The sequence below is a fragment of the Cibotium barometz genome, chromosome 34 (genome assembly GCF_041138505.1).
Source record: "Cibotium barometz isolate CiBa-2024 chromosome 34, ASM4113850v1, whole genome shotgun sequence".
In the NCBI taxonomy this organism is placed as follows: domain Eukaryota; kingdom Viridiplantae; phylum Streptophyta; class Polypodiopsida; order Cyatheales; family Cibotiaceae; genus Cibotium; species Cibotium barometz.
Genome location: NC_141079.1, coordinates 23,850,802 through 23,922,890, shown reverse-complemented (window position 1 = coordinate 23,922,890; position 72,089 = coordinate 23,850,802). Strand labels below are relative to the sequence as shown.

At 42.2% G+C, this 72,089-nt stretch overlaps 1 protein-coding gene across 1 annotated transcript; it reads left to right on the top strand.

The window, feature by feature from the left end:
• The first annotated feature begins 19,191 nt into the window (after positions 1-19,191).
• Positions 19,192-35,038, top strand: LOC147618807 (Ribosomal L28 family). The gene is made up of 2 exons (XM_086773874.1): positions 19,192-19,427; positions 34,258-35,038. Exons 1-2 carry the CDS (start codon positions 19,327-19,329, stop codon positions 34,814-34,816), a joined length of 660 nt encoding a protein of 219 aa, XP_086630000.1. The 5' UTR covers positions 19,192-19,326; the 3' UTR covers positions 34,817-35,038.
• The last annotated feature ends 37,051 nt before the right edge of the window (positions 35,039-72,089 follow it).

Genomic DNA, 72,089 nt, shown 5'->3' with positions numbered 1-72,089 from the left:
TAGCATGGATTAGAGAGAGACTAGCAAGAGCAAAACTCTATTGCACAATGGGAGAGTTCTTTACATTATGAGAGATTTTCACTTATATCCATGGCCATAAGTGTTCACACTCACTTAAACTATGGCGCTAACTAGGCACTTTAGGCTCATACGAGGCCTAATGCTATTATAATGACTACTCTCATAATATATCCATGAAATACATCACTTGGGACTTTATCCTAACTTGCTACCACACGCTCTTGAAGTGGTAATTGCCACCATAAATACTCCATCATCAGACCATTATGAGCACAACTTTGTTGATGGTTTCTGATATTGATTGACGTCCAATGGTCCTTGTACCTCCAAAAGGAATTAGAAAGGGTTGTTAGTAAATGAAAAGGTTAGAGATTAGTGGGAATTCTAAGCGGGGTGGGTGTGTTGGGGGTTTTATTGTTAATGATTGCATTTTTATATTTTTGTGAGCTTTTTTGTTTTTATTTATTTTTTGTATATTGTGTACTCACTTTGTATTTGGAAATCATAATCAGAGTTACATGTTATTGGTGTTAGTTAGGAAACTAATAGATGTTAATGATGGGGGGACAAGAGAAGTAAGGATCTGGAGGAACGCAGACAAAATCATCAGAACGAGATTGTGATTCTCAGTTCCTCATGTGATTCATTGAAACGGCATTCATCATCAAAGAATTTGGCCGATGATGTCTCTTTTTGTGGCATGCTTCTTCCTATGTGTCTTTATGCTTTTATGTATATTTAAGAGAAGCTTAACAAAATTGTATTGGCTATTTGAAGATCGTTGGGAGTTTCTTGCGATATTCTACACCATTTTTAAGTAGGTCATTTGTGTGACTCCCTCTTGTTTGTGTCTTTTTCTTTTTCTTTTTTTTTCTTTTTTCTTTTTTGATTACCACCTTATGAGAAATAGGTTCTTGTGGCTACTCTCCTTTTTGAGAGAATAGGTTCTTATGTCTACCGCATAGCTTCTACACTTATGCTTCTCATCCAGAGGGGTGAAAAGAGCATTGTGAGTTTGTCCTTGATGCGCTCACAAGTCTCCATTATTGTAGACGTGGGGATTGATTCTTGAATTTGTGGCTTAATTGTTGTCGAGGCGGTAGGTACAACTTCTGGTTGGTTACCACCATTGGGGTTGATTGAACAAGCAAGCTCTTGTGTATATGTTGTATGCACGAGAGGGGTTGAGTGAAGCGTTCTACCATTTGTTCAATCTTGGCAACTATATGATGGGATTACCATCATAATACCCTTGTTCCTGAAGCACATGCACAGGCACCCATCTTTGATGAACATTATGAATCGGTGGTGGTCGATGCTTTTGGTGCTGAGGTTTCTTTCTTTGTGCAGGCTTAGGGGACTTTTTGATGCACTTAGGAATCCAAGCTTTGGTATTACCTTGGTAGTACCCTTGAGCTTACAGCAATTTCTTTGGTACCCTCACTTGTTGAGATGTTGGAGTTCTTTGAGGAACTTGCATAGGCTTTTGTGGACGGTGTTGTGGAGTACTTTTATGCTTCTTTGGCCTTTGCGTGTTGCGTTGAGATAGAGGCTTTGATGATTAAGGTACCCAAATTGGATTGGCGCCTTTGTAGTAACCCTGGGCTATAAGTAGCTACTTTTCTACCCACATTTTGATACCATTAAGATACCTTGATTTTGGCTATTGTGGTGGAGTTTTCTTTTTTATTACTAAAGTGGAAGGTTTAGGGTCCTCCTTCACATTTGTGGGCGCTGAGAGGGTGCAATTTTGAGACTCATGGGCGTTGTTAATGATGAGGCTTGAGTCTCTTGCAGAATGGTGGCTACTACTAATGTTGAGGCTTTTGAGCATGCAACCCGCTCTTTTGGCGAGGTTGGTTGATGAACAGTTGTAATATCTCATTATTTTTTAGTTTTAAACTCCTCCACACATGTGAAATAGTGCCTCCTTCATGAGGGGAGATCCCCACACTGAGGTGTCAAAAATGCATCATTTCCTCTAAATATGTCTTCTTTTTTAACTAATAAACCTTGTCCTTAGTCAACTCTTCATCTTATGTGAGCATTTACTCATTTTTGGAAAAAAAAAATTTATTCTTCAATTTATCTCCTCCCTACATTTGGATTAATCTTATTGGTCCATAGGAATCTTAATTGGACCATAATCTAAATTTTTTTAAAAATTTGGACCCTTAGGCTAAGGTCCTTTATACCTATTTTTAATTAATTCCAATTGCACAATAGTGTCTAAAATGATTTCCCCTGGACTTTACATAATCTCTCTTAACCCTTTGAATTGCTAGTTTTGGGGTGGCATGAATTTGTGCTATATGCTATTGGCAACTCTGTGTCATTGACCATCACATGAGATGACCCTATCGCTAGCAAAGCATAGTGGTGCTTGGGTAGCAATAGTCCATTTATGCCCCAATATTAAATATGTTTCCAATACATACTCAACCACAAAAAACTTACACATAAGGGGGTTAGTTTCAATATACATTGTATATTCAAAGTACCCCAAACATGGCATGTTCAAGTCTTGTGTGAATGGAATTCTTTCAGGATGAGCCGTGAGTGTTGGTTGACCTAACAATTCTCATAACTCGAGGGTCATGAGATTTCTCTCTCGTTGTGAATAAAGTTATGCTTGGATTGTAGTGATTTTATTGGAAAGATCCAATCCAAGCATAATTCTTGGGATATTCTAAGTAAGATATTTTGGAAGTTCCAGCTCCTCCAAGATCTCTTCCTTTGTAAAATAGCAATTTCACAATGCCTACAGGAGTGTTCAAGGTGACTGTTGGCATGGATTCATCAATTGAATACAACGAGTCACGTACCCAAGTTCCACCAAGGATGACATCATACTCAAGGGAATCTAGGGTAACATAGAATCTAAATTCCACATTTCCATTCGATTGCTTTAGCATAGCTGAAGTAACCTAGAACTTTAATGTTTTCTCCATTGGCACCTCTTGCAAGGCCATTATCTTTAGGGACGATTTTAGGTTGTCCCAATGAGACACCCCATGATGTTGTGTCTAGCTCGAGGGCTAATTAATGCACGTTTGCGCTTAACGTCATTACCCATAGGAAAATTTAACCATACCATGATAGAATCCTGAAGTGGAACCATGGATGTGTAAGTGTCTGTTTCAGCTTCAGATCCCGTTTTGGTTTCATATTCCCATTCAAAGTGCCCAAGACTTGAACAACAGCACACTTGGTCCTCTGACAACTTTAACTGAGGTCTGTTTGGAAACTTGCGAGAATCCTGACAATCATGTTCTATGTAGCACATGTTTAGCCTTTAAAGGTTCAAGGGCTGACGCTATGCTGGCTTCACCACAAGAGAAGAGCACTTCTCCAAATGAGGATTTAAGAGATTGCTTTAATTTTGTAAGGGATTCATCGAATTCCTCACGTACTTTTTCAAACGCATCATTCGTGCAATCTTCCTCTGATGACTCGTCTTAGCTTGATGGGCTCATTTCTGTAGAGAGGATGTCTTCCTCTTGAAAGGGGAAGCGATACTCCTCCGGTTTTTTTAGTTTTGGTTACTTTTTAGGTTTGACATTATGAGGTTCAATCACAACCGGTGATCCTATATGACATTTAACAATGGTAAGCATGCTCTCCTAAGCTTGCTTTTTGCATTTCGCATATATCACGTGATCATGATTTTCAGTTTGGGGTGGTTGGACAGGTTCTAGTTTCTGGATTGGTCTGGTTCCTTAGATCAGTAGGTCTTCATTATGTTTGCCCATGGGACAAGAACGTACTTTCTTTCGGGCTTTTGTATCTTGTGTCGCATATGCTGGTTTTGTGGTTTTAGGGTTAGGCTTGGAGGTGAATGCTTCTGCATCATGTGTAGCTTTTGGCTCTTTTAGGGTTAGGTCCTCCACATCCTCCTTTCCCTTGTCCTTTATTTCACCTTTTAGGGTTAGGTCCTCCACATCCTCCTTTCCCTTGTCCTTTATTTCACCTTTGGTTTCCACAATGTGTTGCCCCTTCTGCATCATGTGTAGCTTTTGGCTCTTTTAGGGTTAGGTCCTCCACATCCTCCTTTCCCTTGTCCTTTATTTCACCTTTGGTTTCCACAATGTGTTGCCCCTTTTTGTTCTTGGGTTTAGAAGTTTTTGCTTCCTCTTTTGGTTTCTGTTTTAAAGCATGTTCTTCTACCCATTTCGAAGTTTGTTCTTTTGTATTCTTTTTTACTATTTCTCGTGCCTTGGCTTGTAAACATGTAACCACATTCAAGGGTACCATGGACAATTGCCCATTTTGCACACTCAAGATGTTAAGAGTTGTATTCTTCAAGACAAGTGGCATTGAAGCAACTCGCTTTAGGCATTGTTGGAATATATGATGGTTGCCACATCGTTTACATATGGGTTGCAAAGTGTTAGTGATTGTGGGCATGGAAGTATTCCAAACTGTGCAATCAGCCACTTTGTGCGGTCCACGATAATAGAAACAACACAAGGCAGTAAGTCCACCACTTTGAGAGGCATCAACAATGTATTATCCTAAGAGCGCTCATCCTCTCTCGGGGGTTTTGGTTCAAGGCTTTGTAGAATTTAGGAAATGATAATTTTGAGATCAATTTTTCTTTAGCCATTGCTTCACTTGGTTTAGATGAGGAACATCTCGTATTGTAATCATCCTCCATCATGTTGTCATCTAAATGTATTGGTTCTTTACAATATTGATAGAATGTTTCTGGATTGGATACAACGATCAAATTATGTAAGCTGTTTTTCTTTAAGCCCATCATGAAACATCTCTTGAATTGAGAATCATTTAGTTTCTCCCATGGCTCACATTATGAGTCCATGAGTTTTATCTGAAGGATAAAGTCTCTAATGGTTTTCTTTTATTTACTGCAAATTGAATAGAGTTCTCTTGCTACAATCCATTGATCACCTTATTGTGAAAAGCCATGGATAACGTTTGTTTTCAGGGTCCTGAAGTTCGTCTTGATCATCGGTATCAATGTGATAAACCACCGACTAGTCTTTCCCACTAAGCATAGGTTTAATGCATGTATTGTAAGATTCCTCCCTCTAGCTTTTGAAGTGTAAAGGTGTAAGAACCTCCCCTTCTGTTCTTGTAATTATTCTCCTTTTTTTTTCGATGGACCCTTTTCACGACGTGAAACAGCAGGGTGCAGTTCATGGCGTGAAATGGACTTCACGAATTTTATTAAATTTGATTTTTTTTGCGTGAACTGCTTAATCCGTGAAACAGTAGGGTACGTTTCACGACGTGAAATGGACTTCACGGACTATTAAATTTGATATTTTTTTTCAGGAGATGATTCATGATGTGAACTGGACCTATTTCACGATGTGAAACAACAGGGTGTGTTTCACAATGTAAAAAATATGTCTCATATTTTATTTTTTTGCCACGGGGATTATTTCATGCCGTGAACCCCTTGTGTTTCATGCCGTGAGACCTTAACCCATGAAATGTCGGATTTTTTTTTTAATTTTATTTTTTGGCCGCGGGAACTGTTTCACGCCATGAACCCCTTGTGTTTCATGCCATGAATCCCTTCTATTTCAGGCCGTGAGACCTTAACCCTTGAAAATGTTAGAATTTTTTTTTGGGCCTAGAGGGAAATTCAAATTTCCTTATTTAGGGGGAATATTTTTTGAATTTCAAATTAGGGAGATATGGGCATTTTTCCAAGACAAGTGGGAATCAAAAAAGTCAACGCTTTTATGAAATCTCCTTACACCCTTCATAAATGGACCCCAAAAATGGACAATTTGACAACTCATTGTGGCAGCTTTTCATTCAATGCTCATTAGCCTTACTGAGTTATGGAAAAAAGTGCTTAGGAATTAATCAAAGATTAATCCTTCCATTAATCTAAAAAATTAATGATTCTAGCTCTATGTTTAACTCTAATAAAGAGAGCTAAAAATCACTAAAAATTGCATTGTTTGATGCATGGATACAAACTAAACCTAACACAATCTATGTATACACTTAACAAACACTAAAAACTAGAGTAAAACAAATAAAACAACTAAAAAAGAAAGTTATTTCTCACCAATTCACACACAACTAAAAACTAGAGTAGAACAACTAAAAAAGAAAGTTATTTCTCACCAATTCACACACAAATCTCCATCAAAACCACATCTTTTTCATGGAAAACCACTAATCAAGACAATGGGCAATGGGTAATGCGTCGATTAGAGAAAAACGATGGAAAAAGCCAAGGGATGATTCCGCAATGCCAAAAATGTTATGGCTCACCCAAAGCCCCGTCACAAAACACATCCCCAACAAGAGATTACCTGGTGAACCGCAACTGTCGTGGGGATCTTTCCAATGGCTGAGCTTGTAACCCTTGAGGTCTCCAAGCTCTACAAGTCCTTGAGAAGAAATTCCATTGTGCCTCTCGGAACGTTGTCACACTGTCGCGTTGCGCTACATGTACCCGTCCCTCCTCTCACCTCACTTCACTCACACACACTCACTAGCATGGATTAAACTTTATTGCACAATGGGAGAGTGCTTTAAATTATGAGAGATTTTCACTTGTATACATGGCCATAAGTGTTCACGCTCACGTAAACTATGGCCGACCAAGCACTTTAGGCTCATAAGAGGCCTAATGCATTACAATGACTACTCTCATAATATATCCATGAAGTACATCACTTGGGACTTTATCCTAACTTGTTACCACATGCTCTTGAAGTGGTAATTGCCATAAATACTCCGTCGGACAATTACGAGCGCCCATCCAAGCTGTAGATTTGGACACCATTGCTTTGTATATTGACTGTATGACCTTTTGGTGTGTCTACCTTAACTCCTTAATGTAAGATAATGGTGGTAGCTCTTGTTTACCCTAGGAATAGGTTAACACCACCCCCATCTTCTCCAATTCCACAAGAGCCCACCATCCTCGAATTCCATGAGCTTGTTGTGCCAAGCATGATCCCAAGGAACCCGTAGTAACAATCGAGGCCCAAAGCCAACCCCCAAGCATCTCTTTGCCTCACCATCAGATACTATTTGTGCCCTAAGGGATTCAATTGACCCCTTTAAGCTAGAAGAGCTCATGGCCCAGGTCCAAACAACCCGCACTTCCATCTAGCCATCCTCTCCAAAAAAAACTCAAGAGAACCCATCCTAGTAAGCTTGAAGAAAGTAGTGACACTATAAAAAAAAAGAAAAAGACCGAAGCATCCCAAGGCAGTGAGAAGTAGTACAAGCCTCTTTGCATGCAACTACAAGAGATGGATGCCACGGCCAAGCATGTAATTGTGCATGAACTAGAAAAGGGCATCCTGCACTGCTTGAAGTTGAAGAATACAAACGTCGAAGAGTACATCAAACAAGGGGAATGTGAGGACTATGAAATGGAGTCCTACTTTTTAGATCTCAATATCCCCTTCGCCTAAATGATGGAGCACAATTTCCACATGCAGGCCTCAACAAACAGGCTCTTGAAGAAGTATGCCATTATCACAAAACAAAGCTAAATGCGTGCCTAATGCAGGAGATGGTCCAACTCACCAAGGATGCAGAGTAGAAGCAAAAAGGCATCCTCGATTCTAATGCCATGTTGAATCAGCAAGTCTAGGAATTACTTCAATAGCTTAAAAGCCAAAACCAGGAAACCAAAGATGCATAGGCTCACACCCTACAACTACAAATCCAAGTACACACCATGGAGGAAGATCATTGAGCTAAAGTATCTGAGGTACAAGCCAAGGCACAACATCAAGAAATGGATCTTCATAACCAACTCTTTAACTCTCTTTATGATTGCCAAGCTTAGAGAATCGACTGGAAGAGAAAGAGAAAGAATTGGAAGCCACATAAGTAGGATTAAGGGCTCACTAGAACGTAATGGAAGGACAACTAGAGCAAAGTAGAAACATACGAGATAAGCTACCCGAACTATGATATTCAAGTCACAGGCCTCAAAGCCACGATGCAAGATTTGCAAACTGAGAAGGTAACCATGTTGACTGGCCACTAACAAGTTATCTCGCATCTGAATGAGCAAATCATGAATGCCCATGCCATCACCGCTGGGCTACAAGTTGAGTATGGACACTCCAGAAGACTGAGAAGGCCGACCTCGTCTCCCAATTCCTCCAACTCCAAGAAGCTCACCAACAAAGGGAGCTCCAAACTACTAAAGCCCTATAGGCTCGGGAGGCTTTCCTGATGTGATGCTTCAACAATAACTACGGCCACTTGGCAAATCCATCATATATGAAGATGATGACCCTTACAATAAGCTTGTGGATAAGGCAGCCCCTCTGGCTAACCTTCTAGTGGTTCCCTGGGCCACTCACCAAACTTTCTCTCTATTTTTTGCTTCAGTAACCCTCTCTCTTTGTTAATACAACATTAACCTGAGTGAGAACTAATTCAAGGGGACCTCGTACTAGTTTCTCAGAACACTATATGCTATGCAGACCCCACTATCATTATGTCTATCTTTATAGGGCCCCTCAAACTTCAAGAGGCACAATCCATGTATAGATATCCCTTACATAGTATAGTCCTTAATTTTAGATCTTGGTGTAGAGTGCTAATTAACTCTACTAACTTTAACGAAGGGGAGTGTTGAAATCTCTCTAGATAATTCTTATGCGCATAAGCATGCATAAATCAGGCATAAACTCATCCACCCAACCATCCCCAAGCCCAAGGGATGCACACATAAATTACAATGAAGTACCTCATACCTTTACCTTGATGTCCCATACCACCAAGAGGTGTGACTCCAATCCAGCAGCATGTAGCTGTAGTGTGAAATGGTATGAGAGTAGATGCAATCCTCTACAGCATGTAGATGTAGTGTGAAATGGTATGAGAGTAGATGCAATCCTCTACACAAGAGAATATAACATCACCTAGCCTCAAGATAGCATCCCTTGAGTGTGCCCCATGCCCCTATTATATAGGAGGGCCCTCAAGTGACTCTTGACTCTCCATTTCCCATGTGTGACCCTTGGGTGCCTGACCCTAACCTCAACCCTTAAGGTTAGTCCTAACCCATGCTCCACTAGAGCTTGTTCCCATTCTCCCATGATCACAAGCCTAATGTGGGTTAGCCTCCTAGTATATGCACATATAATGTGCACATAACAGGGAGGAACCTGTTGATCTAATGCTACCATCTCTTCCTAACTCTTATGTAGCTCCCCTTCCTAAATTACAAGAAAGTCATGGATGTGTAGAGGCTTGGGACACCCACCAACACCTCCTCTTACATAATAGTAAAATATATCATCCATATGGTATTCTTTGCCTTTTTTATATAATCTGTGTGCATTTACATACTTTATTAACAAGCTTCATCTATGATTTTGCACAAGTGCAACAATCCAACTAGAGAAATTAAAGAGGAGTAAAGATTATTTTTTGGTCATCATTTATACATTGATGACATGCTTCTCACATGCCTGTCGCCCTGATGAGGAGAAGATTTTAGCCTTCAAGATTTACATGTGTCATTTGAGATGATAGATTTGGGCTTATTGCATTATTATTTGGGCATATAATTCATGCAGCATGATGATGGTATTGTGATGTTATAGTCAAAGCAGATATGTAGAGGTTGCTTACATGATTTGGTCCTGAAGACTATAAGCCTGTTGCTATATGAGTAGAGACAGGTACTAGGCCTAGTCTCCAAGATGCAAGTGAATCATTTGATGCATCACTCTATTAACAAGTTATTGGCACATAGACTATCCCACATTCCATGAGGAAGAACATCTACATGATTTACATGATTTGACACCATCAAGAAGCTATTTCCACCTTCCAATAATCATGATGGGGATAAGAGGAACAATGTAGAGGACAACACCTACCTAGAGTTTAGTCTTATAACTTCTTATCTATCTACTATACATGAAAATAAAAATACAGAGGACCCCAACACACTACTGCTTGAGAGAGATTTCCTTGACACCTCTTTTGATTTCCCCCCTAACCCCCTTGCCCCCCCTGAGAGGAACCACTAGATGTCCAACTAGAGGTGGAAGCCGATCCCTTACCCCAAGACCAAGATGTGGCAAGCTCTACTCTGGATCCTATCCTAGAAATCCTAGCCTCGGAATATGAGCAAATCATTTTGGTTGGGAATCCACTTCTGAAACCCCTTTTAACCTGCCACGGAGTTCCACGAAAGGCGTGTTTGTGACTTTCATTTTGTCTATAACTTTCTCTACTTCAAGCATAGCACATTTGATTCCCTTAATTAGCAATGCCAATTTATGCTCACCAGAGTCCATGCATGGTAGGTTATCCCCAATCTAGCAATAGTAGCATGATCAGATTTTTCAAACTTATGATCCTTCTCATAGACATTTAGGCGACTACACCCACAACTATAACAAGGAAGGTATGCACTTCAACCTCAACAAAGGTTCCTCCAATAGCAGCATAATGTATTACTATCATCGCCTCTATTGCCTTTCCTCTTATATGCCACATAACATTTGAAGACATTTGGACACCAACTTCTAGTGGTCATTGTAATTCTTACATCATACATTATGTGTCCTCTATACACAAAAGAGTCGCTACAAAGAATACGTGGGACAATAAGCCCTACAGCAATGATTCCAAGGACACAATCTACATCAAGTAGGGGGGATGTGAACTTCATTTTGGGATTAACCTATCATCTCTTCATTACACATGAGAGATAGCATAATAAGTGTCGTGTAATGACACTGTAAAGGTTATAATTATGAAAATAGCTGGCTATACCATTAAACCATGTAATTTTTAAGTCCATCCTTTATTAAGTTTTGGGCACCCAAGTGTGAATAAGGGCCATATGTATAAATAACACTATGAAAGACATAGTCCCCCTTTGTGCCAATTGATTTTAGTCTTATCTCCTTGATTTCTTACTTGTCTATGGTGATTGAGAGAGAGAGAGAGAGAGAGAGAGAGAGAGAGAGAGAGAGAGATTCTTGGTACATTTTCCTTACTTGTCTATGGTGATTGAGAGAGAGAGAGAGAGAGAGAGAGAGAGAGAGAGAGAGAGAGAGAGATTCTTGGTACATTTTCCTTTCATTCTTGTGTCCTTGCGTGTGAGAGTTGAAAGGAGTGAGTGTCCTTGAGAAGCATGGCAACCTCATGGTGAGAGTTCAAGGAGGAGACAAGCGAGTGGTGAGGGTTCAATGAGGAGGCAAGCGAGTGGTGCTAGCTACCACTAGCAAAGCTTGAAGTCTACAAAGATACGAGCTTGGACACCAGCACCCCACGATAAGTTCAAGGAGCATGGTGAGAGTTCAAGGAGGAGGCAAGCGAGTGGTGCTTTGCTACCAGTAGCTTGAAGTCTACAAAGATACGAGCTTGGACACCGGCACCCCACAATAAGTTAAGGTGAGCATTCTCCTTGGCATTAAGAAAGGGGTGGTGTAGCATGTAACAAGTTTATATATAGGTAACCAAGTTATTAGTATATATAGGAGTGGTGGGTCATTCTTATTATGCCATGGTAGGGTTTCCTTTATTGGGAGGAGATCATTTGCTTCCTTTGGATTATCTTCTTCTTTAGACATGCATGAAGAGAGGCAAGAGTTAGCATTTTGGGAAGTTCATACATAGGCAACCAATTTATTAGTATATATATAGGAGTGGTGGGTCATTCTTATTATGCCATGGTAGGGTTTAATTTATTGGGAAATCATTTGCTTTCTTTAGATCATCTTCTACTCTGAACGTGTACATAAAGAGAGAAAACATAGCCATTTATATGGTAGTGATATATGGACATAGGCTAATAATGGGCCACGGCACTTTTTCCCCCCTTAGGAGGTCTTCCCGCCGTGAGAGCGTGTGTACACACTCTTATTAAAGAGTGTGTAAATGACCTTATCATGTTAATTCACTTGTACTTCACTCATTCTCATTAATCTACTTTGAGTGTTGTACTTCTCTCTATCTATGCCTGCTTCCTACATTTGTGTGTGTTGTTACCTTAGTCTCCACTCCAATAATTGGTATCAAAGCAGGTCCTCTTAGCCCTCACCTCCTCATCATCTCCTCCTTGAGCTACTCTACTCGTTGTCTTAGATTGAGCTATCCTCTTAGTTGGAGAAGGTATACCCTCCTATAATGTTTTATTAACTATGTTAACTTATTTTTTAACCTTTTGGCTATTTCAAGTCTCGTTCGTATATTGTAAGGTTTCTACAAACATCCTAGGGGAGTGTCAGTTCAAACTATCACTATTCAATTGTAGGTTTTGTGCACTACACCAACATAAATTTGATGTGTAGGTAAGGCCATCGCCGCTTTTCCATTGTCACACATTGAACATCGCATCTTTGATCTCATCATCAATAGCTTTGTTGGCATCGGGTCATCATTGTCATCTACTTTTGCATCCCTACTAGTAATATTTCTACACTCTACCATTTTGGGTGCATTTTGAGGCTTGTCTACATAGTGTAAGATTTTTGCAAACATCCCAAGGGGGAGTGTTAGTTCGAATTGTCTTATTTTAATTTTAAGCTTTCTACACTCTGCACTAGCATACATTTGGTGTGCAGGCAAAGCCATCTAATCCCTGCTTCTGTGTTGTCATTGATGAACATCTCATCTTCAAGCTCATTATCAAAATAGCTTCATCAACATCATCATCATTATCTTCTTCTACTTTTGCATCCTTGCCAATACCATTTCTACACTCTACACTCTACCATTTTTCATACACTTTATAGGTTTCTTGTAATCTACTAGCAGAGCAGCAAACATCTTGGTTATATTTAGTGGGCATTGGGATACTTATATTTGTGTTAAAGATTTGTTATTTTTGTAGGTTGAAATGGTAGGCATTGATGTATTTGGGATACTTCCATTAAGGAAAAGATTCACCAAAATAACTACCTGTTATGGTCCTATATATGATGCATCGTGTATAGGTTGTCAAAAGGCTTTGGAATGTTGTTATTGGCACTAAGGCAAGCCATGTCTTGCCACCAACACATGATAGTATAAGTACTTTGGATGGTGATACTATTTCAGATATGACTATATGGCATCCGCCTTCGCACACCTCCCATAGTTAGATAAGCCAGATGGGATGGTAGGATGCAGAGGCACATGTATTGATGGCACTTTCCATAAAAAAGAAGCATTATTCTTCATATTTGCTCATGTAAAACTGCCAAGCAGGCTTGGGATGCACTTTACTAGGAGCGTAATGCGACACGAGTGGCCTACTTACGCAAGCACTAAGAGTCCGAGCATATGAATGAGAGAGACTTAATGGATGCGTTCATCATAAGGATCAAAGATCTCACAAGGCAACTTGCATGAACTGATGAGGCCTATCCTAATAGTTCATTGGTGTCTACTATTCTCATAGTTTTACCAAATTTATACAAAGGATTTGTATCCACACTTCAGCTCATAATGAAGGGTGATTCCAATTCCCTTATGTTTGTTGTTGAGTTGGTTGTAGAACTCTTGCAAAGAAAAGCAATCCCAACAAAATTGAATTTGATGGTACAAGGGGGAAAGGAGTGCATTGGGCTATGGAGGCTTGAAGGGGTATATAGCCATGGCTATGGAGTCTTGAAGGGGTATATAGCCATGGCTATGGCATTGGTCAAAGAGATGCGTTTGCTATCAGTCAAAAAGGTAAAGGTAAAGCCTTCTCTTGTGGCGTCTCTCAAGGTAAAATCAACCCAATCTTCTAGCAAGGATACCAAGAAAGGGGGTGATAAGCCTAAGAAGAAAGGAAAATGCAACTATGGTGATAAATCAGGAAATTATATAAATAAACAAATAAAAAGGCTAGAGAAGGAGAAGATAAAAGAGTCAAGCATGGATGTGGCAGATGCATCAGCACCACCATGTCTAAAAAAACAGGAAGAGCAGCCTACAAATCAGGGGTCTTCCAAGACAAGCACTTCTGGAAAGAAGAAACAAGAAGAAAATGAAGACCATAGTCTAGTATAAGCCCTGAAGGGTACCGCTTGGAAGGTAGAACACTAGGAGAAGGAGGCTAAGAAGCTAGTAGAAAGAAACAAAGCATTACAATAGGAAATGCAGGATGCCACACCCTCCCAGGAGTATGAGGAATTTTTGAGAGAAGCTTTTTCAAGACAGAGACAAGGCCAAGGAACATGCGGAAGAATACAAATAGAAGTTTAAGAAGAGCACAAAATTTGGAATAGACAGTATTAGTGAGCTGAACACACTGGAATTGGAAATGCAGCACTACCTGGACTTTGAAGATTAGCTTAGAAAGGAACGGCCCAGAGATTGGGGAGATTACAAAATAGCTCTCTAGAAGCAGATAGAGGAGGCACGGTGACTAGCGAAAAGGGTACAGCAGACCATAAAACGAGGCTACAATGGAAGCTAGAGTTGTGGAAAGCAAAGGAAGAGATGGCCAAACTCCAAGAAGAACTCACGAAGATAAAGGCTGATGTGGAGTTGGCCACAGAAAGCACAAAAATGTTGCCTGCCGGTGTGCCAAGAAAGGAGCATGTGGAGAGCTACAAGTTGAGGTCCAGAAGTTGCAGGACACCAACCAAGCTCTAATCAACGAAAATGAGCGCCTTAAAGACCGACTGGCCAACAACTTAGCAGTTCCATAGGCCAACCTAGATAATCCATTCTTTGAAGCTTCACATGTAATGTTCTCATAGCTGTTGAGGGCTAACAAAGAGCTACCACAATATTTCTAAAATGCAGATAGAATAAAATCCATTCTAACTAGGAAACCCCTTCCTCTGGAGCATCCATGCTCTCAGTTCTTGTTCTTACAAACTCCGGAGGGAAGGAGGATGCTCCCACCAAGAATGCAACCACCAACAAGTGCTAGTGTCTGGAAGTGGGGCAGTAGAGAATTGGAAGCAAAAAGACATAAAGCCCACCTTCAGATGATCCGGTGGAATATGAAGAAGCTGAACTAGTCAAGTGGAGGCCTATCCTAATGGTGGAAAAGGAAATTCTAAGGCATACCCCACTTCGACTGGTGGTCAGAGTGTTTCACTTGAAGACTCCACAGACTAACAACAGAGGTATTGGATGCTAAGAAGAACATGAGTCAAAATTAAAGAGGATGCAGAAGCATGCTACCTAGTCCGATAATGTACACATCCCAGACTGCACTCCCCTTGAAATGTTCAAAAAGTTCAAAGAAAATTTTGTCAAGGGAATAGCTTCCAAAGTTGAAGCTCGAGCACCGAGCATGCCAGGTGTTGCGCCCAGCAACTTAGTGGTGGTAGAAGGCTTAGTGGCATGACAGGAGGTGCAGTAAACCCACTTCACACGTTGTGAGCACCACCTCGGTATCGCACATGTGAAGGTGGCGGCGGGCTGTAACCACCAAAGAGCCATTGCCAAGAACAAGAAGACTTAGCTTAAAAGGATGATTGGTCACTACTGAAAGGATAGAGTGGATGTATGAGTTTGTAGGATATAGATGTTGTATGCTATCATTCCTCTCAACTAGTACTTGACAGTTAGTGAATGTGAAGCTTGATATAGTGATAGTTCATAGGAAGTCATAGCTGTAATAGTTCTGTAATACTTCTGGGAAGTAATCAAAGAGCAATGTTGCCATTTCATTATGTCTTTGTGTTACACTCTATGACGTTTTGAATAAGCATGTTGTGTCTCTGTGGAAATAAACATGCCATGCATGAGTGAGAGAGTGAGTGTGACATGTAGTGGAGAGTTACAAAGTGAAGTTGAATGAGTGTGTGTGAAGTTCTACAGCTGAGTGGTGTTCTGAGTGTCCCCATAACCACTTTAGAGTTGGTGTTTGTATCCAAAAACTCTGGCGGGTGGCTACATGTCTCCCATGACATTGCTTGATTGGTTTGTTACCCTAGACCACTGTCTTGCCATTCCGCTGAAAGGGTGATCAATGAGAAACAGTAGTGTATGGTTTCCACATCCCATATGGTGGTTCTAGAGATCGGGCTTCTTGGCCTTGTTGCATCTTTAGTTGATGAGGTTTTGGTTATGTTGGTTGAAATCAAAGAAGAGGGAAACAGAGAGTGGTTTAAGGGGCTCATGGATCTCAAGAACGATATGGTTAAGTTGAGATAGAATCTCGAGAGCGATGTAGTGGAGGGCATATACAGTTGATTGCCCAGCGAAAGATGAGGCTTGAAAGTTGGCTAGAGGCTATGGGAGGGGTTTTGGGGTGCGGAGTGGGTGGTGGGTTGTGAGGTGGGGGTGGTCTCTTCATCATTTGGTGTTGGGCTTTGGGTCATCCTCCTTTTATCAACCTTTTTGTCGGAGGAGCCTCCTTTATCATCCTTTGGATCTTCATCCATTGTGAACTTGTCCTCATATTATTATTCGATGAGTCATCATATTCAACTTTTTCATCTTCGAGCTTGTGAAAGGCATAGGCCTCCCAGGCTAGGTATGGGTCATGTAGAAGGCATAGGCCTCCTAGGCTTCACCCTTAGTAAGATCTTGCAGTTAGGTGTGGCTCATGTAGAAGGCATAGGCCTCCTAGGATTCATCCTCCCTAAGATCTTGCAATCAGGCCAGATGGATGGTTTCAATGGTGGCATTGCTAGTTGTGGTACATCAAGACCACTCCTCGACTTACAAGGATTTTTATGGCTACCAAGGCAAAGTGGAGCAAATCTTCTTTGATAGGATAGTTGAGGTCGGTGGGTACTATAAGTTCGAGAAAGTGTTCTTCTTTGTAAAGAGCTTAGAGTTTATAAATAAGTGGCACCAAGTGGTGAGGTTGGACATAACCAAGTGGCATTAGATGGAGTAGAGGAGGTGGTATCCATGAAGGAGATGGACTGGTTATAGAAGAAGAGGATGGCAAGGGTAGATTACTTTTTATTCAAGTGGTGAGGTTGGACATAACCAAGTGGCATTGGATGGAGTAGAGGAGGTGGTATCCATGAAGGAGATGGACTGGTTATAGAAGAAGAGGATGGCAAGGGTAGATTACTTTTTATTCAAAGATAGATTTTGATTACATTTCTCGAATACAAATTTGGAACATTACTTTTAATCAAACAAACTATAGCATCAAAGTCCTTAACTCTTGTCAACTCTTGCTGAGAAGATCCCCCATAGAATATTGCATTCTTGGAGGTCCATACTTCCCACATGCATGTAAAACTTGTGAAAGAGAACAAACAACTGCCCTCCTCTCTATAAGTCCCATGCTCTTCCTGCAATCAATAACCATTGAGACTCGGATAGAAAAAATTCAAGCACTTAATCCATCTCAACATCATCCCCTTATTAAAGTAAGGCAACCCCATGTCGAGTCTTCCTCTGTAGCTACACATCTGGGGTGCCATTGGATATATTACTTTGTCACTAATTTGTATCCCTTGTAGGCAAAGCTCTCATCACCTTCCATAAGAAGAAAGTTGCTTGCACATGCATATTAGTTTTTTTTCTTTCGAGAAATATATTAAGAATAAATCTTAATTATAGAGTTTCTTGTTTCCACTCTCCTTATTTAACTCCCATTATTAAAAAGTTCATTAGAACATACGTACACATTAGTTTGATACATCCATATGCATATTAAAGAACAAACGATGAGGAAACATTGTCATCAAAGTGCCAAAATCAAAATGCCTAGCAATTAGTATGCCCTGTAAATGGGAATGCCCAGAGAATGGTACATACAACTAATAAACGGAATGCCGAGAAATTGGCACTCTAGCCATTGGTACCTTGTTTAGCCAAGATAGTCCATGAAATTAGCCATGAGATCTAACATACATAAACTCGAGTATTCTAGTCCGAGGTTGTTTTTATTCCCATAACACCTCCCAATATATCTTGGCCACCCTTGCCTTTTGTAGATCTATTATTCCAAGTCCCCTCCCAATATATCTTGGCCACCCTTGCCTTTTGTAGATCTATTATTCCAAGTCCCCTCACTATCTTTAAGCCTATAAACTTATTCCAAGCAAGAAAAAAGTATATTCTCCTTTCCAAAGAAAAGCCTTCATGTAATATCTAATGCTTATCTCTGAATTCTAATAAAGGAAGATAGAAGTGTACATAAGCCATAAGAATCACCTTCAAAACTATACATAGGATAGAACTGTACATAAGCCATAAGAATCACCTTCAAAACTATACATAGGATAGAACTGTACATAAGCCATTAGAATCACCTTCAAAACTATAAATAAGATAGAACTGTACATAAGCCATAAGAATCACCTTCAAAACTATAACTCTAGAATGGAAATCTAGGTAAATATTATCCTATTGTTTAAATTATACTTTAGTCTAGGTAAGTAATCACTTAGTAGTATATTTTCTAGAAACTTCTACCCCCTATGGGACATCCCAAATGACTGAACACATGGCCCTTATGAATGACTTCACATCCCCACATGTTCACATCAAAAATGAATTAACCATTGATATACAAAGAAGCCTAGACTCTATATGAAAATTACACTTAGACCCTAAAGCATCAGCAAAGCATTGTATGAAAATTACACGTAGACCCTAAAGCATCAGCAAAGCATTGTATGAATGCAAAGGCTATTCGAACATTCTCATTAGATGCTTTAAAAAACATAATAAATTCATCTACAAAATATAAAATAATAAAGTGCTCCATTCTATTTATATTCAATCCCTTAATTTGGTCCTCAGAAGCAATTACCTCAAAATCTAGAAGTAGGGGATGTGGAATAACAACAAGAAAAAATCGTGCCAAAGGGTACCTTGTGTGACATACTAAGCATACAAGATCCAACAATCAATCCATTCAATAGCAGAATGGATCTGGCCCCAAAGCACAACACGCATATCAAATTGGTATCTCATGTTCAAATCCTAGCTTAGTTAACATTCTACTAAAGTACCCTAGCGAAGTTAAGAGGCATATGAAAATATATCTAAAGTTGGTTACACATAGCATGGGCACCCTTCCTTGCTTTGTCTATTGTATGGTCGCTTGCGACACACAAAAAAGTGGACTATAGGCTCCACAATAGCAACACACACAAGTTTTTTTGTGAAGAATCCAAAAACACCTTTTCACTTGACATTGAGATTGGCTATTGATAGGTGTGCCTGTTGATGTCTGGTGTTAGGTTGGTTGGCCATCTTTTTGGCATTCTTTGGTGTGAATGAGTTTTCAAAGTGGAGAGAGTGAGTGCTCTCGTGTGAGCATGAATAAAACGGGGGCATTGATGGGCACCCATTTTGTAGTCTGCAAAAGAGGGAGTGGAACTGTGGGTTGATGGGCACCCATCCAATGTGTGTAAGCGCAAGCGAGCTATGGTAGTGCGAGCTTGAACTGTGAAACCAAACTGCAAAGCTGCGATGGGGCAGTCCAAGATTGTGATGAAGCGTGCCCTTCGAGGTCTCTACGCGGGGCGTCACATCCAATTTGGCAACAAGATCTCCGAAGACGGAGGTAACAAGTAAGTGGTGCTTTGAAGAAGTGGGCTTCAGGTTACCATCCACTCATGACCTGCCTTCTTGTATGTATATATGCATGACCATCATCTACTTCCCAACAACCGTTGAAGCACAGATCAATCATTCTCATGCCTCATGACCTTTACTTGTATATGTGAATGCACATGCATTCATGTATGTGTATGTATGTATGCATGCATGTAATCACCAAAACACGTTTCTTGTTTTGAGACAATTTAAGGAGCACCATGTATTTTTTAATCCACTGTACGTTGGCTCTGGTAACTTCAAATGAAAAATTAAGCAGCTCTGTACAAGCCATCACCATGCTATCCTGGTTGGCTTGTCAGCTTGTGTCACGTGCACACCTTGATCTGCTGTGATGTGGACATGCTTCCCACTTGCAGCCGCAAGAGTAGGGTCAGGATGTGGACATACGGCTAACTTGTCTCCAAGTTGACCAGGCAAGAGAACATTATATAGAAAAGGATATTTACATCTTCTCTTCAATGCCATTAAAGAATCTAGCCCTGTATCACCCTTATTTATATCTCTTCTAGCAATTTGTACACATCTTTGGGGGCTGGTTGGCCTTTACGACTACAGCCATGGGTGTCAAAAATGCCCAAAAACTGCTAGAAGGGTTCACACGTGGTTGTGCAGCCCCTTGAGCTTATGGTAGACTGTTTGGGTGCTTGTATGGCTGTCCACAAAGCTGGCCTACACCTCATCCCCATATTCCATGGGTTGTTGCTTGTGTTTGGTACAGTGGGGTTCACACACAACTGACAGACTCATGCCTATGACCTGTGATTGGGGTTGTCCAGATGCTTGACTATACCCCATATTTCATTACATGACGTTAGTGGGTTACAGGTTTTGTCGGACGGGCATGACTTGAAGTTGCAAGACATACACGACTAGATTGACCGCCCTTGGTGGTACATCAGCGACTCTTTCCTAGGCAAGGGCTCAATGAAATGCACAATGCCCGGCCTTGGGTGTAACATGCCGAAGCTTGGTGATCTTGACAATCTTATAGATTAGCCTTGTGCATTTTTGTATGCAAGAGAGCGAGAGAGAGAGAGAGGTGGACAATGCATGGGATAGGGTCCCAAAACCACATATATGTGAACTACATGCTGCACGGACACCTTTAGTGTCATGTGTATGCACATGGACATGCATAATCCTAGGTTAATCTTTGTTTTGGGCAGCAGATAAACCCAGTTTTTGACATGATTAGGTCTTGTCAGGCAGCAGAACAGATCTAGGCGTACATGTATGAAGTTGGCTAGGTGACATTGGTGTTAGAGCTTGAGGCCGACTTTGCGATAGTGTTGCTGCTGATGCCCCACCCACCCTTATTGCATCGTGCATGGATGAAACCATCGCCTGTGTCTTGACCTTAAGATGGTGTGGTGACCATGCAACATTGTATCAGAATTAGGCTCTGATATGCTAAGTGTTGGTGGCGTCTGAAGAAGTGCACAGGTCCAAGGAGAGAAACGCAGCATGTGTTAAGACCCCCAAAAGCTGGTTGGTGTCAGGTAAACCCAAGGGGAAGGTTTAATGAGAGTTGGTAGCGAGTTGGGGCTGCCCAAGAAGCTTTTCTGGAGCACTCAAAGGGATGAAGTGCATCCAAGGGTGCCAGGATCAGTTTCAAGAAGAAGGATTCATGTTTGTGTTCAGGGACAGGGCAAGAAGGCAAGGGGACAAAGTGGAATAGATGCAGAGATCTCTACATCAGGAAGGGAAGGATGACATGGGAGACCATATGTGGAGATAGGGGATGATGACAGTCATCCAGGGTCATGTTGGAATCCCGTCATCAAGTTTAGCAAAAGGGGATGCCATGTGCGTGTACATGGACATGCTTAATCGGAGGCTAATCCCTGATTTGGGCAGCACAGATAAGCACAATTTTTGACATGATTAGGCACCGGAACAGATCGAGGTGGACAGGTATGAAGTTGGCTAGGTGTGGAGAGCTTCACTGGTGGTCAGCAACTTCTTTGGTATTATTTTTCCAAAGGACCTGGTGAGCCAGTAGTCGGCCAGGTCATTATGTGTTCCAAGGCCTAAGTAGAGATCATTGTAGATCATCTTACTCCCTATGGAGTTGGGTCATAGAGTAGGTGTTATGTTTCCTTTTCGGGAAGGCCAACGGCCACAGGATGTACCTTTTTGTACTATGTGAATATACTAAATACACACTCATCTCTCTCTCTCTCTCTCTATTCTCTGTCTATGTTGATTGTTCTTGCATCAAGAGCTCCTATGCAGTGCATAGGGCTAAAAGAAGACTATCCAAAGCTTCCGCATGTTTCATTTAGAACATCTTGAACAGCTTGTACGGTTGTCTATACAGTATGATCGGCAAATTGCAAAAATTCCAACCAAAAAAAAGTGAGGACTAGCAATGTCCAGGTGTGTTGGATATGTACATAGGAGAGCTGGCCATACATTTCAACGAGGTGCAAGAGCAAAAACGGTTATGATTTGAAGCCCTTCCTCCCACACTTGTGTGCCAAGCATCCTTAAGCCCACAATAGCTTGTTGACTTCCTAATCTTGGTGCTCTAGCTATTTTTGGAAACCCATGTGCTCACGAATTACCATTCGGATTATTTTAGCCTTGGCTGCACATTTTGATGGCCCGTTTTCAAATGGATGTTAAATTTGCGTTTCTGAACAGGGATTTATAGGAGGTATATGTTGAGCAACCTCTAGGATTTGAGATTCAGGGACACATAGATCATGTTTATTTATTGTGGAATTCTCTATATGGTCTCAAACAGGCACCTTGTGCTTGGTATGAGAAGATTGATGCCTTCTTGATTTCACTTGGCTTTGAGAGAGCGTATCCAGATTCAAGCCTTTATGTCTTTCTCTCTGACGGTGATATTTGTATCATTGTGCTATATGTGGATGACCTCATCCTTATAGGATCTGCTTCTCATAGTGTGCACAGGATTCTCTTGTCACAAATTTCTCGAACTCCCAAAGTGCTATTGCTTTGGCACAGAACCCGGTGATTTGTGGTCGATCCAAACATATCAAAGTGCATTATCACTTTGTTCGTGATTGGATCGAACTGAGTCTTCTTCGCTTGGTGTGTTGTTCTACCAAGGACAACCTTGGAGACCTCTTCACCAAACCGCTCCCTCTAGCTTCTTTGGAGGTCTTAATTTAGTGTGCCAGCAGTGGTCCACCCATTTGGCGTTGAAGAGGAGGTGTTGGAAATATTGTTCATCCCCAGATGGACTCCGTGAATGCTTGTATCTGGCCCATTTATAAGGCCTTGCATTGCATATTTATCTACTATTTTTTGCACTTTTTTGGGAGCATTTTTAGTAATTTTCTAGCGTTTTATGGAATTTTGTCCAGGTTGGCCTGCAGGACCTGGCCGACCAGCCTTTGAGGACCTATATAGTAGGTGCCTCAGTCCACATCATTATTATCTCCATTTTCAGCCCCGACTTGTACATACCAGCACTCGCGGACCTCCCTCGTGCTATACCTTGAATCATATTAAGGTTCTTGATCATCTGCAGTCTGCTATCTACACACCTGTGCTGTTTTATTCTCTATTTTCAGATTTACAGCAATAGCCCATAAATCTCACAGCATTGCAGGTCCCGCAGCTTCATATCAGAATATGTAAAGTTTCCATTCTCATACCTGGACTAGTAGTCACGCCTTGACTAGTAGTCACACCCACACTATTGTCATTGTGCGAGGACCAATCTCCACCCTAGCGGCGTCATACTTGCACCACAAGGGTATTGAAGGACGGAAAAACGCAAGCAGTTAAGAAGCATTAGGAAGGTTAGGCATTAGGTGAATCCTCAGCATTTAGCCCATGGAAGTTAGGTCAAAGGAGTACATTAGTGGCTTCTTGAGAACAGGAGGGTTAGGTGCCTTGATCAACCTCAATCATCAGTGTGTTAAGGGACGGGGGTATGCAAGGAAGGGGACATCATTGGAACCAGATGCACAGTTGCGAGGTGGAGTGAAGTTAGAATAGCGGCTGAGGAGATAGTGGAAGTTTTAGAAGTCAGTGAGTCCTTGTCCAAATACAGTAGTTTAGGAAGGAAGGATGACGGAGTATCCACTTCATCATCAAGTTTAGCAAGAGGGGATGCCACATGCACCCACATGGACATGGCTGCCCCACACATGTAATCCTTGGCATGGACAACCTCATAAGGGGATTTAGGAAACCAAAGGCACCTACAGCTAGTTGGGAAGCAAGTAGATCCAATGGACATCAGTTCAGTTCACACGTGCGAGCAAAAACACAACATATTCAAGTCGTGGAGCATTTTATGCAAGCCGACAGCATGAAGATGGACCGACTAGCTCATTTAGGGCCTATATAAGCATTGCTGTCATTTGTATCAAAATACCTTCTTTTCATAGAAGGTCATAAGTCTTATGAAGTTAGTAGAAGGCCAGAGGTCACCCTTTTGGGTAGGCAAAGGGCCAAGAAGTTGTACGGTCATTCGTGTCACCTTTTTGTACCGTAATACAGTGAACACTATATAGCCTCTCTCTCTCTCTTCTCTTTGTGTATCAGTGGTAGTCTGCATGAAGGTTCCTACAGAGTGCTTAAGGGCTGTGATCAAGGCATGAAGGCTTCCGCAAGTCACAGTAATCATGCACTTGCAATAGTTGACTTGGGAAATCTCCTATCATATTATCATGTATACCGAGTTCAAGCACTGGTCATCGTCATGCACGTTGTTTTCGGACAAGTTCCTTCATGGGAGCCGCCCATGAAGTCCAAGGAAACCCTACGTGTAAGACCCTTGTCTAGTAAACACTTGTGATTAAGCATAACATGGGAACATACACTTAACATAAAGACACTAGCATCTAGCTCACTGCCCAACCATAGAGCCATCCAGGCTCACCCTAGAGCATGGAGGCTAGTAGCATCAGAGACATGGCTCCATGTGCTAAGTTTTGGCATCCCATACCACCAAGACGCATCCCTCGGACATAAGCACGGAGTAGTTTGGAGTGTAGGGTTGAGGACTCTGTCTCAAACTGGCTTCGAAGGCTTCGAAAATCACTTGTATAGCCCCCTATAAATCAGGAGCTGTAAATACGTGCTCTTCTATAAGTACCTATCGTGTATTTGTGCTACTAGGATTTAAACCACAACCTTTGTGCCAGGCTCTAGTATGAGAGCGCTTGTTCATACCTGGTCTTGGAACGACAGTTTCACATTCACTCTACTCCAGGTGAATGAGGTTGGTGGTCTGGGCACTTTGATTCGTTCGACGAGTCTTGCATCAACATTCTACCCCGACACACATTATTTGCATTGCATGGAATATTGGGCTCGAAAGCCCTTGGAACTTTGTACGCAGATTAAATACTCCAATAATATACAACAGTATTTTTTTTTTGGGGGGGAGGGAGGGGGGTTCAGCCCGTTCGCAGTCCTAGTGGTGGTGTATTGTGTAGTCTCTATCTTTGCAGAGTTATCTTGTGTAGTGTTGTGTACTTACAATTATTTTTTGCATTGTTGTTGGTTCATATTTAAGTGTTGACGAGCTTGTTGTTCACGAGACGGTGCCGAGGGGACATTCACACCTAACGAGTGTTATTATATGGATGGGGCTTGGAACCAAAATATTCACTTTTCCCAAACTCGAACTTGTGCACTCTTCGAATCTAAGTGCTCTACCCTATCCAAACAGTCAACGCACACAAGTGCCGAAAAGAAGAGAAATTTGTAGGTTCCCTAGACTGTGATACCAACTATAGAACACTTGTTCCTATGTGCTAGAATTTTCCAAATTAGAAAGGAGAGTGCGGCAAAATCACACATATAGCACACACGAGTCCTAAATGATTGCTCTGTATTATTATTATTGTCACATGCAAGCCATGCATTGAGGCAATGTGACACACTAACTCATCATCAGAGCCACACTTGTACACGAGCTACGTAGGTCTTTCCAGCCTTAGGTGTCAGAGTCTATCTCTTAAACCCACTTGGAGAACAATCAATGCATATAGGTCACCTTAGCACAGCAACCATTTAGAAGCATTTAGGAGTTGCTTAGCAAAGGGATTAAAGGCTCTAGGCTAGCCCTTGGGCCAGCCTATGAAGCCTTGCATGAGGGCCATCATGGGTCTCACCAAAAAGGGACATATAAGTGTCTTGTACCAGTTGGCAGCCCTACAAAGGCTCAGACAGCTAGTCAGCAGCCTCATGTAGAGTTGGCCAGAAGTAGGAAAGCAGCTCTGATTCACACGTGTGACAAATGATCGACCAGTAGCACATGCATATAAAAGAAGTCCGCTCAGCCTTTGCATAAATCATCTCATTCTTCATAGAATTTAGCAATTATACATTGTAGAGTTGTGTGCTTGAGACTTTGGTCTTGTGCATACATCAATTCAGCCAAGCACTCTTTGTGCTACAGTCCAAGGCAGCCCGAAGCTATCTTCAGCATTCAGCCTTCAGTACTGCATCTCCCTTAGCAGATCTGGGTTTGCATAAGGCTCTCCAAAGTGGCTTCTCAGTTATCTTGAACCCATTTGATGGTTAAGCAGACGTTTGGTCTACATTGTCCTTGCATTTGGCAATCCTCCGTCAATCATCTTCAATAAGTTTTTTGCATTGTAAAAGAAGTTATCCAAAGCAATAAAACCGTTCAAACAAGGTCATAACCATGGCACAACCGTTCGGGAAGTTGGTAGTAGAGAAGCTAAAACAGTTTCTTTAGGGTTGGATACAAACATTCGGTTTCTTGTACGGAATTTCAAACCTCAGTCATATGAGCGGGCTTTGACTATGGCTCTAGAATTTAGAATTGATGCTAAACGGAGGCTTCTTGCTAGTGTCTTGATCACTCTAGAGTTTCTTTTATGCTCAAGCCCTCTTTGATTTTCTGGCACATATTTTCTTGTGAAATCGAACAGGAATTGAGGTGAGGATGGGTACCCAATGTGTAGGTGGTCACTTGTGTTCGGCAATTGAGCCAAGGGCCTACTTTTGGTATCAAGGGTGGAGCAACTGGAGGTGGATATAATATAGCCAGGTGATTCCCATGGATGAGTGCAACCTGCATATTGTTGGGTATGGGAGAAGCTTTGCACACAAACACACACACACACACACACACAAAGCTTGAATAGAGAAAACGTGAGTGAGAGTGAGAGCTGGAAAAGTTGTACTTGATAATGATAATGTGAAAGTACAAAGTACAATATAAAAGACCTAAGCCTGAAAGGCCAACACATTGGAGTGTGTTTCCCTAGGGAAAAAAACCATGTCCAGTCAGGGTAAAAAGTGCCTATGGATAGATCTTGTTCACACCAGATACTTCCTGAGAGTACAGCTAACAACCCCCCTTGAAGTGAACGATGTGAACATGAACATGGTGTAGCATACTACCCTGGTAGAGGTTGTAGGTTTAAAGCTTTGCGAAAAGCTTCAAACTTATCTCTAGAAAGAGGCTTAGTAAATCCATCTATGCCACATTGGCCTATGTAGGCACATAAGTCAAGTCAATCTCTCCAGCATGGAGCCTCTCCTTGACATAACGGTAATGTACCTCGATATGCTTTGTGCCAGCATGAAATACGGGATTCCGAGCAACTGCCAAAGCACTCTGACTGTTAGTGTAGATGGTGGTAGAAGACGACTGTCTAATACCAAGATCAGTTAATAGACATCCTAGCCAAACACATTCCGCAGTAGTTGTAAAGACTGCCCTGTATATTCAGCTTCACAACTAGAAGTGGCCATTGTAGGTTGGTCCTTGCTGAGTCATGAAATGCATAAACCACCAAGAAGAAAATAGTTTCCACTGGTAGACACTCGCATGCTATAGCATCTTGCCCAGTCACTGTGTGTAAAAGCAATCAAGCACAATGTAGACGAGTTGCCATAAAAGAGCGCAAAGTCGATGGTGTAACGAAAGATAGGCTTTACATGCCCGCAAATGTTGGGCTATGCATGAATCTGCTCATCTGTGAAACAACAAAATGAACATCTAGATGGGTAGTGCATAGATAAATAAGGCATCCCAGAGCTTGTTGATAAGTGGCGGCATCAAATGGCTCACCAGCATCCTCAAGTGAAAGTTTTAAACTTGGTTCCATAGTAGTAGAAATAGGTTTACAATTTATCATTTGGAAACGCTCAAGGAGTTGCTCAATGTATCTCCGTTGAGATAGTGCGGGAATATGTGAATATGAAGCGGAAGCAAGTAGAAATCAAACAAGAGGATGTAAACGGCCAAGAACTGAAATATTGAATTGAATTATGAATGAACAATGTCCATGCTTATATACATATCTGTAGAGTCAATCTATTGTAGCAAAAGGCTACTAATTTGGACAAATGGTAAAATGCCTAAAAAAGCCTAAAATTAAGCTATAAAATAGCTGAAAAATATGGAAAAAAATCCCTAATAAAATGGGCTCGAGATATCTCGAGGAAGAGGTTTGGTGAAGACATCAACAAGGTTGTCCTGAGAAAGGCAATACTCCAGTGTAATGATGCCGTTGGCAACTAGCTCACGAACGAAGTGAAAGTGGACCTCAATATGTTTGGTCTTACCATGGAAGGATGAAGTTCAAGCCAATGCCAAGGCACTCCGGCTTTCCGAGACCAGATGGTGGATAGCTTACCAATAGATGGCAGCAGTTGGTAGGAACTTTCCAGTACTGATGTTGGTGGTTCTTGTGTTCGTGAGTCAGAGGAAACTGAACAGGTCACTTATGCTCTAATGTCTCGTCGTGTTCGGGACAAAGAACCTCCAGTAGATGAGGATGTTCTTTCCACGGGGACCTTTCGGAAAGCTAGGCAGGTGGCAGCTGATTACTTGCAGAAGGAGGTGGTTTCTCCAGGCTTTGTGGTTCCGGATTCAGAGGGGATGGTTGACAGGTTTCAGAAGGCCTTGCGTGGTGTTCATCAGGTTTCCAGGACTTGTTTTTGCATCGTAACAGGTGTTGATCCTTGTGGGCTGTGTGATGCCTCTTTGACTCAGAAGTAGAATGGTTCATTGATCTGGTTGATGGACACCAGATTGGACGTGAGCTTCCTGATGAGGCAGTTGAGCTCATGGTTGCGGATGACTCTTTGGGAGGCAGGATTGCGTTTCCTGTGGTTTCTGCGGCATGCGAAGGATCATGGACTCTTGTACACAGGAGGGGGATTGTTGGATGGAGTCCGACTCCACGGTTGGAGTGACTTGGTTTGGGGAGGAGATCCGGACACGAGGAGATCTACTTCAGGCCCAGGAGCAGTTTTCCGGAGCAGTAAGAAGCAGTCATCTTTTGCCTTGTCAAGCATAGAGGCAGAGTACCGGGCTGCTTGTGATGTTGCTTGTGAGGTGGTGAGGATGCAGAGGGTGCATTGCATGTTTGGGCTTCCACTGGCGGAACCCATGGTCATCCAGAGGCACTTTGTTCGTGAACAGATCGTTGCTGATGACATCTTGCTAGAGTTCTGTTCTACGGAGGACAGTACGGTGGACCTCTTCACGAAGTTGCTCTCTCAGGATTTGCTCAGGCGGCACCCCAGCTCCCTGTGGTTGGTTGCACAGCCAGGAGCTGAGAGGGGGTGTTAGAAGTCATCTCTTGTCCAGTTTTATACACCAAGGCCTTTGTTGTGGGTGTGCACGCCCTTATGAGGTGTTTTATCATTTTTCCCCACTCTCCGCATTTTTTCCTATTTTTCCCATTTTTTCTGTGGCTTGGGAGGCAGCCTTGTAGTGGCAGGAGGACCTTGAGCCTGGTCGACTGCATCTGTGAGATGGCCGACTGCACCTCATGAGTCGTTGGACTCTTCTGCTGCTGGCCGACCCATCTTGATGTTGGCCGACTGTGGTTATCCAGTCGTGAGGATTCTTGTGTCCAGTCGGCTGCCTATAGCAGGCCAACTGCCGATGTGGGGGCATATAAATAGGCCCCCAGCCCCTTTGCCACTTGTGTATCATATCGGGATCTTCTTGTGTATATCAGAGCAGAGTTACACGCCTACATCTCTCTCTCTCTCTTGTGCTGTATTTTTTCTGCATGCGTTTTTGCTCGTGTCCCAGATCTGGTCATCATCTCCGCTGCGTATTCTGACAGAGGCTGGAAGCACCACTGTCAAGAATCCACTCCCGGGTATTCTTTGCAGTGAAGCCAACTGCCTCCTCGCTCGAAGACGATAAAGCATCGGAGTCCATCATCTCTAAGTGCACAAATGCCGGAGTCTTTGCAGCTGAGGCTGAAGAATCAGCACTCTTCCCAGTCTGCTTAGGACACTTTCTCCAATAGTGGCCTTTCTCGCCACAATCGTTTCAGGTCCTCTTGGCCTTCAGTTTCTCTCGATCTACACAGGCTTCTTCTCCGAAGACTTCTCCGATGAAGCCTTCCCTTTGCCCTTGGTTGTTATTCCGGCATTACGACCGCTGGCCAGTTGACCTCTGAACCTCCACCCTGAGGAGGGTTCGTGAATCTTTCCTCGTGGTCCAAGACCATGGGCACAAGCTCCTCCCATGTAATGGTGCTTAGCCTGCCACTGGTAATCAAAGAAGAGTAGAAAGCGAAATATTGAGAAGGCAAGTGTGACAACAAAGTGATGGGCATATCCTCCGACGATATTTCCTTCCCAGCCTGAAGGACTTCCTGCTGAAGGGCTTGTAGCTTGATAATATGCTCCCGCATCGTCGATGACTTTACAGGGTTCATAACCCGCATTTTTACTTCCAAGGAAATCCTCTTCATGGGCGATACCCTGTTATAAAGAGAAGCCAAGTGCTACCATATGCCTCTGGCCAGCATCATATGCTCTACATGATTGATTACCTGTGGTGTGCAGTTGAGGAAGATAAAAGAACGGACCCTAGCGTTGACACGATCCCATAGCTGTGCCTGTGCCTCGCGGTCCTTTCGGGTTGACGGTAACTCCCCTTATTCTACCTCCGGCCGTGGAACCCCAACAACGATGAAATCGAATCCCAACAACGATGAAATCAGCAAGGTCATATGACTCCAGAACAGATTCCATCATAACCTTCCATATGCCGTAGTTGTTCCCGTCCAACTGACGGTCCACCAGGAACGTGGGGAGTGTAGGGATCTTCACATGCTTCTCAGCCATCTCTAGTAAATCTGCCATTCCGGGGATGTAACTGAAAAAGGGTGGGTGGGTAGGAAAAAAAAGAACTTACACCTGCAAGTGGCTATCGAGCAAATCAGCCTGCCTTTCTCTTGCTTCTCCTCTTCCCGAACAGTCCACCAATCAGCAACACAACAATCCCCCTCTTGCTCACACAAATCCCAAGATCTATCAAGAGCCTAGAGCTCTGATACCATGTCAGAATATGCAGCGGAGATGATGACCAAATCTGAGAACACAAGAGCAAGTACAGTGCAAAAAATAGACAGCACAAGAGAAGGAGAGAGAGAGGCGTGTAACTATGCTCTATATACACAAGAAGATCCCGAAAATGGAAGATACAATGGCATGGGGCAATGGGGCCATTTTATATGGCCCCAAGCATGCGGTCGGCCTGTAGAAAGGCAGCTGACAGGGCCTGAATCTCCACGACTAGCAAAATCCTCCAGTCGGCCAGCTGTACTCAGTCGGCCAGCATCCATGTGAGGTCGGGGACTTGAAGGATCAGTTGACTGGCATATGGGTCCTCCTGCCACCACATGGCAACCACCCAAGCCAAGAAAAATAGGGAAAAATGGGGGAAAAATATGGAGAGTGGAAAAAATGAGAAAACACCTAATAAGGGCGGGCACACCCACAACAGAGGCCCTGGTGTATCGGTATAGACAGGAGATGACTTCTAATAGGTACGGGCCATCTCATGAACAGTCCTGTTCTTGTGTTCAACCACACCATTGTGTTGAGGAGAGTGATGTGTGGAAAATTGACGGCGTATACCTTTTTGTGAACAAAAATTATGGAAGGCTTAGAAGATGATTTCTCCTCCATTGTTGGAGCTAACTTGTGGAACCTTCTGTGTGGTCGCAGTCTTGACCAAAGTCACCCACTCTTGAAAGCGGGAGAAAGCTTGAGATTTTTCTACCAAGAGATAAACCCAAACTTTGAATCATCAACAATAAGCATAAAGTACCTGGCTCCTCCTTGGGAAGTAGTCCGCATGGGGCCGCACATGTCCATATGAATGAGCTCCGGAATATGAGAAGCCTGATGAGTAGCCTCATGAGTAAAGGCATCTCGGTGTTGCTTGCCATGAAGACAAGTCACACACGTGGAGTGGGAAGGTTTCAATGGTGGAAGACCCTCGACCATCTGCTGAGAAGACAGCAGCTGGAGAGAAGCATAATTCAGATGCCCAAAGCGAGCATGCCACAAATCCGTATCCACATGAGCTACCAAGGCATGATAGTTGTGAAGAAGTTCCAAATGCCCAAAGCGAACATGCCACAAATCCGTATCGACATGAGCTACCAAGGCATGATAGCTGTGAAGAAGTTGCAGTAGATGCGATTGGCACTCAATCAAAGAGCCACCAAAATCCTTCAACCGATAAAGACCGCCTACTTGGACACCTAGGGCAACAATCTGCAAGGTGCTGGTGTCAATGATCTCAAGGACGGAACTATCAAAGTAGACACCATATCCTTTCTCCGCAATGCGAAAACTTGAGAGGAGATTATTGGAGAGGTTGGGAATATGAAGCACATCCCAAATGATGGGCTCACTTTGGAATTTGATCCTATGATTTAGAGCTATTTGGACGCCCTCCCTTTGCGGATAAAAGGTTGGCCTGAGAATGAGTTTTGTCGCACATTACCAACCGAATAGTCCTCCAAGTTGGAAGCATCACCAATGGACATTGTCGAAGAGTTGGGACGAATGTCATGAAGAATGGTCCTGTCAAGAGTCATGTGAGTAGAACACCCACTATCAACCACCCAATCCGTAAGATGTGAGGTGGAAGGAACAAGAGAGTCAAAGGGAAGCTTCTCAATACCGATGAAGACAGTCTCCTTGGTGGAAAAGGATTTTTGAGTTTGGTTGGTGGATGAAGAGATTTGATTGGGGGGTTTCTTAGCAGAACCATTTTCTCTCTTCTTCTTGTGACAATCAGGCTGAATGTGACCTTTGAGACCACAATAATAACAAGTAAACTCCTTATGAGCGGGACTGTTGGCACGTTTGTGCTCGTGGAAACCTTGGACTGCCATTTGCTTTTGCCCTTAGCTTGAAGAAGGGTCTCGGAAGTACCCTAGCTGGTCTTCTTTCTCATGGCCCTATCTTGAAGCATGCCAACAATGGTATGTAGAGCAGGAGTAGAAGGAAGAGGCGATAGTGTCACAAAAAGCGGAGAAAGTCTCGGGCAATTTGGCGAGGAGCTGATTGACAAAGTCCTCGTCAGTAGCTTTGCTCCCCAAAGAGACCAATTGCTTCTGAATGGTTATGAACTTTGTAACAGAATCCATGACGTTAGTAGTATCGGCGCTGATTCTCCAAGGCTCCATGACGTTAGTAGTATCGGCGCTGATTCTCCAAGGCTTGTAACAGAATCCATGACGTTAGTAGTATCGGCGCTGATTCTCCAAGTTCTCACAGTGATACCTCCTTTGGATGGTATCCCACAATTCTTCTGCAGTTTCCTCATCATTGTCATCAAATTGATGAGCAATAGAGGGTTTTATGTTGAAGAAGATGAAGGCATGAGCCCTTCCATCTTTGTCAGCCCAGACATCAATCTTAGCTTGAGGAGACGGTGATACCTCCTTTGGATGGTATCCCACAATTCTTCTGCAGTTTCCTCATCATTGTCATCAAATTGATGAGCAATAGAGAAGAAGATAAAGGCATGAGCCCTTCCATCTTTGTCAGCCCAGACATCAATCTCAGCCTAAGGAGACGTAGCATCGGGAGAGGCATCAATACCAAAAACAATACCCATAGCCGATGATACCGAAGGAGAGTCTTCATCTGTAGTACCCAATTAAGATAATTGGTTCCATCTAAGATGGATTCCTTGGGAAGTTGAGGAATGGATGAAGAGATAACAGTTGGTGTAGAAGCCATGGAACCCTCCTCTTCAACTGGTAGCAAGAAAAATCTGCAAATAGGAACCCCAGGGCTGCCTACACTCCCTAGAAGCTAGGTGAGGGGTTGGAAAGAGGTAGAAGGGTGTAGAAGCTGAGAAAGCTTGGCTAGAAGGGCCTCCTTTGAAGGCGGGGAGGGCTGGGAATGAAAAATGCAGAAAAGGGGGCTGCAGAAAAAAAGCGCAGGTTTTAGGGTTGGCCAAGATGAAGGAAAGAGGCTGAAAATAGCCTAGAATCAGTGCCAAGAGAAGTGCTGATGTCTCCTTGAAGGAGATCTCCAAAACGCAACACCAGAGGAGCTAAGGAGAAAAAAAACGCAGGCTGAAAACTCTCCTCGCTGATCTGTGGAAGCACAAGATCTCTAATATCATGTGAGAATATGGTGAATATGAAACGGTGAATTATGAATGAACAATGTCCCTGCTTATATACATATCTGTATATCTGTAGAGCCAATCGGCTGTAGCAAAAAGCTACTAATTTGGACAAATGGTAAAATGCCTTAAAAAAACCTAAAACTAAGCTATAAAATAGCTGAAAAATATGGGGAAAATCTCTAATTACATCAGATAAATATCTGGATAAAAAGTGATATAAAAATAATCTTGATCTTCTTGGGTTGCATTGGGCCGCATTGGTTATTTTTATTTTTAATTTAAAAAAAAAGGATTCTTTTTGAGTTTGCCCCTCTTCGACCCTTATTTTGGCAGATTTTTGGACCCTTTTTTTTTGGCAATTTACCTAATTTGTATTTTCCTCTTGTTTGGGATAGGTCGCGGCGATCTTGGAAACCCAACCGACAGAAGAGACGGCTTTTCAGTATTGGATTGGACCGATATGTTTGGCTGGATGTGACTACACACGCTCTCCGTTGTATGGACCGTGTAGGAGGGCTTGATGAGTATATGCTCAAACTACCATTAAAGGATCTTCATTCAGAGAAGCTACTGTATTTAAGGAAGCGCATAGCAGGATCTTATGAGAAGAGAACAATGGTCCCACCTGATTTAGAAAAGAAGATCAAGGCAGTCATGGAATGGAGTCTGGAGCAGAAAAAAAAAAAAGCAGAACAGCCAGGTGAAGAGGAAGAAGAAGAAGCAGAAGGCAAGGAGCCTTTTCAAGATTTGACTGCTAAACCAGTAGAGGATGACTACATAAGCCAAATGTTTGCAAAGTTCAGTATAAAGCAGGAGCAGGCTTCTGAAGATGGTAACGTGGGTGTAGGTGGGTTTCCCTTTCCCTTTGGAACACATAAAGCACCTGGTCCAAGCTCTGAACCCCCCCGACCTAGCCGTGAAGAGTTTCCGGAAAATCTGTTTTCTGATATGTAGTTTTTGGTCCTGGTAAAAGAGTTTTGGATTTGGTGGCAGGGTAGTTTTAGCTCATGCCTTTCTTAGTAGTAAGAGTTATACAAAGACAACATAAATTTGCCACAATTGGTTGTGAAGCATACTGAGTTGATTTTACATGCCAGCCTCCAGGCTTTTTGTTGAAGCGTCACACTGCCTTTTTGGCTGTTTGACTGATACGGAAGATGGGTGTTTTTTAAAAAGGTGTCTTGCACTTACAAGTTGATGGAATTTTTCTTGTTTGGGATTAGAAGGGTGAAGCCCATATTTTGTATGCAAAGTCAGAATCGCTAAAGAACCATAGGGATTGTCTTGTGTTTGTATTTTCTTGCAGTTGAATCAACATTGATGCTTTTATCATCATGCAAATATTTAAGGTCAGACTTGACAATGAACAGATGCAAGAAACCTAATTTAAGATAAGTTTTGTTATCAATTATGGCTATCAAGAGCTTCCATTGATTGATGCCAATTGTTCTTAGGTGTTTGTTAGTGCACATGCCCATGGATGGATTCAATATTTGTCCGAGTTTTCTCATTAAAATGCTACACCACATCGCAGGCTTCTAATATTTCTTAGAAGTTTAAAAATACTTCCTTTAAGGTGAAGAGTCATCTTTTTGTACACAGAATTCTAAATACCAGCAAAATATGAAGACCTTCAACGAGCTGGAAGGACTCAATGTCCTTTTACTTTTCACTAATACACGCGCACGCGCGCACACGCACACGCACACGCACACGCACACGCTTTTTTTTTTTGTGGAATTACGCACGCACATGCACATGTACACGTGCGTGCACGCACACACACACGTGTTAAGAGTCATCTTTTTTTGCCTAGCCCCAATAGTAGCATTGGTGGTGTCCAATTTAAGATAATGATCCTTGGGTTTGGGGAACACCTAGTCAATTTGAGGCTTTACTCCGGGAAAGGTCTCCAACCCATGCAAGTCGATAATATTGGCGAATATAACAGGCAATGGCATTATTTTTCATCTTCTTCATGTTAGTAGTGACAAAGATGTCAGCAATCTCGACAACATCTCCTTCCATCAAGGTTTGCCAAGCTCCGCACGATATGGCTTCACATAATAAGGTTTAGTAGTAGTGACAAGGATGTCAGCAATCTCGACAAATCTTCTCAAGAGTCAAGACAAGAAGTCCTTCCATCAAGGTTTGCCAAGCTCAGCACGATAAGACATGAGACCAAGTCCCGAGAGAGAGACAAGTTATAGGAGCTGTCATGGCAAAAGGTGAAGGTGGAGTTGCTCGACCTAAGGGTCGAAGTTGGCGAGGAGAGGGCTGGCAGAGCAAGATCTGTTGGAGAGAAGGTGGCGAATTATTGAGCCAGGCGGCACGGGGCTGAGCAGGGCGGTGCGCACAGGCGATGGATCTCTCTCTCTCTCTCTCTCTCTCTCTCTCTCTCTACACGTAGGCCACTCTCTCTCTACACAAGGGATTTTCTCTCTCTACACAAGTACTACCTCTCTACACAAGGGATTTTCTCTCTCTCTCTCTCTCTCTCTCTCTCTCTCTCTCTCTCTCCCCCCCCTCTACACGTAGGCCACTCTCTCTCTACACAAGGGATTTTCTCTCTCTACACAAGTACTACCTCTCTACAAGCAAACAATCTACGTAGACAATCCACGTGCAATTTAAGAAACCCGATCTTGCGATCACACTTCCTTGATGATTCGACTTTCCAGACGATCCAACCTTGTCGATCTCACTTACCCAACCTCACCGATCTCGTATCTGTGATTATCGATTCTTAGATCATGGCAATCCGACCCCTGTAACATTCACTTTCGAGAGGATTCAATCTCGCCGATCTCACTTCTACGATCTCAATCCGACCTCACCGAACTCACATCTTGAATTAGTCGATCCTTGGTTTGTGGCGATCCAAGTAGACCCTAGATGATCAACTTTCCAGAGGATTCAATCTCTTTGATTGCCGATCTCTTTAATAATTGCTGGTCTCTTTGATTCACTTTCAAGAGGATTCAATCTCTTTGATTCTTGATCTCTCTTCTACGATTGCGATCAGACCTCACATCTTGAATCGTCAATCCTAATTCTCAAATCACGATTCAACTTTACAAATTGCCACCCATGTAGATCAACAATCGCACAATTGAATTTTTGAGATCGCTATTTGAACCCTTTTTTTATTTGTGTTTTGGTTTTTGTATTTTTTATCATTCTTGGTAAAGGTAGTGATTGTTCACTTGAGCGGGGAGGGTTACGTTAATTATGTACACGTGGGCTAAGGGCTTACCGTGCCCGCCCAAAAGCCACTGTGGTCGGCTTCGCTAGCGCGCTTGATTGAGCTGTGTCTCCAAGCTTCAAAAAAGCACTAAATTTTTTTATTGTTTTTGAGAAGGTGAGGCATTGAGTGTCCTCAATCCACTCTCTTATGAGAATCACCCAACCTTGGAGTGCACATGCATCAATTAGATGAAATTTTCACTCCATAAGTGGTACCCTAAGTGTTACGAGAGAGAGAGAGAGCTATGTAAACTACTATTGAAATAATTGAACTGACTAGCCTAATTTATTACCCCAATTGGCATTAAATTAAATGAAATCAAAGCCAATTTAAACTTAAATTAACTTAAACTTACACCTAAAATTTATGATTTAAGCCTAAGTCATGCCCAAGGCAATTCTAAATTCTAATCCTACTTCAACTCTAAATCTGAATTCTAACCAATTATACCTAGCTAAATCTAACTTTACTGAGACTAGAATGCAACTAAATCTAAATTAACTAAGACTAGAATGCAACTAAATTAGAAACTAACCAAGTCTAAGCTAGTTAATCATAATAATTATTCTTAATTAATTTAATTCTAATTAACTTAATTTGATTAAAACTAATCTATCTAATTTCTAATAAGTTGACTTGAATACCTATGTTAAACTATGTAACTTGAGTGAGCTAACCTAAATCAATTTCTAAGTTCCAATTAATCTTGAACTAGCTAAATTAACTGGAAATGCCTATGGCAATGGTAGAGGAGGACAGGGCAAGGGTGGTTTTTGGAAGTCAACATTGAAAGCATAAGAAGCCCCCCCCCCCCCCTCCCCTCCATCAAGGTAGGGTTCGATGCAAAAGAGCACACTTGGAGAAGTAATTCTTTTATTTTCAAGAATGTCAAGTTAGGGTGGATCGTGAGCTAACCAATTGAGTACTTGAAATTAGATTATATCACAAGGGGAAAGTTTATGTGCTTGGGTTATACCAAATATGTGTAACATGAGCCACTGCCCCCCACCTCTCCAAAAACCTCCTCAAGCATACCCACACTAGCCAACCATCAAGACTCGCCCTCACCAAAACCTCCTCAAGCATACCCCACTAGCCAACCGGGTTCATTCACACCACCACACGCCATTCCAACTACAAGCCACCATCTAGCACACCGACATTGACGCCAACAACAAGGTAACACCACCGTTTAACACGGAGCAATCGATATCTAAATGCTTTCATTCGGTCGCTCTATAGGCAATTCGACTGGCAATGGTCATTTGCAACATCGATGTCTGCGTCTTCTTGACAAACCAGTAAGTGCATGTAACCACTTCACCCTCCTTTTTACTGCATATTTTGGCTCCCCAATGAGTGGGTAGAGCGCTCTGCATGAGGGTAGAATTGATACAGCTATGGGATTTTTTTTGTAGGTACATTGTCGGATAGCCTAATCGTCAAACCACCCCAAACCTTAAAGAAAATCCCGCTACCACCAAACCCAAATCAGCTTCACTTATAACCAAACCTTGGCAAGTTTCTGGTGTACAACCAATCCTCTTCATTCACATCTTTTTGCCACTAGCATGTAGGCACACTTGTCCGGACAATCCTCCCTACCTTGTGGTCCCCATCCCAGATCACATCCATGCACTCATGGCTTTTGCCGATCACATCCATGGTCTCCACCGCACTTGATCATGACAGATCCCATTCTTGCACACAACATATTTTCCCCCTACCAACACTTTGTATGGATGCCTTTGATCATGTTGTCTTGAATTCCTCATTAAGTCTTGTTCTTGCTCAATCCAACCCTCTTCCCATCCATGACTAGGAGAGTGCTTAGTGTGGCATGGCTCATCCTTCTCCTCCTCTTCAGGTTCATTTGTGTGGATTCTTAGATTCCCAGTCATCGAGTTTGATAAGCCTCTCCAAAGTTAGTATTTCCTCGTAAAATAGAACTTATCGGGACACTCAAACTTCTAAGGATAAGAAGGCTGTCTGGGCTCGCTATGTCCCTTGTGCACGATATTTGTGCTCACTTAGTTTGTACTTACTTAGAGGTAGGATTGGACCAACCAATGTGTATAGGATGTGCATTGATCCTTGCCTAGGAGGCGTTCCCCTGATGGGGTTGAAATGAATCCATCACCTATCATATTAGAGAAAATATTATGGTGACTATGATGACCCATGGAAGGCCAACTCCACTGAGTCCTCCTTGTATCTAGCAATGCAAAATCTTGCTAGATTGGTTTGAGAGGCAAAGACATCGGAACTGGCTCTTTTGTGGCTTCTTAAGAATGGTCATGGGTTTAGCTATGTCATTTTACATGCTCTAAGGTTTCTGTAGTATTGGTTCTATGATTGACTCTGGGATAGGGTCTTGGATAGGCTCAAGCAGGGTTACTAGTTTGTACTCGACCACTTGCTCAAGTACTGGCTCTAGTTGACCACTTGCTCATGGGTTTGGTTATGTCATTTTGCATGCTCTAAGGTTCCTATATTGGTTCTACGATTGACTCTAGGATAGGGTCTAGGATAGACTCAGTGGAGTTGGCCTTCCATGGGTCATTATAGTCACCACAATATTTTCTTTAATATGATAGGTGATGGATTCATTTCAACCCCATCAAGGGCATGCCTCCTAGGGGAAGGATCAATGCAAAATCTTGTTAGATTGGTTTGAGAGGCAAAGACATCGGAACTGGCTCTTTTTGTGGCTTCTTAAGAATGGTCATGGGTTTAGCTATGCCATTTTACATGCTCTAAGATTTCTATATTGGTTCTATGATTGACTCTGGGATAGGGTCTTGGATAGGCTCAGGCAGGGTTGCTGGTTCATACTCGAGCACTTGCTCAAGTACTAGCTCTAGTTGACCACTTGCTCATGGGTTTGGTTATGTCATTTTGCATGCTTTAAGGTTCCTATATTGGTTCTATGATTGACTCTGGGATAGGGTCCAGGATAGGCTTAGGTAAGGTTAGTGGTTCATACTTGACCACTTTGCTCAGAGTCCACCTGCCTTATTACACACACCTGGGCTTCTTTCATTTGCTCTTTCTCCAATACCGGGTTGGGGTACTCTTTGAGCTTGTTTGGAAGGTTTATGTAGTTAAAATGTTTTTTTTCTTTGGAAAGATGTGGTTTAAGAGATCACCCATCGTGGTTCCCATGATGCTTGAAATGAGCACAAGATTGTTGTTTTCTAGGCCTTAGCATTAAACACTCCAAACTTGTATGCTTTATGGTGGCAAATTGCAAAAAATTTTACACAACCCATATCTCTTCATGGGAATATATGTGGGTGTCTTGCTAGGGCTGGCGTGGACGACATTGTGGAGTACTTTTATTCTTCTTTGGCCTTTGAGTTTTGCATTGAGGATAAGGCCTTGATTGTTGAGGCAACCAAATTGGATTGGCACTATCAAAGTAGCCTTGAGCTACAAGTAGCTGCTTTGCCACTCACATTTTGATACCATTAAGATACCTTAATCTTGGCTGTCAGTGTGGTGGAGTTTTCTTTGTGGCTAGCGAAAGGTTTGGGGCCCGCCTTCATGTTGGTGAGAGCTAAGGTTGTGGCTTTGAGACTCATGGGTGTTGTTGACGATGAGGCTTGAGTCTCTTCGAGAGTGGTGGCTGCTCTGAAGGTGACACTTTTGAGCATGCAACCTGCTCCTTTGGGCGAGGTTGGTTCATGTGAAGAGGCATTGGCTCTGAGTCTTTTCACTTGAGGTTCTTATCAGAATAAGAGTGGAATTTGTGAGGAACTTCTTCAAGAGTGATTGTTGTCGATGGAGAGGTTTTGACATTGGAAATAGAAGCTCTGTCTCTTATTGGTGTGGTGAAGATGAAGTCGAAGGAGTAGATGGTAAATTGGAGTTGGCCCTTGGTGTAGAATTTATTTTGTCATGTAGAGGGACATCCAAGGAAGAGGCTTGTAGCTTTTTGCATTCATTATCATAGAAATCCCCTAGGGTTGGATCTGCTTCCTTGCAATATGGTATCGTTAACTTTGTTTCGTTGGCCATCATGGGTGACCCTATCGCTAGCAAAGTACAGTCGTGCTTGGGCATCAATAGTCTATTTATGTCCCAAGATCTATAACATGCCCATCTTCAATAATAACATATGTCCATTTAATAGATGAATTTATGGTCTTTTTATGGTGTAAAAATCATCAATTTTAAAAATAGATCTATTTTCACTTGGAATATTAAAAATTTTAGTTCAAATTTGGAATCTGCATGCGATTTTACTCTAATATAGGATTTTACAGCACTCAAAACGGACACTGGAATAAGTTTACACGTAAATTTTTAGTTAAAATATGGTAAACTTCTGACCTTAATAAATGCATGTTCGAGTATTCGATTGACTGGGCTTTGACGCACGATGACTTTTTAAAAAAATTCAATAAAATTGTCAGGGGTGTTTCCTTGGTCGTAGGGGTGCGGCATGCATATCGAGGTCAGTGCCCTAAAAAAAGGGATCCCCGTCCCAAAAAAAGACCTATACACATACTAGGGTGCCCATACAGACGGGTGTGTACGGGCCAAGGGTTGGCCACCCTAGTGTATGGTCCCCGCTAGCGGCTATGTGGACACCCACGCCACGACCACTAGCCCGGAAGGTACATGCGTACCCCACCTTTGAGTGGCATACAGACACCACTCCTTTTCCTAGACTCATTTAGACAGACCAGTGTCCTTTCATCGTACACCACCCTTTGCACCCCGCTTTGCTCTCCCTTTCCCTATACCTGTACCCATACCAGCCCCTATATAAACTCCCAGTACCCCCCCATGGCCAATACCCCGACACCCTATGCTACTCGTACCTGACAGGTCGTACTATCGACACTTTGTGCGGAGACTACACCCGACAGCCCCTCTCACAGCAGCAAGCCCTTTTTAGCCCATCTCCAAGTAGGCTTTGTAGAATTTTTTCAACATCCCACACTTGTGTTGTGGAGAGGGTGTCCTAAACTGGTCTCCCTCCCGTGTGAATAGACTTACGGGAGAACTCCCCTTCTCTCCTCTAAGTGCAAGATTTTTTCCTCAAATTTCAGTTTAAGGACACCTTCCCCCCATTTGCAGTGACTTAAGTAAGCACACTGTGGTAGCTTCAAGGAGGAGCCATTCTATCCACCTTCTCGTTGCCCACGTTGCTGCCTGCGAACTCAATGCTTCAATGGGATCATGATTCAGAGTTCGTTTGCTCACTTTATGAGCATAAAACTCTCACATGGGAACCACCTCTTGGAGCATTGTAAGGCCCCCCCAACCTAAAAAGGGGAATAAGATAGTCTACTAAGTCTTAACAAAGAAAAATTTTCTACTCGTTGTGACACCTCGACAATATAAAGATGCGAGGATACAACTAATAGGTAAGACCTAGTTCTATTCCGTAGGGGGAGTGTGGTCGTTTGAATGACTTTTAAAATTGAATCACCCATAGAATGATTGACCTTAACCTGGGCAACCTCTATTCTTGATTCCTAAAAAGAACGCTTTTTCTCCCATCTGGCACAGCCACTAGCCTAATCCTCTAGAGTAGAGTTGCATAAGGACCTACTTATGTAATGTAGAGCTTTCAATTAATTTGTTGGAAAGCTACCCGACTAATCAGGTCCACCCCCATCCATAGGATGGTGCCGTCTCAGGACATCCCATCCTTCCACTTTCCACCCAACTCACGCCTCAATTTTATTTTCTAATTAATCCTACCACGCTCTGCAACACATATAAACAAGTTCCTTAATTAGGATTCTTACACAATGTTCGTTAAAATAGCCAATCATACACAATACTAAGAAACAAGGTATTTAGTTTAAAATAGATACAAGATTCAATGCTCTCTTACCTTTGCTTTATTCTGCCAATCATACACAATACTAAGAAACAAGGTATTTAGTTTAAAATAGATACAAGATCCATGCTCTCTTACCTTTGCTTTATTCTGCCAATGATCCAGAATTCGGCCTTCCAGCCTCTATAGGCAATCCCTATGGGACCATACACCTCGTCGTTTTGGTAGCTAGTGAGAATAGGCAATCCCTATGGGACCATACACCTCGTCGTTTTGGTAGCTAGTGAGGACTGAAGCCGGCATGTCGCTCTCTCAGGCTCCATTGCTTGATCCTCCCGCTCCTTAGAGGGATGTCTATACGCTAGGGTGGTCTTATTCACCGCACTAGCCTAGGCCTGCAAAACTAGGCAGCATTCATAATACTCACCTAAACTGACGAGTCTCATCTTTCCAATGGTAGGAGGGATACCTTGGGCCAACGTCAAGCCTCGCTAACGTCACCGCCGCGCCCGGCTACACAAGCACGAAAACGGGTTTAGCATCAAGGCGGGGAGAAAATGTACATGCACCTTAACTTAATCAAGATAATAACATAATTGCTTAACTAAACCATAGGATACAGGAAACAACATCATCTTCTCAAGAAAGCAACAATTTCACAAGAATTTTGTTATTTTCAAAGCAAGGAAAAGTAGGACCTTCTTTCTTACTTAATTAATGCTAACACTAAAGATCAATCAAAAAACCTCTTTTTAAATGATTACCAAGCTAACTTGGCCATTGGTTCCTTGTGGGACTCCAAGGGAAGAGTTGGGGCCGCATCCGAGACATTCCCTCTACTAGGGCCGTCGTTATGCACGCTTCTCGCGGTAGTATTTTGGCATCTTCTATGAGGAGCCATTCTATCCACCTTCTCGTTGCCCACATCGCCCGCGCGAACTCAAAGCTTTAGTCGGATCGCGATTCGAAGTTTGTTTGCTCACTTTATGAGCATAAAACTTTTAGGTGGGAACCACCTCTGAGAGCCAAAGTGTGCTTACTTAAGTCACCGCAAATGGGGGGAGCGGTGTCCTTAAACTGGAATTTGAGGGAAAGAGCTTGTACTTAGAGGGAGAGAAGGGGAGTTCTCCCTTAAGTCTATTCACACCGGGGAGGGGGGGGAAAGGAGACTAGTTTAGGACACCCTCTCCACAACACAAGGGTGGGATGTTGAAAAAAAATTCTGCAAAGCCTACTTGGAGATGGGCTGAAAAGGGCTTGCTGGGAGAGGGGCTATAGAGGGCTATAGAGGGCTATAGAGGGCTATTGGGTGTATGAGTAGCACATGCTATTGGGATATTGGCCATGGGGGATACTAGGGGTTTATATAGGGGGCTGGTACATGTAAGGTTATAGGTAAAGGGAGAGCAAAGCGGGGTGCAAAGGATGGTGTACGATGAAAGTACACTAGTCTGTGGCTACATGAGTCTGGGGAAAGGGGTGGTGTCTGTACGTGGGCCAAAGGTGGGGTACGCATGTACCTTCTGGGCCAGTGGTCACATGGGTGTCCACGTGGCAGCTAGCGGAGACCATACACTAGGGTGGCCAGCCTTTGGTCCGTAGCGCCCATTTGTATGGGTGCCCTAGTATGTGTATAGGTCTTTTTTTGGTGAGGGGATCCCTTTGGACATCGGCCTCGATATGCATGCCAGTGCGTCCGTCTCGACTATAAATTTTTTTTTTGATAAAATTATCTGAGGTGTTTTCTTGGTCGTAAGGGGTGCAATCCGTTCGTCAATCGGACTGTTAGACATCCGTAACGCCGCTCTACGGGCGTTACCACAGGAGGGGACGGCCTCTGGCTCACCACCCAGCCATAAAGGAAGAATGAGGATTGCCCCTCATCCCCCAGGCTATATAGTGTGTGGCCTGCCGTCCACACTAGCCTGGCCGCCCATGACTCCGCATGGGCGTCCTCTCCCACTGAACCCCGGACATGGCCATCCGGTCTGCCGTCGGTCTCACAGGCATTACAGCCTACATGACATTACCCCCCCCTTAAGAAGAGTTTTCGTCCTCAAAAACAAACTGGGGAAACCTTTTGGAAATTGCACTACGGCGTTCCCAGGTTGCCACCTCCTCATCCCTATCTGTCCATTTAACAAGTACCTCCTGGTACACTCTTTGTCGGGTTTGTCTGTCACGATACTATAGAATCTTTTCAAGTTCATGTGGTATCTTTGGTCGCTCTATCAAGTCCACCAAAATCTCTGGAGAAACTGCGTTCTCTAACCCGTGAACTGATTTCTTTAGTTTACTGACATGGAAGATAGGATGGACTTGAGAACTCTCCGGTAACTCAAGTTTATATGCTACGTCCCCAATCTTCTTAAGGATTTTAAAAGGACTATAATATCTCGGAGAAATTTTATCACACTTTCCCGTTTTCATGGTTTCTAACTGCGCAGGAACCTTGAGGAATACAAAGTCACCTTCTGTAAAGGTCACCTTTCTTCGTCCTTTATCCGCATAAGTTTTAGCGCGATCCTGAGCGCTACGAATGCTCTCTCGTGCGGCTCTGAGCATATCATTCATATCTTCAAGGAAATCCTTGACAGATTGAATCTTCTCCTTTTGTAGGCCTACAGCCATCAGAGATCTCGGCTGGAATCCATACATTAACATGAATGGTGTAAATTTAGTTTGAATGCTTGGAGCTGTTATAAGCAAACTCCAGTATGGGCAAATATTCTTCCCAATTTGATTGTTTCTTACTTACATAAGAACGCAACATATCCTCGAGTATTTGGTTAACTTTTCCAGTTTGACCATCAGACTCCGGATGATCTACCATACTCATACTCAGAGTAGTATCCAATTTTTTGAAGATTTTTCTTAAAAAATGACTGTTGAACTTTCTATCTCTATCCGACACTATATCTGTGGGCAGGTCATATAGCTTGTAGAGATGTTCAATAAAGAGTTTTGCCAACTCTCGCGTTTTTACAGTTTTCTTCGTGGTAATAAACTTTGCCATTTTAGTTAACCTGTCCACTACCACCCACACCGAGTCATCTCTCGATTCGTCTTGGGTAAACCGGTAATTAAATCCATGGAAATGCTTTCCCATTTCCCTTGAGGAATCTCCCTCGGATGGAGTAGTCCTTCACCTTAAGGCGTTCATGTTTATTGACCTGGCACTTACTGCATTTCAGCACGTAAGTCTGGACGTTCTTAAACAAACTAGGCCAATAAAACTGTCTTTTACTAGTGCATAGGTCTTCTGAATCTTAGGATGACCTGCACTTGGACTATCAAAACTATACCCCGAAGACTCGGCTAGCCTCTCCGGACTAACTCTCGCCTCGCTACCCGCCGCACCTACGGCCAGTCTCTCCGGACTAGCATTACGTGTCGGCGAGGAAGGTGGGCGCGGCTGTGACAAAGTGTGTACGCGTATAGCACGCCAGACCTCTGTAAAGACAGGATCATGCTCACACAAGCCATGATTTGGTATTTCAACCAAAACCCCAAGGCAAATTTCATGCCTTGATTTTGCATCATGTCATTAGCACAGAAGCTAATGTACTGGAGAGCACTCTAGTAGCGCAAGTTCTTAGACTATGCTACTAGATATTTATAGACTACGCTACCATGTTGCATTACTAACTTGTTAAAATTTCTCGTTGGAAAGCTCTACGGCCAATCTAATCATGCATCACAAGGTTTAGTTCCAAAGCTGAGAGATACTTTTCTCTTAGAGTAACATCTTTGCACAAGCATATGCTCTAGAATCTTGTTGAGTTTCTAACTACCATCAATCTACGGATGGTTAAACTCCATTCTAACTCAGAGTAAATGTAAGTTTTGAAGATTTCCCTTCAAATATAATAATCAAACTTCCTATCTCTTATGCCATACTATATCTGCGGGCAGATCATATAGTATGTGGAGATGTTTGATAAAGATTCTTGCACCACTACGGGTGTCTGGAGTTACATCCAATCACTTACAACTCTTTGTTGCTATTACCAGACACATCCCTTTCAGTATTGTCTGGACTCACACAACTATTCCAGTTTATGTGATATTTGAGGATATCCCTCCTTTCCCTCAAGAAAGGTTTTTGTCCTCAAAAACTCTACTCTCAAGCGGACTACGTGCTAGTGTCATAGGTCCAAGAACAAATCTAGACCGTGTTTAATATCATATGTTATATTCTTGAGTCCTTCCAAGAAACTTTTAAACATCTTGCAACGAAGATGTAGTTTAGTGTTTACGCACATATGGTGGTACTATTGATAAAATGCTTTGCAACAGATCAGTGGTTTCACACTTGTAACAAAGTGCTCATTGTTGCATATTATTACTCTTCATAAGCGGTTACACACTTATGAATCATTTGGGTGGGTTGTACCATCTATCAAGAAAATTCCAAACTACTAATAACCACATTATCAATCCACAGATAATGACTGAGCTTGCTGCGAAGCCATAGGTTGCTAGATAATTGATGGTAATTACACAAGCCCAATGTCTCATTACATCATACATTCAATATAAATGCAAACATCACAGTACTTCGTGATGATAAACTTAGGAATTTCATCCTATCCCTGTTTGGTGTTGGTATGAAGTATAACTATGAGAACATTATTTGCTGCCTCCTCATTATAGCGGCAAAGCTACCTACCCATCACAGGTGGCAATTTATCAAGCTATAACCGATGACAAGCAAATAAACGAGTACTCTTGTAAGAACTTCATAACCATATCTCACACCAAACTCATAATCACTACGGATTAAATGCTAGGGCTTGCAAAATTGAATGTTGTCTGATAGGTAGAGGGGATCATCAAACTACGGATGACCTTGACAACTCACTAGGACTAGTAATGTGTAACTTTTAAGTTACTCCACTCTCCTTGCTTATTCCATACCATCGAACAAATCGGTCCCTCGATTTGAGCAACGTCAACATATTTATGAGTACCTCGATACTCATGGATTGTGGTTCGGTAATTTAAAATGTTGATCTAGAGTATCTTTCACTCGAGAATCTTAATTTTATTAGCAGCTATGTATTAGTAGTGAGTAACTACGTACCCACTATCATCACACTAGTAGCTCCATACTAGTCTGTGAGTAACTCCGTACCCAATGGCGTACCTCCCCCGAGTGGGAGTACCATATACAACCATCTATAACAAGATGCTTAAGTCACTTGCTGCTAAGAAGTGACTACACAAATTGACCCCTCCATTGCACATTGCAGTACAATCTCTGCTATTACAACACGAATTTTTGGACGTCCTTATCATAGAGGTCAACTTAAAAACTAGTGCATAGGTCTTGTGGAGTCTCGGCTGACCTAACCACACCACTGGTGACTTCCTACAAAAAATGTGGCGCCGAAGTCACCACCTATGTACTTTAACTCCGTAAAGTACATGGTCTTCATCTATCATCTATGGAAAGTTGTAAAACATTCCTGCGATGGATTTTTATCACCCTAAAATTATTGTGCACTATTTTAGTGTGAAGAGCTTTTTTCCTGGGTACCATGGTTCACCCCAAGCTCATCTGTTACTAAATTCTCCGATTTAACAAAAGATATGTATGCCTCCGAACACTCCAGTTCAGCCCCACACTTTGAGTTTACTTCTTAACACTCCGGTTAAGTCAAAACTCACCAGATACAGTAGGATTTACCACTAAGCTCTCCAGCTTAGCCTCCTATCCTAACTCAGCCCGAGTTTATGTACACTACATATGTCGGATCCGATACTAACAACAACCAGGCTCGTCTGGAGTGAGATACTACTCACTATTGCCATGTAAAACCTTATTAAATCCTAGAAATGCTCCACTCATTCCCCAGGGGTCATACGACTTATAGGGTTTACACGCACATGAACTTGTAAGCAAAATAGCCTGTCATGCAATATTACAATTGCTTATGTAGGAAAGTAATATATTTCCCAAATTCATATGGTAGCAACTAAAATGTGCTCACAATCGCACACTTATGTTGAACATAGGCAAGACTACGCTTGCAAAATGCTATAGGGCGTCCCGCATGCATGAAACTGTCCAACCAAACTAGTCTTACTGCTAACCTCTAGATTTAGATCACTCCGGAACTAAATCACTCTGTTAGCACTAGTACACCATCATGGTCTTGCTACCTAGAGCTTCTCCGAACTCTGTAACTGGGTTTTATCCCAACTTTATTTGGTAATTTTCAAAGTTCAAATTTTATCTTGCACACTTTATCACTACAGCCAAGTGTACATACAGACCTGCCAAAGAGTCAAGTTACATGCACAAGCCTTGGCGTCCCATTCCACCAAGACTACAATCGATTCCGTGAGAATTTGATGTCCCATACCATCAAATTACCACCAAACCAATTGATGTGACATATAAAAAGGCTCTTTCTCACCACAAACTCTCGAGCAGTGGGATGTCGACGCATGGCAATAAAAAGAAGAGAAAACCATGCTAGTAAGTTTAAGAACAGTTCTCTTCGATCAACTTCTATAAGGGCATTGAGCATTACATCTCAAGACTATACCCCTTCAGATTTACCTTTGATTTCTACAAATCAATCCTAAATCTGCTATTATTATCTAGGCATATGCTAATCCCTCAGATTAGTACTCCTAGATAAACCATTCAATTGAGTACTGCTAGCAGCACTGCTAGCCCCTTTATATCAAGTAATACACACCTTAGGGATTACTTTTACAAGGCAATCTACGTGACTAAATCAAACTAGTCACTACTCTCTAGGCCCAAGTAGTGACACTATTTTGTTACTACCAACAAGGGCCAGCTTGCCTCTACGGGGCCAAGACTCTCTTGTTGCTACAAACAGTAAGCAACTTGTTTGGACACAAGGCATAACCACATCAAGACTACGCTTGTACATGGTTCTCATTTGCCAAAGTTTATCACAATCTTCTAGCACCTGTTAAAAGATTGTGAAGGGTTATGAGCACTATGGCTCGATTAGGCTTACCTTGATTTCTCGTGATAAGCACTTCGTCTAATTTGGACACAATTGACGCCACTGCCGGTCCTCTTAGCCCAAGTAAAACACACCGCAGTTTTAGATTTACACTATAGCCAAACTACGTGACTTTGATGGTTAATACTAAGTCTATGCTCAGCTTAAATTTAGTCTCTCTGAACCAAATGTGTGATCACCACATGTGCTACTTTCGAGGCGCTACGTCCATAGAAGTGTTCACTAGGCACAACGGCCATAGAACGGCTCTCTCTCGAAGGACTCGCCCTACGGCCGTGGGATTTGTCTCTCTCTTAGCACACGGCGCTACGGCTGTGTGCGGTGGGTCTCTTTCGTGGAAAACGGGCACTACGGCCACACGGCGCGACGGCCGTGTTGGGTTTGTTTCGTGGGGTGTATTTTTGTTTGTTTGTTTTTTTTTTAAAATAACGGGCCGGGACGGCCCTCGCTGCTTCGGGCGTGGCCGCTCGCCCGTAGGGAGTGTCCACAACATGGTCGCCGCCTGGCTGGCCGCCTGGGCCGGCCGCCCGCTAGGCCGCCTGCCTGGCCGCTGCCTGGGTTGGCCATTTGGGCTGGTTGCCTGGGCTGGCCGTCGTGGGGTTGGTCTTCGCCCTATGCCTTTACGACGACCCACAAACCCAGGCATAACACCATCACCCACCAGTGCAGTGTTGCCACAACCGAGCAAGTCGCCCCCACACAGTAGAGAGAAAGCTTAAACGCAGGTCGTTGGCTGGTCTTCGCCGTGGGGCTGGTCTTCGCCCCCCCCCCCCACACCAAACGTTGCCTTCGCCCCCCCCCCCCCCCCCCCCCCCCCCCCACACACAGTATAGAGATAGGCGATTTCTCTCCTACCAAACGAATTCGATTTGCAGACAATTTCAACGCAGAGAGAAAAAAAAACAAAACGAGATGCTTACCTGAAATTCGTATAGTTGTGTGAGACGGGAAGAGAGAGAGAGAGAGAGTTCTTCCCTTCAATTCTTCTTGGCCGTCCCCCACTCCATTGGAGATAAGGATGAGAAGATGAATGGTTGAAAACCATCGAGTGGGCTCTCTGGTCCCCCGGTCACGCGCGGACCCTGATGACCCCATCGAACCACGCTCTGATACCAGTGTTAGATATCCGTAACGCCGCTACGGGCGTTACCACAGGAGGGGACGGCCTCTGGCTCACCACCCAGCCATAGAGGAAGAATGAGGATTGCCCCTCATCCCCCAGGCTATATAGTGTGTGGCCTGCCGTCCACACTAGCCTGGCCGCCCATGACTCCGCATGGGCGTCCTCTCCCACTGAACCCCGGACATGGCCATCCGGTCTGCCGTCGGTCTCATAGGCATTACAGCCTACATGACACGGACACTTGGACATACATTTATTAAGGTTGGAAGTTTACTGTATATTAACTAAAAATGTACGTAGAGACTTATTCCAGTGTCCGTTTTGAGTGCTACTGTAAAATCTAATATAAGGGTAAAATTGCACGTAGATTCTAAATTTGGACTTAGAATTTTAATATTCCAAGTGGAAATAGCTCAATTTTTAAAATTGATTATTTTTACACCATAAAAAGACCATAAATTCATCTATTAAATGGACATATATGATTATTGAAGATGGGCATGTTACATCCTTCCCCCCTTAAATGGATATATATGATTATTGAAGATGGGCATGTTACATCCTTCCCCCCTTAAAGAAATCGAGATGTCCTCATCTCGTCTCATGAATTTGGGGTGATCTCTTAAGAGTGTAGCTTCATCTTCCCATGTTGCATTCTCTTTAAGAAGGTAATCTTTCCATTGTACTAGATGTTCTATAAGAGTTCGATTTTACGGAGTTGCCTTTCCCTAGAATCTATGATCCTCCTAGGCTGCAACTCAAGGACTCCTTGAGTTGGGATTACAACTTGCTTATCATCAAGAATACGATCAAGAATAACCAATTCAAATTGTTCTAGTAAGGTATTTTACCAATCAACATTATTTTAGGTAAACATATATTCCAAAATAACCTTAAATAACAAGTCCTAGGAACTAACCTGAGCTCTGATACCATTTTGTTTTTTGGCTCTACGATACATAAGTAGGTCCCTGGGTAACTTTACTCTAGAGGATTAGGCCAACGGATGTGCCTCGCATAGATGGAAAAAAAAGCGTTGTTTCTAGGAAATAAGAATAGAGGTTGCCCAAGTTAAGAGTCATTTAGAAGACCCCACTCCCCCCTACGATAGAACTAGCTCTTACCTATTTAGTTGTATCCTCACATCTTTAGTTGAGGTGTCGACGATGACGAGTAGGAAATTTTTCTTTTGTTAAGACTTAGTAGACTATTTTAAGGTTTCCCCTTTTTAGGTTGGGGGGGAGGAAAGGCTTACAAGGTCAAATCTACTTCCAATACATACTAAACCACAAAAAACTTGGAAGTAAGGGGGTTAGTTTCAAGATACATTGTGTGTTCAAAGTACCCCAAACATGGCATTTTCATGTCGTTTGTGAATGGAATACTTTTAGGATGAGCTTTGAGTGTTGGTTGACCTAACAAATCCCATAACTCGAGGGTCATGAGATTGTGTTCTCGTTTTGGATAAAGCTATGCTTGGAGTGTGGTCTTTTTATTTGAAATTTCAAATCCAAACATAACTCTTGGGGTATTTTGAGTAAGATATATTTGGAGTTCCCTTCCAAGGTTTCTTCCTCATGGAGGAGCAATTCGACAATGCCTGCAGGAGTTTTCAAGGTGAATGTTTCCATGGGTTCATCAATTGAATACCACGAGTCACGTGCCCAAGTTTCACTAAGGATGATATCATCCTCAAGGGGTTATGGGGTAGCATGGAATCTAAATTCCACATTTCCACCAATTGCTTGAGTAGCATAGCTAAATTAACATGGAACTTCAATGTTTTCTCCATTGGCACCTATTGCACGAGGATTTCCCTTAGGGATGATTTGCAGGTTGGCCTGATGATATCTAAGTGTCAATTGTCACAAGATTATGGCTTACTCGAGGGATAATCAATGTGTGTTTGTGATCAACCTTATTTCCCACAAGGAAATCCAACCATACCATGATATAATCCTCAAGCGGAACCATGGAAGTTTCAGTGTTTATTTCAGCTTTAGATCCTGTTTCGGTTTCATATTCTCATTCACTTTCATATTCTTCTTGGCTCTTCGCTTGTTCAAGAGTTCCCAATGTGTACAATGGGGCCATGGGTCCATTGACCACTTTAACTAAGGTATGTCTAGAAACTTGTGAATTCTTACTGTCCTATGCTATGTAGCTCATGAGATTGTGGTACAACTCCTGGTTAGCTTTTAAAGGTTCAAGGGATGAATCTATGCTAGCCTCACCATGAGAGACACTCCTCCAAATGAAGATTTGAGAGAATGCTTAAATTTAGTAAGGGATTCATCAAATTCCTCACGTACTTTTTTAACTGCATCATTCGTGTAATCTTCCTCTGATGACTCTTCTTGGCTTGATGAGTTCATTTTTTTAGGGAGTATGTCTTTCTTTTGAAAGGGGAAGCGATACTCCTCTGGTTTGTGTAGTTTGTTTGCTTTTTTAGGTTTGACATTATAAGGTTCAATCACAACTGGTGATCCTGTATGACACTCAACAACGCTAAGAATGCTCTCCTGAGCTTGCTTTTTGCGTTTCGCATATGTCATGTGACCATAATTTTCAATGTGGGGTGGTTGGGCAGGTTCTAGTTTCTTGATTGGACTGTGAGGTGCTCGGAGTGATAAGTCAGAACTTATTTCATCCTCACTAAGTGATGTACTAAACTTGTTTCATCTGTTGAATTTCCTTGGATCATCAGGGTTTCATTATGTTTGTCCATGCGATGAGAACAAGTTATCTTTCGTGCCTTTGCATCATGTGTCGTACATGCGGGTTTTGTGGTTTCAGGGGGAGCCTTTGAGGTGGATGCTTCTACATCATGTGTAGTTTTTGGCTCCTTTGGGAAAAAGTTCTCCATAGGTTGCTTTCCCTTGTCCTTTATTTCACTTTTGGTTTTCGACAGTTTGTTGGCCCTTGTTTTTCTTGGTTTTAGAAAGTTTTCCATTCACTGTTGGTTTTGGTTTGCCCATGTGACAAGAACAAGTTGTCTTTCATGCCTTTGTGTCATGTGTTGCACATGCGGGTTTTGTGGTTTCAGAGGGGGAGCCTTTGAGGTGGACGCTTCCGCATCATGTGTAGTTTTTGGCTCTTTTGGGGATAAGTTCTCCACAGGTTGCTTTCCCTTGGGTGGTAGTGGTGGCAACACAAGGCATTAGTTCCACCACTTTGAGAGGCATCAAGGATATATTGTCTTGAGAGAGCTCATCCTCTTGTGGAGGTTTTGGTTCAAGGCTTTTAAGTAAGGCTGTGTAGAATTTAGGGAATGACAATTTCGAGATTAATTTTTCTTTAGCCATGAGGAACACCTCATATCGTAATCATCCTCCATCATGTTGTCATCTAAACTTATTACTTCTTTACAACGTTGATCGAATGTTTCCAGATTGGATACAATGATCAAGTTGTGTAAGCTATTTTTCTTTATGCCCATCATGAGACATCTCTTCAATTGAGCATCATTTAGTTTTTCGCATGGCTCTCCAAGAGTTTTATTCGAAGAAGGATAAAGTCTCTAATGGTTTCATTTGGTTTACGCTCAATTGAATAGAGTTCTCTTGTTGCACTCCACCAATCACCTTGTCTTGAAAAGTTGTGGTGGATAAAGGTTATTTTCAAGGTCCTGAAGTTTGTCTTAATCGCGCAGACATCCATGTGATGAACCATCGACTAGCCTTTCCCACTAGGTAAAGGTTGACACATGTATCTTGGTGGGGTGGTTTGGATTTCCAAAGGCTTCACATCGCTGTGTTCAAACATTTAAATGAATTGAGAAGGATAAGTCATTCCATCGTACTTGCCCATGATTTTGGAAATCTATGTACGGCCGTGTTTTTGTATGTCACTGAGGCTGTGTGTGGGTGTTCTTGTGGTTAGGACCTCATTTAGTTCTTGGGCAACCCCCTTTCCTAGATTAGTAAATATGTCCAAGGTTTGGGCATCTAGGGGTTGTAAAGGGTTGTTACCTAGTGGTTCTAAGGGTTGAGGATTTATGGTTGTGCTAGCCAAGGGACCAAATCCCAGTGGGATTGATGTGACAACAAGGGGTGTAAAACCCGATGACACGCTTATTGTCGACATGGCAAATGGTATTAGGATGTTAATTTGGGACGTGAATCACAAATGGTTTGAAGATTTCAGCCATTGGGTTTAGTCTGGATGTGAGCCCACGTAATTCCTCTATTGTTGCCACATCTTAATGTTTACCAATTACTCCTTAATAAGCAAGCACACTTAGTTTTTTTTTTTGGTTTTTTAGGTTTTCTTATAGCCCGTTATAGCCTTAGGAGGTATGGCGCACCCTTCTCTGGGTTAAACGAGGCTTTGTTTGCCTTAAATTACTTAGGCACTAAGCGCATGTGAACGACCTCTTAGGAATATTTTTCCAAGAAAAGTGCATGCCACTAGTGTCCCAGATGGAAGCTGTCTCAAAAGTGCATGTGAATGCCTAGGATAAACTTTTCCAAAAAAGTCCATGCCAGTAGTAGCGTCCCAGATGGAAGAGGAGGTCTTAAAACCTATTTTCCACCATTCTCAAGATTTTAAAAAAATCAAAAATATTTTTCCTTATTCGCAGCACATTTTTGAGCATGTTCCAAATGGAATTTGGAAAAAGTTGTATGAGAGAGTTGTAGTATTTTTGGAATTATATTTGGACCCTTGTTCACACTCATTAACTCATGGCCTTCACACTTGACCATGCCCATGGGCCCCCATTCATCTATTTACACTTGTTTGGCCTTCCAATTAGCCCCATAGGCTCATGGCCCTCTTCCTCATGCCCGTGGCCATTATTTACGACTTTGTTACAAACCATCCCCACCCAATAAGTTTCGTCCTTGAAACTTTGGCATCATCATCATTCAATGTAGCATTGGAGATCAAGAAGCCACACTTGGACATGATTTCACCAAAGTTGGAAGCATCACTTTCCATAGGCTGAAAATTGTGTAAAATGTTCCCAATACAGTCCCAAAAAAGTGCTCAAGGTTGACACTTCACATGCATGAAGCTTCCAAAATATGAAAATCCATATCTACCATGTTTAGGGCTGTATAACATTGAATTTCCAAAAATTCCATCAAGTATATTCATTGCTATCCGCTTCATTTTCATCCCTCATTTGCATGCCAAACCTCTTCATGACCTTCCAACATTGATGCAGGCTGCCATGAAGCTTCTTCCTCGGGTAAACCCTTCCATTTGATGAGGTATTCCACAATGGAACGGCTGCGCAACACTCTTTCTCTAGTGCCCAACACCCTTTCCGGAACATACTCAATCATGCCCTCTTCATTCATGGGTAGCAGCTCATCAAACACTTGCACTTCCGGTCCCACATAAGGCTTCAATTGAAATACGTGGAAGACATCATGTATCTTTGTTGTTGGTGGAAACAAGAGTTGGTATGCCACTTCACCAACCTTCCTCAAGACCTTGTATGGACTATAATATCTATGAGCCAATTTAGTGTTGGTGTTGCCTTTGAGAGAGGCATATCTAGACTTAGGGATTCTCAAAAACATAAAATCCCCTTCCTTGAACTCCATTGGCCTCCTATGTCGGTCCTCATAAACCTTCATCCTCTCTTGAGCATGCTTCATGTTCTCTTTGCATTGTTGAAGAAGTGTAAGCATCTTCTCAACCTCTTCCTTGGCACTTGGATTCACATCCTCTTGTTGCTTGGAAATCATGCTTGATACATTCACCTTGTACCCATACAAAGCCTCGAATGGTGACATTCCAATGCTAGCATGATATGTACTATTATAAGCATATTCAACAAGAGGCAACCACTCATCCCAAACACTGCGTCTCATGGCAATAGTGTCTCAAATAGGTCTCCACCCACTTATTCACTCTCTCCATTTGACCATCGGATAGGTGGTGCTCGGTGTGAGCTTGGTACCCATGATCTCAAACAAATTCCTCCAAAATGAACTCATGAATTTGGCATCTCTATCACTAACAATTTATTGCGGCATACCTTGCAATTTGAACACACTTTCCACAAATTGTCTTGCAACCATAGATGCCATGTACTTCACTTTGGTAGGGATAAAATGTGTCACCTTGGTCAACCTATCAACTGTTAAATTTGCAGCAATGTGATGAGCTATGGTGGATCAAATGCTAGAATCAACATCATTAGAAAAGAGATTAGATGATAATTAAGACATATTAGTGAGCAATTAACTGATAGCTTAATGTAGGCATGGATAATCAAAAACCAGCAAATTCTCATTAGGCCAATGCCTCAATTTATAGAGTTTACATCCAAGCATCTAATCCCACTGATCTCTCCTTGATTCACTCCACCTCTTTTGCTTGATTCTCTCCACCTCTTCCCAGAATATCTCCACACCTCCTAAATCTTCTCATGCTACCCTTTATTCTCTCCCAGTAGATACTTCTCACTTTTTCATAGCTTCTCACTCATTTACAGATTCTCTTTTACAGGCTCTTGCTAAGGGCTTGTTCCCGCACACACCCTTTTCACTTGTATATTTCTACAACAATGATGGATGTCTCTATTCATGCTTGGCCACATAAGCTTTGATGTTAAAACCTTTCTTTTGGTAATGTCAACCTCATAGTGGCCTCCACATCCCTCTTCATGGCAAGCTCTCAAGCAATTTAGAATCTCATCTTCATACAAAACTCTTCTCAAAACAACATCATTTCCTTTATGATACAATATGTCTCCAATCAAAACATATTTCAAAGCCCTTCTGACAACTTCCCTCCTTTTTCAAGCATCCAACTCTTAGAGAATTGTTACATTCCCGTAACGCCGCTACGGGCACTACCACAAGAGGGGACGGCCTCTGGCTCACCACCCAGCCATAGAGGAAGAATGAGGATTGCCCCTCATCCCCCAGGCTATATAGTGTGTGGCCTGCCGTCCACACTAGCCTGGCTGCCCATGACTCCGCATGGGCGTCCTCTCCCACTGAACCCCGGATATAGCCATCCGGTCTGCCGTCGGTCCACAGGCATTACAGCCTACGTGACATTACCCCCCCCTTAAGAAGAGTTTTTGTCCTCGAAAACAAACTGGGGAAACCTTTTGGAAATTGCACTACGGCATTCCCAGGTAGCTACTTCCTCATCCCTATCTATCCATTTAACAAGTACCTCCTGGTACACTTTATGTTGGGTTTGTCTGTCTCGATACCCAAGAATCCTTTCCGATTCATGTGGTATCTTTGGTGGAGTGATCAATTCTACCAAAATATCTAGAGAAACTACGTTCCCTAACCCGTGAACTGATTTCTTCAGTTTACTAACATGGAAGACAGGATGAACTTGAGAACTCTCCGGTAACTCAAGTTTGTAGACTACGTCCCCAATCTTCTTAAGGACCTTGAAAGGACCGCAATATCTAGGAGAAAGTATTACACTTTCCCGTTTTCATGGTTGCTGACTGCGCAGGAACCTTTAAAAATACAAAGTCACCTTCTGCAAAGGTCACTTGTCTGCGTCCTTTATCGGCAAATGTTTTAGCGCGATCCTGTGCGCTACGAATGCTCTCGCGTGCAGCTTTGAGCATATCATTCATATCTTCAAGGGAATCCTTGACAGATTGAATTTTCTCCTTTTCTAGGCCTACAGCCATCGGAGATCTCGGCTGGAATCCATACATTAACATGAATGGTGTAAATCCAGTCGTTCGCTGAGTGTTTGGAGCTGTTATAAGCAAACTCCAATAAGGGCAAGTACTCTTCCCAATTAGATTACTTCTTACTGACATAAGAACGCAACATATGCTCGAGTATTTGTTTACATTTTTTGTTTGACCATCAGACTACGGATGATCTACCGTACTCATACTCAGAGTAGTATCCAACTTTTTGAAGATTTCCCTCCAAAAATGACTGTTGAACTTTCTATCTCTATTTGACACTATATCTGCGGGCAGGCCATATAGCTTGTAGAGATGTTCAATAAAGAGTTTTGCCAACTCTGGCGTTTTAACAGTTTTCTTCGTGGCAATAAACTTTGCCATTTTAGTTAACCTGTCCACTACCACCCACACCGAGTCATTCCCTCGACTCGTCTTGGGTAAACCGGTAATGAAATCCATGGAAATGCTTTCCCATTTCCCTTGAGGAATCTCCAGCGGATGGAGTAGTCCTCCAACTTTAAGACGTTCTGTTTATTGACTTGGCACTTACTGCATTTCAGCACATAAGTCTGGACGTTCTTAAACAAACTAGGCCAATAAAACTGTCTTTTTACTAGTGCATAGGTTTTCTGAATCTTAGGATGACCCGCACTTGGACTATCAAAATTATACCTCGAAGACTCGGCTAGCCTCTCCGGACTAACTCTCTCCTCGCTACCCGCCGCACCTACGGCTAGTCTCTCCGGACTAGCATTACGTGCCGACGAGGAAGGTGGGCGCGGCTGTGACAAAGTGCGTACACGTACAGCGCGCCAGACCTCTGTAAAGACAGGATCATGCTCACACAAGCCGATTTGGTATTTCAACCAAAATCCTAAGGCAAATTTCATGCCTTGATTTTGCATCATGTCATTAGCACCGAAGCTAATGTACTGGAGAGCATTCTAGTAGCGCAAGTTCTTAGACTATGCTACTAGATATTTGTAGACTACGCTACCATGTTGCATCACCAACTTGTTAAAACTTCTCCTTGGAAAGCTCTACGGCCATAGGAGAAATAAACTAGAGCCAATCTAATCATGCATTACGAGGATTAGTTCCAAAGCTGAGAGATACTTTCTCTCTTAGAGTAACCTCTTTGCACAAGCATATGCTCTAGAATCTTGTTGAGTTTCTAACTACCATCAATCTATGGATGGTTAAACTCCACTCCAACTCAGAGTAAATGTAAGTTTTGAAAATTTCCATTCAAATGTAACAATCAAACTTCCTATCTCTTATGCCATACTATATATGCGAGTAGACCATATAGTATGTGGAGATGTTTGATAAAGATTCTTGCACCACTACGGGTGTCTGGAATTACATCCATTCACTTACAACTCTTTGTTGCTATTACCAGACATATCCCTTCAAGTATTGTCTGGACTCACAAAACTATTCGAGTTTATGTGATATTTGAGGATATCCCTCCTTTCCCTCAAGAAAGGTTTTTATCCTCAAAAACTCTACTCTCAAGCGGACTACGCGCTAGTGTCATGGGTCCAAGAACAAATCTAGACCATGTTTAATATATTTTTATTCTTGAGTCCTTCCAAGAAACTTTTAAACATCTTGCAACGAAGATGTGGTATAGTGTCTTCGCACATATGGTGGTACTATTGATAAACTGCTTTGCAACAGATCAGTGGTTTCACACTTGTAACAAAGTGGTTCATTGTTGCATATTATTACCCTTCATAAGCGGTTACACACTTATGAATCATTTGGGTGGGTTGTACCATCCATCAAGAAATTTCAAACTACTAATAACCATATTATCAATCCACAGATAATCACTGAGCTTGTTGCGAAGCCATAGGTTGCTAGATAATTGATGGTAATTACACACGCTCAATGTCTCATTACATCATACATTCAATATAAATGCAAACATCACAGTACTTCGTGATGATGAATTTAGGAATTTCATCCTATCCCTGTTTGGTGTTGGTATGAAGTATAACTATGAGAATATTATTTGCTGCCTCCTCATTATAGCGGCAAAGCTACCTACCCATCACAGGTGGCAATCTCTACCAAGCTATAACCAATGACAAGCAAATAAACGAATACTCTTGCAAGAACTTCATAACCATATCTCACACCCAATTCATAATCACTACGGATTAAATGCCAGGGCTTGCAAAATTGAATGTTGTCTGATAGGTAGAGGGGATCATCAAACTACGGATGACCTCGACAACTCACTAGGACTAGTGACGTGTAACTTTTAAGTTACTCCACTCTCCTTGCTTATTCATACCATCGAACAAATCGGTCCCTCGATTTGAGCAACGTCAACATATTTATGAGTACCTCGATACTCATGGATTGTGGTTCAGTAATTTAAAATGTTGATCTAGAGTATCTTTCACTCGAGGATCTTAATTTTATTAGCAGCTATGTATTAGTAGTGAGTAACTACGTACCCACTATCATCACACTAGTAGCTCCATACTAGTCTGTGAGTAACTCCGTACCCAATGGCGTACCTCCCCCGAGTGGGAGTACCATATACAACCATCTATAACAAGATGCTGAAGTCACTTGCTGCTAAGAAGTGACTACACAAATTGACCCCTCCATTGCACATTGCAGTACAATCTCTGGTATTACAACACGAATTTTTGGACGTCCTTATCATAGAGGTCAACTTAAAAACTAGTGCATAGGTCTTGTGGAGTCTCGGCCGACCTAACCACACCGCTGGTGACTTTCTACAAAAAATGTGGCGCCGAAGTCACCACCTATGTACTTTAACTCCGTAAAGTACATGGTCTTCATCTATCATCTATGGAAAGTTGTAAAACATTCCCGCGAGATGGATTTTTATCACCCTAAAATTATTGTGCACTATTTTAGTGTGAAGAGCTTTTTTCCTGGGTACCATGGTTCACCCCAAGCTCATCTTTTGCTAAATTCTCCGATTTAACAAAAGATATGTCTGCCTCCGAACACTCCGGTTCAGCCCCAGACTTTGAGTTTACTTCTTAACACTCCGGTTAAGTCAAAAACTCACCAGATATAGTAGGATTTACCACTAAGCTCTCCGGCTTAGCCTTCTATCCTAACTCAGCCCAAGTTTATGTACACTTCATATGTCGGATCCGATTAACAACAACCAGGCTCATCTGGAGTGAGATACTACTCACTATTGCCATGTAAAACCTTATTAAATCCTAGAAATGCTCCACTCATTTCCCAGGGGTCATACAACTTATAGGGTTTACACGCACATGAACTTTGTAAGCAACATAGCCTGTCATGCAATATTACAATTGCTTATGTAGGAAAGTAATATATTTCCCAAATTCATATGGTAGCAACTAAAATGTGCTCACAATCGCACACTTATGTTGAACATAGGCAAGACTACGCTTGCAAAATGCTATAGGGCGTCCCCCATGCATGAAACTGTCCAACCAAACTAGTCTTACTGCTAACCTCTAGATTTAGATCACTCCGGAACTAAATCACTCTGTTAGCACTAGTACACCATCATGGTCTTGCTACCTAGAGCTTCTCCGAACTCTGTAAACTGGGTTTTATTCCAACTTATGGCTATATTTGGTAATTTTCAAAGTTCAAATTTTATCTTGCATACTTTATCACTACGGACAAGTGTACATACAGACCTGCCAAAGAGTCAAGTTACATGCACAAGCCTTGGCGTCCCATTCCACCAAGACTACAATCGATTCCGTGAGAATTGATGTCCCATACCATCAAATTACCACCAAACCAATTGATGTGACATATAAAAAGGCTCTTTCCCCCCTCGAAAGATCACCACAAACTCTCGAGCAGTGGGATGTCGACGCATGGCAATAAAAAGAAGAGAAAACCATGCTTAGTAAGTTTAAGAACAGTTCTCTTCGATCAACTTCTATAAGGGCATTGAGCATTACATCTCAAGATTATACCCCTTCAGATTTGTTTGTCACTACAAAACAAACACAAATTTGTCCGAACAAAACTTTAACTCTAGCAAGACAACGCTCGCAAAAGTGGAAATTGAAATCTGGCGAGGCTACGCTCCCAGAGTCTAACACTAGTCATGTCTAGAGAGTACGTTGCTAATGGGGTCATGTGATCAAGGCTACTAGCAGGTAATCGATAAACGCGACCTCAATCCCAGCTATCTTAAATGCCATTGACCAATTTTAGAAGTCATGACCATGGCAAGACTGCGCTTGCAAAAGTGTCTCTACGGACTACATTTGTTCGTCACAATGGACCACATCCAAGTAGACATTTTTCATTGGGTCTAAGCACATTGGAACCACGAACTTCTTCTTGTGGACTTTCAACAAGAACAATGTGTCTGATCTGCTCTCATATTACTTTGTGGTAAACCACATGGTTAAACCACTAACCGAGAGAATTTATATCATGTTTTTATGTATTGTCAACGAATACTTCTCGAACTACGCGAGAACATTACCATCGATTTCCCTCTTGCCACCTTAAAAAAATTCTAGTGCACTACGGCACAATGTGGGTATGAGTGCACTTACGACGTGACACCAACATGTGCACGCCATGACATGACGTGTGTGCAAGACTGTCAATGGTTCAGCAGACATGGGCACGCTATGGCACCCTTAGACGTACGTGCACCGCACGAGCAAGTGCGTTATGCCACAAATGGCCAGGTGCACTACGACACGACTGTGCCACGTCCACAACTGGTACCAAACATTGGATGATGCAGGGATTGCGCATATTCTCGCGGGCTACGGTCATAGACGTTTTCACTAGGCACAATGGCCATAGAACGGCTTTGTCTCGAAGGACTCGGCACTACGGCCGTATGCGGTGGGTCTCTCTCGTGGAAAACAGGCACTACGACCATATGACACGACGGCCGTGTGGATTTGTTTCGTAAGAGTGTGCCGTTGTTCTGTGTTTTTTTTTTTAATAAATAAAATAAAATAAAGTAACGGGCCGGGCCGGCCCTCGCCGCTTCGGGCGTGGCCGCCCGCCCGTGGGGAGTGTCCAGGCTGGCCGCCCGTTGCCAGGTGTGCGCTGGGCATGCCTGTATGTGGTATCAAGGGCTGGCCACCTATATTTTCATTATTCATAAAAATGAATAATTAAAAATATATTAAAAATAAATGGTTTTTTTTAACCCCTTTTTTTTTCTTTCTTTTCTCTCCGCCTGCAGCGCTGGTGGCTGGGTTGCTTTGGGCGCCGCCGCCGCCTGGCCGGCCGCCGCCGCTGGCCGCCGCCGCCGCTGGCCGCCTAGGCCGCCTGGGCTGGCCGCCGCCTGGGTGCCTAAGGCTGGCCTGGCCCTGGTTTGACGCCACCGACGCCCTCCATCAACGTGGTCTTCGCACACTGCATTGGGGCTGCAACGTCTTCGCAGCCATTGAAGCCTTTCGCAAATGGTCCGTCGTCGCCCTCGGAACGTCACAAGGATCCGTCCTCTTCTATTCCAGCAAAGGCTCCCTATCTTGAGAGCTGTCAGCTGAGCAAAGGCTCCCTATCTTGAGAGCTGTCAGCTGAGCTCCGTCATTGGGTACTGCTTTGCCAAATGCTCCATCTGACTTTCGTCTTGATAGGAAGAGATCACGGGAGCATCCGAGGATGTCAAGGGAATGATAGATTGGATCCCCACCAGGACTGGGACCAGGCCGCCGTCGCCTTGTTGGTAGGGTCTTCGCCCTCTCAACCTCCACGCGCTTGCGTCGCCTTGTTGGTAGCGCACGTAAAAGCGTGGGGCTTGGGGCTGCTCTTCGCCCCCCCACCCCCACACACAGTTTTGGTGGCCAGCCACAGCAGCTTCGCGTTTCCAAGGCAAGCCCCCCCCCCCCCTTGTGAGGTACGGGGCTGCTGTTCGCCTTCCCCCATACTCAACGCATGTCACAGACAGTGGGTCTATGCCGGCCTCTCCACACAGAAAACGAAAATTTTTTTTTTATTCTTTTGCACACAAGCTTCAACGCAGCAAAATATACAAATTGCTTACTTGATTTTCCTTGCTGTGTGTGACGGGAAGAGAGAGAGAGATAGAGTTCTTCCCCTCCATTCTTCCATGGCTGCCTCCCTCCACACCCTCCATTCGAGATAAGGATAAGGAGATTGTGGATGAAAACCATCGAGTGGGCTCCGGTCCCCCGTTCACGCGCGGACTCTCACGATTCCCTCGAACCACGCTCTGATACCAGTGTTACATTCCCGTAACGTCGCTACGGGCACTACCACAAGAGGGGACGGCCTCTGGCTCACCACCCAGCCATAGAGGAAGAATGAGGATTGCCCCTCATCCCCCAAGCTATATAGTGTGTGGCCTGCCGTCCACACTAGCCTGGCTGCCCATGACTCCGCATGGGCGTCCTCTCCCACTGAACCCCGGATATAGCCATCCGGTCTGCCGTCGGTCCACAGGCATTACAGCCTACGTGACAAGAATCCTCCTCGGGTGAAGGATGCTTTTTCTTCTCCAGTTGTTGAGTCTAGCCATTTCTTCTCTTTGACTCTGGTCTCTTGCTCTAGTAGAGCTCCTTCTATCTCGTGCAGCTTCAATTCAGGTACATTCTTTAATGTTGCTACAATGTTTTCATATTCACCTTTGTCCACACTCTTCAGAAGCACTGCTAGTGCCTCATCATCTTCTACCTTTTTGCCAATATGGCTGACAGTTGTTGCTTAATGCTTTTATATTTGTTCAAGTGTGTGATTAAAGGTTCACTTTCCTTCATATCCAGTTTGTAGAATTGCATTAACAGATTTATCTTTGAATTTTTTGCTTGAGTGCCAAATAATTTATTGAGTTCATCCCATGCATCTTTTGCCCATTATATCTCTGTGATGTGATGAATGATTTCATCATTTAAACTGAGTGCGATAAGTCCTAATGCTTTCTCATTCCTGCTCTTCCACTTATTTTCCCCTCTCACCTCTGGGCATTCATCTCTTCCCTCAACTAGCCCCCACAGATTTTTCCTCATGAGCAAATACATGGTTTTTCTTTGCCATGTATAAAACTGCTCCCCATTAAATTTGGCTATCTCTTGTGCCGTACTCATGATAATGTGAAGGGGGTCTTACCTCTTTATCCAATTTCAAGATTCAAGGGCAGTGTCTACCCTTTTACGACTCAATCTGGTGTTTAGGTGATGATTACAATAAATTTATCAGCATAAATTCACCAAAAATTACATTAAACCAAGGGTAACAAATCTGTACGGAATGGTTGGAGTATCAAGCCATCTCCGAATTGAAATCTAAAGTTATAGGGATTTGTATCAGATACTCAATGGTTAATTTGAACCCTCAATTACAATCTAAAGCTATAGGGATTTGTATCAGATACCCAATGGTTAATTTGAACCCTCAATTGTACCAAAATACAGTGATTATTATTGATTAATCACTGATTAGCAAATTAATCCTCTATTTTGTGTGCAAAAAACAGAGTATGCAGGGAGTCCAGATCTGGGGCTTTAGAGTTCAAATGAGGTCAAATCATTTCAAGGCCATCAATAGCAATTAGTCTAGTAGAGGATTAAGCCAAGAAACACAAGATTTGACCAAACATTGATTGCTTAATCTCAGTTTTACCAAAGTCACTTACAGATTTGATGAAGAGCTTGGATCTCATTGTAGACTTGATCAAATCAAAAACTGTCTTCACCAGCTTGAAGAGCACCCATGAAAACCCCTAGGGCCAAGAGGAATTAGAGCCATTGCATTTGGTGCAAAGAAGATCTCAGATTTTCTTCAGAAAAAAGACGCCAGTGTTTTAGGCCAGTGTTTTAGCGAAAATTGGCAGCTCCAGTAGGCGGTTTGACGAATCGAATGGGCTGGAGCATGAGGCTTGTGGCTATGTGTGGCTAAAATCTTGGAGGCTATTGTTAAGCCTGGAGGGAGATCAAGCCCCTCCACCAGCTAGGGGTACAGAAGCTCTTTGAAAAGAAGAGGTAAAACTTGATTATTTACTAATCCTGACTAGCTAGGTGATTAGCAAGATAATGGGCTCATAAATTTGATGGATTCTAACCTGGCTCTGATACTATGTTAAATTTGTAGTAATGTGATGAGCTATGGTGGATCAAATGCTAGAATCAACATCATTAGAAAAGATTAGATGATAATTAAGATGTGATAAGTGAGTAATTAACTGATAGTTTAATGTAGGCATGGATAATCAAAAACCAGCAAATTCTCATTAGGCCAATGCCTCAATTTATAGAGTTTACATCCAAGCATCTAATCCCACTGATCTCTCCTTGATTCACTCCACCTCTTTTGCTTGATTCTCTCCACCTCTTCCCAGAATATCTCCACACCTCCTAAATCTTTTTATGCTACCCTTTATTCTCTCCCAGTAGATACTTCTCACCTTTTCAGCTTCTCGCTCATTTACAGCTTCTCGCTCATTTACAGATTCTCTTTTATAGCCTCTTGCTAAGGGCTTGTTCCCGCACACACCCTTTTCACTTGTATATTTCAACATCAACCACCACATACAAGCTATCCCATCCCCTCTTTGTGTGAGGAAGTGCCGTGAAAAAATCCATCGAAATATGAGTCCATTTCCCCTCGAGAATGGGTAAGGGCTGTAGCAATCCACTCGGCTTATGTGTTGGATCCCTGTTGAGTTGACATGGCATACATCTTGTCACATAATCATGCACATCTTTCCACATGCCCTTCCAAAAAGAAGCTCTTTCTAATCTTTTCAAATGTTTTATAAAGGCCCAAATGTCCCACCATTGGTGACAAATGCATCTCCTCAATCACCTTAGCTTTGTACTCCGAGGTAGGGAACAAGATAGACCTTATCCTTGTGGTGGTAAAGGAGTCCATTTTGTAGCTTAAAATTGGGCAAATCCTCATGAGACCCTTGTTGTAATTTTTGCACCAATTGAGACCCTTCATCATCCAAAAGATATTCTTCTTGGATATTCATCACCCAATCTTTATGGACCTCCGAAATGGCCGATAATGAACATGCCCCATCCTTGACAAGGCATCGGCAACTACATCGTCTTTCCACTTAGTATAAGTGATCTTAAAATCATAATTTTGCAATGTAGCTAGCCACCTCCTTTGCTTGGGTGATAGGTTGGGCTGAGATAGGAAATACTTGAGCACTCGATAGTCACTCCGCACATAGAAATGACTACCATAGAGGTAGTGATGCCACTTTTTTTATAGCATGCATGATAGCAACCATCTCTTGATCATAAACATGCATTTGCATTTCCTTCTCATTCAACTTCTGGCTCTCATAAGCAATAATCCCATGATCTTGGTAGAGTACCGCCCAAACACCTTTTCCACATGCATCTGCTCTCACGGTGAATGGTTTTGTGAAATCCGGACATACCAATATAGGGGCTGTAGTGAGCAACCTTTTTAACTCTTCAAAGATTTTATCCGCAAACTGCATACCAAAATAAGGCCTCTTTCTTAAGCTTGTCGGTGGTGAGAGGGGCTGCTATACGGTAGCATACCTCTTTATGAATCTTCTATAGAAAGAAGATAGACCCAAAAATCCCCTAACTTGAGTGACATTTGTTGGTATTAGCCAATTTCTCACACACTCAACCTTCTTGGGATCCACTTTGATTCCCTCTTTGCTCACAATATGACCAAGATACTCCACCTCATGAAAGTGCATTTGCTCTCTTTAGCACATAGAGCCGATTGGCACGCAAAACCTTCAAAACCTCCTCCACATGCATCAAATGTTCCTTCTCCCCTTTGCTATAGATGAGAATATTATCAAAGAACACTAGCACAAACTTGAAGAGAAAGGGTTGCAAAATTTTGTTCATCAAGGCTTGGAATGTCGCGGGTGCATTGCACAATCCAAATGGCATCACCACCATAAAGTGAAACAAGCCTCTTTCTGTCCTAAAATATGTCTTGTACTCATCCCCTTCCTTCATTCTAATTTGATGATACCCGACCTTAACTTGATCTTGGAGAAGTACTTTGCATCCCCGACCTTAACTTGATCTTGGAGAAGTACTTTGCATCCTTTAGCTCATCTAGGAGGTCATCCACTGTTAAGGCTCACCCTAACCCTCCTTGAAACACATCCAAAAAGAGATTACCTGGTGAACCACAACTATCGTGAGGATCTTTCCAATGGCCGAGCTCGTAACCCTCGAGGTCTCCAAGCTCTACAACTACTTGAGAAGCAATTCCACCGCGTCTCCCGGCGAGCATTGTCACACCGCCGCATTGCACTACGGGTCCTCGTCCCTCCTCTCACCTCACTTCACTCACACACACTCACTAGCATGCATTAGGGAGAGAGATTAGCAAGAGAATTAGCAAGAGCAAGACTCAATTGCACAATGGGAGTCCCTTGTATTATGAGAGAAATTCACTTATATACATGGCCATAAGTGTTCACACTCACTTAAACTATGGCCGGCCGGGCACTTTAGACTCATAAAAGGCCTAATGCTATTACAATGACTACTCTCATAATATATCCATGAAGTACATCACTTAGGACTTCATCCTAGCTTGCTACCACACGCTCTTGAAGTGGAAATCGCCATAAATACTCCGTCACACCATTATGGGTGCTCGTCCAAGTTGTAGCTTTGCACACTATTGCTTGATATCTTGAATGTATGACCCTTTGGTGTATCTACCGTGACTCCTTGTTGATGTAAGATAATGGTGGGATTCCTTTATAAAGATTTGGTTATGTTTTGCTCGGGTACCGAGGAAAAGAGTTCCTAGGCCCCCTAGCTGGCTTTTCAAGCAAAATTTAAAGTAGGCATACCATGTACACACCCATTATGAAATTTCCATTTATAACAGATTCCACTGGCTTTAAAACAATCCGTCAATGAAAATCATAATACTACTGATCATCGTCCTCCAAAATTCTGAGTCCATTGTATTACAAATATGTCATCTTGACTCTCCGTTATGAAGACCAGCTGTGGCCAACCAACAACGAGATCCAATATCAAAATTTGATTCACAAAAGTCATTCTTTTTAGTCCATCCGAATCTTCCTCGACTTACACATGGGTGTCCTAGCACCGCGAGCCCATGCACCACCTGGTTAGAACCCTCTAGGATCCTCCTTAGGTGTCCCTAGCACTTCACTCAAGGACCACTTCGTCGGTCCTCGCCCATCGTACCGGAAGCGCACCATTTTAACTGTACCGAGGCTGGTCAAGACCTCGGCAGGCTTTGCCATGAGTGACGTCCCTCGAGGACTCCCCGCCAGCTGTTGCAACGAACCTCCTCTTAGCAAAACACATGCCAAATGCTTCCTCCAGCATTCTGGCATAAAATAATCCTTTAAATGAAAACAGAGGTTCTATGTAAGTAAAATTCCCAGTTTGAGATTGGTTCCACAAAACCCTTTTTCCTTATTCCACAATTTCATAATGAGAATCCTTGATCTCTCATCAAGGTAATCTACCCATCATTTGTCTAATTGTCCAACTTGGTGATTTCGATCAAAGGAAAACTAGTTTAATTCAACGGTAGTCTATTCTTTGTATTTAGGAACTAGAATTGGCCACAAAGTTTTCGCTTGATTCAGATCGAGAGATGGACAAGTAGGTTTACTATCCGTCCCTCTCATAGTCTAACCAAAATCATTCGGTTTAGTTCTAATAAGGATTTTCTGAGATAAACAACTACTGAACTTCTAATCATAAGAAAATTTCAACTTTGTGAATTTCATTCTTTCTTTTCCATAGTAGTGATTAAGAAATGGTTTTATTAGAGAATATTGGGTTTTAATGAAAATACTCTTCTTCCATTTAATCTATTTTTGGGTAAATACCAATTTGGTGATTTAACCACATAAAATATCTAAACATATTCTTTCTACCATTTAATTACTCAACCTTAATTCCCTAGGTGGAATTATGGTAAAAATTCCTCTTTTATCATAAAATGAATTTATCTAAAATTCCTTTTCGAATTAAATAAAAATATGCATTATTCCAATTATACCAAGAATTCCTCTTTTACCATTTAAATGATTGAATTCCAAATATGATGGGAATTCCTCTTTCATCATTTAAATTTATTCATGCATGAAATAATTTTAACTAAGATTTCTCTTAAAAATTAAATAAAAATATCCATTAATCCTAAAATGATAAGAATTTCACTTTTTTCATTTAAATGATTGAATTCCAAATATGATGAAAATTCCTCTTTTATCATTTAAATTTTTCTTATGCATAAAAATAAATTTAACTAAACTTTCTCTTAAAATTGAATAAAAATATCCATTAATCCAAATATGACAAGAATTCTACTTTTTCTATTTAAATGATGGAAATTCCTCTTTTATCATTCAAATTTATTCATGCATAAAATAATTTATCTAAAATTCTTCTTTAATTTTAAATAAATATCCACTATTTTAATATTCTAATTTTTCTCTTTCTCCATTGGAATACTTGGATCTCCATTATCATGAGAATTTCTCTTTTATCATAAAAATAAAATTACTAAAAATTTCTTTTTTTCTCCAATTAACTATTTATGCATAAACATTAAAAATTAATTTTCCATGGATGTGATTAAAATTACTCATTTATAGGATGACTAATCCTAGAATATGGTAGGAAGTCCTCTTTTCACATTATGCATAAGAATGATTTATGTATTAATTTCTAGAAATTTTACCATAGCTCCGCTACTATTACTGATAATTTTTAATAAATTTTGAAAGAATAAAACTTAGTAACATAATTATGATAGATTAACTATCAATAGATCTAAATCCAATTTATGGATCCAAATCATAAGTTTATCATAATTTATGTAGCATAAAGCATTAGAAAGCCATTTCTTTAGCCTCTAGCTTAACTAGCATAGAGTTTGATTTTAGAATTAAGAGTTGTTCCATGAGAAGCATCATTTGAATAGAGAATTGGTCATAGGAATGACCATTCTTTGGGGGAGAGAGATATATACATAAAAACATCCTAAATTAAGCATAAAGATAAACTTTTTGTGATTATTAATTAGAATTCTTTGAAGAGCTTAATTTGCATTGAAAAACCATTTATTTGAATACTTCTCAAGCTTGAGAGGGGTTGAGAAGTGAAAACATTGAGAATTTTTTAGAAAAACCATAAAGTCACATCTTACCTCTTGTTTTGCTTGCTTCTCTATTCTCAGAAGAGGCTCCCAACCAATCAATTGGTTAGTACGTTGAGTGGAAAGCTCCAAGGAAGGTTGAAGAGAGAGAGAAGCTCCAATCTCTCCAAAATGTAGAGGATTTTTAAAGGATAATAGAAAATATACTTGTTCTAATGTAATAGTGGAATGATCTAATTCACAGATGAGAATACAAAAGAATGAGGGTCTATTTATAGGTGAGAGAGGCCACTAACTAAGTCCAACTAAGTTCTAG

Excerpts from the sequence above, each read along its gene's own strand:
- LOC147618807 (XM_086773874.1), top strand. The coding sequence starts at position 19,327 with ATGGGGCAGTCCAAGATTGTGATGAAGCGTGCCCTTCGAGGTCTCTAC. Across the intron at positions 19,428-34,257 it reads TCCGAAGACGGAGGTAACAA|GTCGCGGCGATCTTGGAAAC; the intron begins GTAAGTGGTGCT and ends TGTTTGGGATAG.